At 43.9% G+C, this 72089-nt stretch overlaps 2 protein-coding genes across 2 annotated transcripts; both read right to left on the bottom strand.

Annotated features, from left to right (window-relative positions):
• Positions 1–35679: 35679 nt before the first annotated feature.
• On the bottom strand, positions 35680–36861 carry LOC147886577 (uncharacterized). Its single transcript, XM_087395786.1, has one exon. It carries the CDS (start codon positions 36545–36547, stop codon positions 35948–35950), a length of 600 nt encoding a protein of 199 aa, XP_087251912.1. The 5' UTR covers positions 36548–36861; the 3' UTR covers positions 35680–35947.
• A 23843-nt stretch (positions 36862–60704) lies between these two features.
• LOC147886576 (pentatricopeptide repeat-containing protein At2g33680-like) lies at positions 60705–71443 on the bottom strand. Its single transcript, XM_087395280.1, has 2 exons — positions 69287–71443; positions 60705–61292 (listed from the first exon to the last, which is right to left on the bottom strand). The coding sequence occupies exons 1-2, from the start codon at positions 71441–71443 to the stop codon at positions 60705–60707; spliced, it is 2745 nt and encodes a 914-aa protein (XP_087251406.1).
• Between the last annotated feature and the right edge of the window lie 646 nt (positions 71444–72089).

Genomic DNA, 72089 nt, shown 5'->3' with positions numbered 1-72089 from the left:
TTGTAGTGGGTCTCGATGGTGACTCACATGTCATGGGGTAGTTGGAGATATGCCAACAAAGTCTCCACTCCTAGCTACTCCTTGTGGGAGCAATGCATAGCACGAGCTATCTGCAAGTGTCACTCAAGCGGCCTCCGGATTGTTGTAATGTGATTTCATGTGAGGAAGAGGGAAGAGAAAGAGGAAGAGGGGAGAGGGAGAAGGAGGGAGAAGGGAGGAGGAGGAAGGGAAGAAGGAGAAGGGAGTGAAGGGGGATAGAGTCACTACCACAAAGGCACAATGAGAAACAAGTGAACACCCAAACAACTCTCTTGGAAGAGAAGAGAGAGCTTGTATTCAACTTGGTCCAAACAACAATGAAGACCAAAGTCAAACATTTGGTCTTTTATGCATGTCACCTTTTGAAGGGAGGGCCAACCCTTTTTCCTCTTTAGCACTCTCCCCCACTTTACAACCATGGGCTCTTGGGCCTGTAGGGTGCCAAGGCCCTGGGACACCAACTCCCTTTAGTATGAAAACCTATCAAAATCTTGAGTATGAGATGAATTTAACAATATGCCATGAGTAGAAATTACTCAAATTAACATGGTTGTGATTTACACTAAAAGAGCTTCAAATATGCCTTTACACCTTCAAATTTGGGTAACACTTGAAAAAGTTAAATTAATTTGAAAGGAGATGGGTTTTCATATATTAGTGTATTTTTTGTTTTACCCCCCCTCATCCAAAAGAACACCCCCATTGGGCATCAGATATTATGAAAAATATGTACAAATCTTAAAATCTTGCATATTTTTCAAGGTACATACGTTATATTTTGTGGGAGGGAAGACTTGAATTTTTCATTTTTTTCCCTTGAATTTTTGAAAATTTTAAAGAAAATCCATGTATATTTTATATGGACATGGTCCCCCCATACCCTAGATTTTGGACGAGGCTAGTAACATATTACGTATTGAGTTGGCACCCCAAGGCCAAGGCATATTGCTATTCTTACCATCTCTTCCTACTAGCGGAAATAGCAGTTGTGTTAACCATATTAAAGTGCTTGGGACAAAAACCTGGTATTAGGAGGTGGTCCTAATCGGTTCCCAAATAGCACTTGTGTTAGCCTTGCCACTCCTAGGCTTAGGTGATTTGGGTCTCAAACTCCCTGAGCACCCTCACACCTTTACCTACCCCATAGACTAGGCTCGAAACCTAGAGTGACGAGGCTTAACTTCCATAAGACACCCCACGACAACCCTGCACATTGCCTGGAAGCCTTTGCTTTGGAATATTTGGGGGACAAACTCCCTGAGTTTGAGTTGTACTCCTTTCATGGCTATTTTCATTGGCGTAGCTATTTCCTATGGATGTGGAGCTGAAAAGTGCAAGGCGCATGCACTCCTCGTGGCCCAAAAGTGTGCATCTCCTTATTTCGTGCGGTGGTAGCTGGAACATACAATCTGTGCGTGGGATCCTTGAATCCTTGGACTTTGGGGCAAACTTTGGGTATTTGGGGTTCAAACTCCTTGAGTTTGAGCTATACTCCTTCCGTGTGCACATTGCTTATAATCATTGATCTTGGTGTATTTGGGTATCAAACTCCCTTGAGCTTATCCACCATTGAAGTAGATCATTTGGCCTGGTCACCTTTACTTACTCTATTACCTTGCATTTGGCAGTTGTACTCTACGGATGTTAACATGCGCCCCCTTCCTATTTTGCTGATTTGTCCTTGGGTTAGCCATGCAAGAGGAGGTTGGTGGTGAGGACTAACTGCAAGATGGTGTAGTGATCCAATTGCCTTGACATGAGGTGAGCGAGGTACGAGCGGTACTGCCAAAAATGTGTGGCATGCATATCCTCATAAGTAAGGAGGTGATGCCCGTGGAGTTTGCGAACACGTAGGTCGAGGCGAAGGTCCTGGAACTGATTTGGACCGTCGTCGGGGTTCAAGACAATTTGGTTGGTCAGATTGTGGATGTGATCATCAATGGGGCGACTGTGGGCAAGAAGATCGTGGAGGAGTAAGAGGATGAGGCAGTTGAAATGGATGGCGATGATGATGACTGGATCTGGCACTGCACTGTAGGTGTCGTTGAATGACTGGAGGTGGAAGCAAAAACCCTCTTGCATCATTTCTTTTGGAAATTTGTACTTATGAAAATTGTACAACGCATTGGGGTTGTGTTGTTGGAGAGCTCAAAAGGTGGCCCAAGTCCAACGTCGTTCCATTGGCATGTAGAGTGGGTGGACTTGATGATCAATGGGCACACTGCAGTAGTAGTGCCAAAATTTCTCCAGCTTCAAAATGAGAGCCGCCAATTTGACTGTAGACTAGCATCTGCATCAGTCAAGGGGACGAGGGCATCGGGGGCTAGGTTGTATCCTCCTCTCGTGCTCTTGAGATGCATGCGATGCTAGTCGTTGAATGACTATGCTATGAATTGTGTGAGGGGGTGCACCTCAAGAATTTCATAAAGGTGGAGGTGGGAGTGCTTGAGCTGGTGCTTCCAATGGTGCATTAGCACACTATCTAGTAGCTCCTGAAAGGACTGCAAGTCTACGTGCCAATGAACATCTTCAAGCGGAGAAACTGGTAGGGTTGGTGGAGCTTTATCATCTACAAGTGGCATGGGCTCTGGCTCTATGGGGCCTACAAGCATCGCATCATTGGTGCTTTGTACAAAATGTGCTACTTTGAGCGACGTGTTGAAGGCTTCGTCAGGGAGGTCGACTGAAGCATTGGAGGAGATGGATCAGGAGGGCCCGTGCTGTGTGGTGGTGATGTTGGAGGCATTAGATGAGTACTCGGGCAGTGTTGTTCGAGGGAGAGGAGGTTGGGTAGCTTGTTGGGTGGGTTGGGTGGGATCTAGGGGAGGCGGTAATGGAATATATGTAGGGGGCGGTGGTATTAAGAAGGGTGATTGCATTTTTTCCTTCGTCCTAGGTTATTTCCTTAGGTTATGCTACGTCAATTGTTTTAAAATTGCTCACCAAGGACTCAAGTGAATCTTGGAGAGCTTGTAGCATCCTATTAAAGAGGATTATTATTCCGAGGGGTTAGTAGGTGGTGGATTGGTAGGCCGCAAGGTGTCCTTGAGCTTGGACGGCTAAGGCTCGGTCATAGGTCCGCATCTAATTTATGTCTGCATGCAGACTTTTAGGCGTGCAGACCCATGGTGAGTTCCTCGGGCTTTGTGAGTTGCATCACTTCATCATCCGAAAGATAATTAAGGGACTCAGTGATGACGCGGCACCATGCTTGAAAATTAAGAAGAATGGGATGGGCAGATAAGGTTTGGAGATCGAAGGGGCGGGACATTGGGAAGTGGGCTAAAGGTCAAGAGAGAAATATGACATGGCTAAGATGGGTCGACGGTGGTTGGGATTATGGCAAAGAATAGTTTGGAGGGCGTTAGGTGAAAGTGGAGTAGTGAGGTCTAGGTGGAAGATGAGGTTTTGTGCATCAAGTGCATTAAAGTGCATTTGTAGGGTTTGGGCGATGGTGCATGGTGCAAGTGTGTACGTGGCTAATTGTGCAGACACCTCCCTGTACATCTTGAACTCCTATTGCTCGTGGTCTTCCAACTCTAACTCCTCAGATTGGCCAGTGACATGTTGGATTTTGGTTTCTTCTTGGAGGGAAACTGTGAGGTTCGTCTCTTGCACTAGGAGATCCTATAAGGAGCAGATCTATTGGTCGTGGGACTCCTATGAGCAGGTGTACCACTACTCTACCTGTGCTTACTGCTCCAACATCATGTGCAGGGCTAATTCTGCCTTGTCCACTTGGTCCATGAGTGTTTGGACTAGGGATTCATTGGTGGCGAGGTCATCCTTGACCATTGTAAGAGCAAGCTTGAGCTCTTCCACCTTGGCCTGATATTCTTTGGCTCGATTTAGTGTGGCATGGCCACTGTAATATCGGCGGCAGAATGGACTCCTGTGATTCCTAAGTGGGCTTCTTTAAGTACCTCGATGTATTTGTGTTAGCACATGCATCTTTGTAGTATGCCATCCTTGCCCATGCAGTATAATTGGCCTGCAATCAGCTCTGATAGGGTGCAGCATCCTTAATGAGTTTACGGGCACTATCCTTCTTAAGGTCTTGGCCTAGGGTAGTCCATTGGCCAAGTAGTGGCCAATTTCGATGGCCCATTCTGGAATAACATCAAGGAAGAAGAGGGAAGCATCGGGGAGATCATCATCTACTCCCATCAGGGCCTCATCATTCGAGATCCTTGATAAGTGGTCGGCTAGAACGTGGGTTTTGCCCTTATGTACATCGATTGTGAAGTCAAATTCTAGCAAGATCAGCATCCATCCAGTGATATGTCCCATCATGCAGGGTTTATTAACCAAACATAGCAATGCTTGATGGTCCACAAAGAAGAAAACTTGTCAGCTAGCAAGTAGTGCCTAAACTTCTTTACTGCATAGACCATGGCGAGATCCTCTCTCTCCGTGGTAGTGTAGTTAACTTCGTCCTCATTTAGTTGACGACTCGCAAAGTATACCGGCAGGTAAATCAAATTATGCTCCCCCCAGGTTGGGCTAACACATATCCAATGGCAAAGTTAGAGGCATCAATGTGGACATGGAATATTTGGCATTCTTTGGTCCACTCAAAGGATACTAGCAGTTTGTATAATGGGTAGGCTATGTTCACATAGAACAAGATAAATCTCCGGTAATAGTCCGTATGGCCAGTAAATCATTGGACTCTCTTGGCATTAGTGGGGGGTGGTAACTCCAAGATGAGTTTGATTTTATTGTGGTCCATTGAGATTCCATTCCATGACACTATGTGGCCTAGGATGACACCATGTTTGACCCAAAACTAGCACTTAAGGGGATTGAGGGATATGTGGTATAAGCAGCACGAGGACGAGCCTGAGATACTTCAGGTGGTCATTCCATTTCGAGTTCACATAGATATCATCCAAGAAGACTTCCACGAATTCCCTCAGATATTCCTTGAATACCATAATCATCATACTTGGAAGGTAGCAGGGGCATTGGTTAATCCGAATATCATCACCCTGGCTGCATATACACCCCATTCGGTTGCGAAGGTGGTTTTGTGTTGATCTTGGGGGGCGATTGACACTTGGTTGTAACCTGAAAATCCATCTAGGAAGTTATATGCTTCCTTTTTGGCTACCCTTTCAAGAACATGTTCTGTGAATGGCAAGGGGTAGTGGTCTCATGGCAGCATTCACCTTCTTCAAATCCATGCATACTCTAATTTTTCCATTTTTCTTTAAGACTATCACAGTGGGTGATACCCATTGATCATACCCAGTCTGTATGCTCAATCTCACTGATGAATCCTGCATCTATGAGTTTCTGGATTTCTTCCCTCACTATGAGTGCATATTTAAGATTCATAGGGTAGAGGCATTGTCGTACTGGCCTGACATCATCCATCATGGGGATTGTATGCTACACCACGGTGGTAGGTACTCCTTTCATGTCCGTGTATTTTTAGGCCATGCAGTCCTTATATTCCCATAGGAGAGCTATTAGGGCATTCTCCTTATTGGGAGGGCGGTCATCGGTGAAAAATACGAGTTTTGAGTCTTGCCCTTCCAAGGCTAGGTTTGCTTCCTTGACCAGGGCCGGCCAGTCATACCCTTGAGAACAATCGTCCTCTTGAGATCTTTTGGCCCGTTGGTATAAATCTTATGATCCTGAATAGTATAGGTCTTGTAATGGGCTGGTACCTGCAGTAGGTCTTCTTTATCCTCAATCTCCTTCTCTTTTTTTGCCAAAGCAATGGACTTTTGGGCCTTAGCCTTGCCTTTGGATACATGGGATTTGGGACCTGAAGGGGGCTCTTCCATTGTACTTATAGAGCCGATGGGGGTGGTTACCCTACTTACCCTATTTCCCCAATTAGAGGAGAACTCCATGGAGCTTCTTCCTCCATGGACAACGTCATCAAAGCCATATAGGTCTCCTTCTCCTGGAGGTTATGTAGCACTGGGTCTTCCTGGAACATCTTCTGCATTAGATCCAAAGCTTTTGACTAATCCAAGCTAAGGTGTTCCTCTAGTGATGCGTCCCGTCATGCAAGGTTTATTGACCAAACATAGCAATGCTTGATGGTCTACGAAGAAGACAAACTTGTTAGCTAACAAGTAGTGCCTGAACTTCTTTACTGCATAGACCATGGTGAGACCCTCTCTCTCAGTGGTGGTGTAGTTAACTTCGTCCTCATTTAGTTGACGGCTCGCAAAGTATACCAAGTAATCCAAATTATGCTCCCCGGGTTGGGTTAACACATATCCAATGGCAAAGTTAGAGGCATCAATGTGGACATGGAATATTAAATTCCAGTTGAGAGACCTCAACACTGGTGCGGTGGCTAGAGCTAGCTTGAAGGTTTTAAATAATGTTTGGCATTCTTTGGTCCACTCAAAGGATACTAGCGGTTTGTATAATGGGTGGGCAATGTTCGCATATAGAACAAGATAAATCTCTGGTAATAGCATGGCCAATAAATCATTGGACTCCATTGGCATTGGTGGGGGTGGTAACTCCAAGATGAGTTTGATTTTATTGTGGTCCATAGAGATTCCATTCCCTGACACTATGTGGCCCAGGATGACACCATGTTTGACCCAAAACTGGCACTTAAGGGGGTTGAGGGATATGTGGTATAGCGGCACTTCTCGAGGACGAGCCTGAGATACTTTAGGTGGTCATCCCATTTCGAGTTCACGCAAATATTGTCCAAGAAGACTTCCAGGAAGTCTCTTAGATATTCCTTGAATACCATAATCATCATACTTGGAAGGTAGCAGGGGCATTGGTTAATCTGAGTATCATCACCCTGGCTACAGTGGGGGCTCTTCCATTTTACTTATAGAGTCGGTCGGGGTGGTTACCCTACTTACCCTATTTCCCTAGTTACCTTGGAACATCCTCTACATCAGATCTAGAGCTTCTGACTACTCAAAGCTGTGGTGTTCCTCTTCCTCCACCCTTTCTGACACCTTGAGCGATTTTGCTCCTCGGTGTCCCATTAGTGGGCTGGATGGATAGTATCTGGCCCCCTACTAGGCTTTAGTCAATGCTCAAACTTATCTTGGCAATCCTGCACCAAGTTCTGGGCATCCCTTATGTATTGCTTTTTTAAGATCGAGTTAATGGCAAGGGTAGTTGTCTCAGCATCAAAACCATCCTGGATGAGCACCTGGTCGGACCCGTCTCCCACTCGAATAGCCTTCTTAGATCAAGTTAGAGGCTACAGGAGAATCTCAAGATCGGGCAACATGGATACCTTCCCTTCTTTTTGAGCTTCCTCATTGCCCTGCTTAGTGCCTTGTCTTGCATCCTCATAATGACTTGTAATTGCTCGATGCTGAGCAGACTTAGCCTGGCACTCTTTGGTGGGGTGAGTGGAGTGATTGGTCTCCTTGTGGGACAGTTTTGGAATAGATGCTCTGTTCCACATCTTGCACACAAAGGGGTGGGATTGGTGGTGGTTGGGGCTATGGGCGTATGATCCCTATATGGATAGTCCTTCAAGAAGTGTGGGCCCTAGCATTTGAAATAGGACACCGGAGGGTTTGAAGTGCCTCGGTAGGGGCATTCACTTGCTCTACGGGGACCTTGGCATGTATAGCATTGGAGCGGGGGTCTTCGAGCAATCGAGCTTAGAACCCTCGCTCTTGCGTTTACAAGGGCAATCTGGAAAATGGAGACTTGTTGATCTTTTGGTGGGAGGTAGTGGATCAAGGCACCACTTCCCTCCTCATAGGGGTAATAATCATGAGGTCCATGATCGGGATCTATTTCCTCCCAGTTGTTGGGCAATTCTTTAACCAACACTTGATTGACTAGGGTGATATGAGATAGCGAGGGTTGCGGTCCTAGTATGGGGGTGGTAGTGGGGCTAGCTGAGCTCGGTACTGACTAAAGCTAGCCACAAGGTTAGGTGGGGCTTTTAGGGCTAAGGGGGGTCCCATTTGATACATGGGTTTGGGAAGGGACCTTGGAAATCAACATTGGGAGGTATCATGGTTTCCCCACCTATGGCAATGTGCACAGTAGAGTGTTGGCCTTGCCCTTAGGTGTGGGCACTCATTGGAGGGGTGGTTGCCATTGTATACCCCACACCAGACATTGTCTCTTCATGGAAACAAGTGGGGGGGTTGCTCGGCGCCTCCTTGGAGGTTCCTGTCCTCCATTACTAGCCTAGGGAATCCAACAGTGGAGGCCAACTCACTCATATACAAGCTCTTAGGCTCATTAGCCTCCTTCTTGCTTGACTCTACACTCAAGGACCTAACTGATGGAGTTGTTTTGGAGGGAGCTGAGGCCTTGTGGGGTTCATCATCATGAGGTGGTCATGCAACTTCAGATTCGCTAAACCAATAAGGAAGCGAGGCAACAGGCATTCGTTGCTCATCTGCTCATAAGGCTCATAGCGAGCATTGAGGTGCTTAATCCTTGCAATGTAATCCGTCAAGGATTCCTTGTCATTCTGTTTCACCCCATAGAATTGGTTGATCGGGCTCCATTTATGGCCACTGGGGGGCAAATCCCACAATAAAGGCCTTTCTCAATGTCTCCCAGTTGATCTTTTCTTCTAGGGTGAGAGCCGTACACCACTAGCCTTCCTTGCCATCCACGCTGAGGCTAAATGCATTGGCCATCTCAAGGTCACCTAGCAGATAAAATGCTTCACAAATCTGCTCGAACCGTTCCATGTGGGAGGCCGGGCCTCCTTCTCCGAGGAACTTTGTCATTATCTTGGAAATGGCTATGGGACATCTTCTTGAGGGATTTGTCATCCCTGTAGGGAACACTGGGGCCGGTGGAGGTGGTGTTTCCCTCTTCCTAGGGCATTCACCAAAATATGCATTGCCTCATCGATCAACACTGTTTGAGCAACAGGCGGGGGTGGTGTGGCTGTGGGCATGACGGGTCACAGGGATAGCCTTAGGCCTTTCCCAGGTGGTCGTATCCATGTAGTTGCTGGTGTCAGCATTGGGATGGAAGTACCCATGCTTGCATTCATTGGCACAACTGGTCGAGATGGAAAGGGGTGGACTCTCAGAGGCGATGGATCCCGGGGCATGGTAACATAAATTTGGATGGTACCCTCCTCACATTTTGATTAATTAAGGTGGTGGTTGTCGTTATTGGAGCTATTTTTTTGCACTATTTTGGTCCTAAACCAAGGAAAATTGAGTCCTACTTTACTAGTATTTTAGTCCTTGTTGCAATAAATCCTAAATGAGGGCAAAAGTATTCTAAGCCACCACGATGACTGGAGGCCTGGTGGTGCCATCTAGATAATCCTTCAAGCCAAAATTCGAGCCATTGCAGTGGACTGGAGGCCCGGTGGTGCCATCCAGATAATCAACTACAATTCATCGAGTAAACATTGAGCAAAAGAGATTACATCTACATCCAATAATAGGTTTTATAAAAATTAACAACAATTTATACTGAGAGCCTCATGGAGCAAAAATTGAACAAAATATCTTACATTTATGAGAACTCAGCAATTGCTGAGAGATTTAGAGGCCAAAAGATTACATCCAATGAGGATAACCACTCAGCCACATTGCTGAGTGGTTTATATAAAAATTAACAACAATTTATACTAAGAGCCTCATGGAGAAAAAATTGAACAAAAGAGGTTACATTTGTAAAAACTCAGCAATTGCTGAGAGCCTTAGAGGCCAAAATACTACATCCAGCGAGCCAAAAGATCGTTGAGAGATTACATTTGTAAAAACTCAGCAATTGTTGAGAGCCTTAGAGGCCAAGAGTTTACATCTAGCCATTGCTGAGTGGTTATGAGCATCATTGAGCAAGAGGATATTTGTGCAACTTGGTATTATCTATTGCTTATAGCAAGAGGATATTTGTATAGCTCAGTATTACCAATTGTTGATACTCACAGAGGCCAGCCCAGCTTGCTGCATTCAAATTTTCTAGGGAGCCGATGGAGGAGACTATCTTGGGGGGTTCACCTCAAAGAATTTCAGTGTACCATATGCATTCAAAAGGAGGGATATTTTAATTCAAAATTTTGAAAACATTTAACTAGATTACAATAACAAGAGGGGTTTTTTAATGTAAATTTAGAAAAAAATCACTTAGTTCATAAGTAAAGAGGGGTGTTTTTATTTAGGGAAAAATTTTAGTTGGAGGTTTTTTGAAATAACCCTTGAATGCACGTGATACATACAATTTCTTAGTAGTGCACCCCCCGAGGAGACTATGTAGTGGTCGAAGATTATGCACATTACACAAATGCAGGACTCAGAATATGCCCCTCCCAATAAGACAAGAGAACTCTGCTATGAAAATCCCTAGCCATTCATCAACTTCTCTAGGGAATCCATAGAGCACAGCCATATAGAGGCTAGAGGTATGCATGCCATTCAAGGTGGTGACATGCAGATGTGGGGAGAATCAATCAAGGGAATGAAGAGATTCCACAAGAGCGAGCATGAGTAGTTTATAAAAAAATTAGCAATAATTTATACTAAGAGCCTCATGGAGAAAATTTTGAAAAAAAGAGATTATATTTATAAAAACTCAGCAATTGTTGAGAGCCTTAGAGGCCAAACGATTACATTCAATGAGCCGAAAGATCGCTGAGAGCCTTAGAGGCCAAGATAACATCTAGCCATTAATGAGTGGCTATGAGCCTTGTCGAGCAAGAGGATATTTGTACAACTCAGTATTTCTAATTGTTGATGATAGCAAGAGGATATTTCTACAATTTAGCATTGCTGCCAGCTCAGCTTGTTGGATTTGAATTTTTTGGGGAGTTGATGGAGGAGACTATGGAGAGGGTGAAGATCATGTACATCGCACAAATGCAAGACTCAGAATACAGTCCCCCCAACAAGACGAGAGTACTCTACTGTGAAATATGGGGGTTAAAGGTCACTGTGCCTTTACCCCGGTTATGTACAATACTCAAACACATATATAAATGAATGAAAAAAAGAAGATTAGGGTGGTTCTGCACCCACCAAAACTTGTGTGGCTCTCTGTCTCTCTCTCCCTCTTCCGTTCTTGCTTTTGTTGAGAGCACTCTCAACTGGTATCAGAGCTTGGGTGATCTAGCTGAGTGTGCGTGAATGCCTGGAAGCTCAGGAGCTCTGTGGGAGGAAAGAGAAGCTTTGTGGGAAGCTTTGTGGGTGACTTTACTTGCATCCAAGTGTGCAGAGACCTTGGAGGAACCTTTGGAAAAGTCACTTTGGTTTTGCAAAGTGGTTTTGAGAGCCTGTTAAGTGTTTTCAAAGAAAAAGTCGTTTTTTGAGCTTTTCCCTATTCCGTTTGATGACAGAGACTCTGTACTGACTTGTAGAGGCAACTATTACTTGCTTTTGGTGTCCACTTCACTTTAGGAACTTGCAAACACCTTCATTCTTGAATCTGGGATACCTTCCATACAGCTGTCAGTAACTCTGCACTTAGTGGAGTACTGAAATTTGATGATGTTGTGGGTAGCTTGTTGGCCAAGGAGATTAGACGAAAGTCTATGGACGGTAACAAGCAGGACGCAGCCTTAAATGTGCAAAGGGGCAGATCACAGTTTAGGGGGAAGTCCCAAGAAAGAGGGAAGTCTCGTAGCAAATCCAGGGCACAAAACATTGAGTGTTACCACTGTGGCAAGAAGGGCCATATGAAAAATTGCTACAAGCTAAAAAGAGAGCAAAAGAATAAGAAAAAGAATGCAAATTGGGGTGCAAATCAAAAGGAACAGAGTCCAAGGAAGGACAAAGGAAAAGTGAAGATCGAGGAGATCAATGCAGTCACACATGATAGTGACAATGATGTTCTCTTCATGTCTAGTTTACCTACAGAGTTGCTTACCACTTCAGATGATGCATATTCCCAAGATTGGATTTTGGATTCTGGTGCTTCATTCCATGTTACTCCCCATAGGGAATGGTTCTCCACTTATGATAGTGGAAAGATAGATTGTGTGCATCTTGGAAATGACTATGCATGTGACATAGTCGGAGCAGGTGACATAAAGTTTTCTTTTGCAAATGGGTCTGCATTTATTTTGAAACATGTGAGACATGTACCTAAGTTGACCAAGAGTCTCATTTCAGTGGGTCAGCTAGATGATGCTGGTTTTCACACCAATTTTGGCTTTTAGAGTTGGAAAATCCAGAAGGGCTCTATGCTTTTGGCCAGGGGTGCCAAGTGTGGGACTTTGTATCCCTTACATGTATCAGGGGTATTTGATCATGTTGTTGCAATAACCGAGCAGCTAAGCACTTCTTTGTGGCATTACAGGTTGGGGCACATGAGCCAGAATGGAATCAAACTCTTATGCCATTTGGGTTATGTACCTCATTTGAGTTTCTCTGATTTTGAATTTTGTGAGCACTGTCTATATGGGAAGCAGACTAAATCAACCCATAAAAGAAGGGGAAAGAAAGAGTTTGAAAAGCTTGATTTGGTGCATTCAGACGTATGTGGTCCCATGCCTACACGGTCATTAGGCGGAGCTGAATACTATGTGACATTCATTGATGATGCAACTAGGAAAGTGTGGGCTTATGCTATAGCTCGGAAGAGTGATGCGTTTCAGGTATTTCAAAAATGGCTTGCCTTGGTTGAGAATAAGTCAGGTAGAATGCTTAAATGCCTACAAACTGACAATGGTGGAGAGTATCTCTCTCATGACTTTCAGCATTTCTGTGATACACGTGGGATTAAGAGGGAGCTCACATCCCCTCGTACTCCATAGCAAAATCCAGTTGCAGAAAAGATGAATCATACCATTCAAGAAAGGTTGCAATGCATGCTTTCCAATGCAAGTCTTTCTGGTGGTTTTTGGGCTGAGGCAATGAAGATTGCATTGCATGTGATCAATAGATCACCTAGTAAGAGTTTGGATGGCAGTATTCCTGAAGAGGCATGGAGTGGCAAGAAGCCCTCTTACTCTCATTTGCATATATTTGGGTGTGAGGCATATGCACATGTGCCAAAAGAGCTTCGAAAGAAGCTAGATCCTAAGTCTAGGAAATGCATCTTTCTGGGTTATGGTGAAAGTGGAGAGATGGGCTATCGTCTCTGGGATCCAGAAGCAAAAAAATCATACGCAGCCATGATGTAGTCTTCAATGAGAAGAAGATGCATAAGACACCCATGAGGTGTGGAAATGAGGAGAATCAATTTACAGGATGTGAATCCACCTACATATGTTGATAGACAGCAAGCTGTCCATGCACCAAATGTGCAAGAAATGGTACCACCAAGTACTCCCATAGGTATAGAATCAAGGGTAGATGATGGATCATCTATTGGTGGAAATGATGAGCCAAATGTGGCTGATATGCAGGTGGGACAGCAAGTTGAAATGCTCTTGAGAAAATCATCTAGAGTGTCTAGACTGCCTGATAGGTTTGTTCCAGGAGTAGACTATGTGATGCTTACTGATTGCAGGGAGCCTTCTTGCTACAGAGAGGCTATGATGCGTGAGGATCAACGCAAGTGGGAGTATGCTATGCAATCAGAGATGAGTTCACTTATGAAAAATAAGACTTGGGACTTGGTTTCTTCGGCACATGGAAAGAAAGCATTGCCATGTAAATGGGTCTACAAGATGAAGGTCACAGGTGATGATGTGCCTAGGTACAAGGCCCGTTTGGTTGCTAAAGGGTTCAAGCAAGAGAAGGGTGTGGACTTTGATGAGATATTCTCTCCGGTTGTGAAGATGACCACACTTAGATGCATGCTTGGAGTAGTGGCAGCAGAGGATAGGGAGCTTATGCAGATGGATGCCAAGACAGCTTTCTTGCATGGGGATTTGCATGAGGAAATTTACATGGTGCAGCCAGAAGGCTTTGAAGAAAAGGGCAAAGAGCATTTAGTTTGCAAGCTGAAGAAGAGTCTCTATGGTCCTAAGCAAGCGCCTAGAGAATGGTATCAGAATTTTGATGCTTTCATTTGGTCCCAGGGTTTTAGAAGGAGTGAAATTGATCACTGCCTCTACACTAAAAGGGATAAGGATAATAGTCTGATAATCCTGGCACTATATGTGGATGATATGCTATTGGCTAGCAAGAATACTTATGAGCTAGATGCCTTTAAGGCCAAGTTGCATGAGGCCTTTGATATGAAGGATTTGGGACTTCCAGGTCATATTCTTGGTATGTGCATCACACGTGATTGGAGTAGGAAATTCCTTTGGCTTTCACAAAAGGAGTATGTTACAAAAGTATTGCAGCGTTTCAATATGGAGGGGGGGAAGGCAATGAGTACTCCATTGCCTCCATATGTGAAACTGAGTCATACAAATAGTCCCAAATCAAATAAGGAAAGGGCCATGATGGCCAAGGTTCCTTATGCATCAGTGGTTGGGAGTCTTATGTATGCTATGATAGCTACTAGACCAGACATTGCACTTGCAGTGGGAGTTGTTAGCCGGTATATGGCTAATCCAGGAAAGAGGCATTGGGAGGCAGTTAAGTGCATCATGAGGTACATGAAGGGTACCAAGGAGATGCGCATCTGCTTTGGTAGAGGAGACATACGTGTACTTGGGTACACAGATTCAGACTATGCAGGGCATGTGGATAGTAGGAGATCCACTTCTGGTTATGTGTTCACCTTTGCAGGTGGTGTAGTGTCGTGGATGTCTCGCACACAAAAGTGCATTGCTTTGTCTACCACAGAGGGTGAGTATGTTGCAACCACAGAGGGTTGCAAGGAGGCTATATGGCTTGATCGGCTAGTGGGAGAGTTGGGGATTCATACAAGTGTACCGACATTACATAGTGATTCCATGAGTGCTATTTAGCTAGCACAGAATCCAGTCTTTCATGCAAAGACCAAACACATTGAGGTCAGGTACCATTTCATCAGGGAGGTACTTGAGGACAAGCGCATAGAGCTTGTCAAGGTTCATACAGATGATAACCCTTTAGATATGTTGACGAAGAGTCTACCTAGTCAGCGGTTTGAGTATTGTCATGTATTGATGGGCATTGGATAGTATGCTCACTAGTTGTTCTCCCTTAAAGGCACATTATCCTTTAAGTGGGAGGTTGTGGGGGTTAAAGGTCACTATGCCTTTACCCTGGTTATGTACAATACTCAAACACATATATAAATGAATGAAAAAAAGAAGATTAGGATGGTTTTGCACCCACCAAAACTTGTGTGGCTCTCTATCTCTCTCTCTCCCTCTTCCGTTCTTGCTTCCGTTGAGAGCACTCTCATGAAAATCCTTAGCCCTTCGTCAATGTCTCCAAGGAATCCTTAGAGCACAGCCATATAGAGGCCAAAGGTGTGCATGCCATTCACAATGGTGACATGTAGATGTAGGAGAATTCGATCATGAATGGAGAGATTTCCCAAGAGCGAGGATTTCAAGTCCTAATGAGTGCAACACAATGACCTTTAACCTTATAAGAGAAGGTAGACAAGACTGGGATCATGTTTCATCGAGGGGTGGCATGGCGAAAAGAGTGGGTGAGTAAGGAAGCCGATGAGTGGATGAGAGTTGGAGGAGGGAGCATGGAGCAAAGTAGAGCATGGGCAAAAGAGAGCTAGAGGAGGGTGCGTGGAGCAAAGTAGCAGAGTAGGGGCGGATGAGAGCAAAGTATCCAAATGCCAAATGCCACGAACCATATATATTACAAAGTTTGAGCCACCGTGGTGATTGGAGGCCTGGTGTGCCATCCAAATAATCATGAGCCATTTTAAATTATTACCTTAATTAATCAAAATCCAAGGAGGGTGCCATCCAAATAATCATGAGCCATTTTAAGCAAAGTAGCCGAATGCCAAATGCCATGGACCTTATATTAATCAAAGTTCGAGCCACTGCGATGACTAGAGGCCCGATGTGCATCCAAATAATCATGTGGTGGTTGCATGGAGATACATCTAGAAAAATACAATTAAACTTTTAGAAAATACAATTGAGGATATTGCCCTTGAAGGGTCCCCTCTAGGGGCAAGGTCCATATCATATCGACATGCATTATACAATATGGGAGGATGTCACTAGACAAATATGGCATATCGATATGGCCCTTGCCTCTACATGGGACCCCTCAAGGGCCATATCGACAATTACATTTTCCTTAGTTGCACAAAGAAATACATTTTCTTTGGTGCAGTAATATATAACTCCAAGAACTAATGCGTTGGTTGTCATAGATATCCTTCTATTTGCCCAACACAGTGGTCATCATAGATCTCCTTTTGTAACAAGTAAAACTAGGTAACTCCATACCTCCAAGAACCAGTGCGGTGGTCGCTCCAAGCCAACCTTGAATTTTTATGATCTACATCTGCACGCTACCTGATGATAGCTGGCAAAGCTATGGCAAAAGGTTGCATGAAGACAACTGGTCTAGCCAGAGACTATGCTACATGAAGCAAGGCAAAGCCACACGATGTAGTCAGCAGCATGCCAGAGACTGCGCTATGCAAAGTAGGGAAGACCGGCCATGTGTTGAGCTCTATGGTGTTCAGAATGTGTTAGATTGCATCTCATTATTATGCTAATGTGGCATCATGACACTAGAAAATTATCGATGAGAGTGTGGGTCCAAACTCCAAATTCAAAATCTCACCCAGGAGCACGTCGCAACTCGATCCCAAAATGGCCCCAAAAATAGTTTCGTGATTGGTACACCCAAGCAAGCATTGACCCTAGACTCTTTAGAGGGCTTTTTGTTTTGTAACTAGTGAGTTTAACTTCTGATATATAAACATAATCCTTTCTATTCCTGGTAGTCAATAGTCATCTGACTATGGAGTGATTCAACGAACAACAATAATATCAAGGTTAAATTTCAACCTTGTGGAAGTCAATGTTCATCCAATAAAGAAGTCATTTTAACACAATAAAGCTAAGTCCTCTTTCTTCCTAATTCATTTGGTGGGGAAAGGGACAACTAGAAAAGAAACGCCAAAAGACACATAAAAGAAATGGTGGTTTCGTATTGAGGACCATCATTGTGTCTTTTGTGAATTTGTTCCACTTAATGTACATCAAAAGAATAATGAGTATGGGAGCTTCTAATGAGGATTTATTTTAAATAACATAATATTTGGTTTCATGTTCACACATGTTTGATTATGCATGTGTATCCTCTATGCAAAGCAACATTTTGAGTAACTTTAAATATTGTTGAAGGGAATATTAAGTCAAATGGAAATGCTTTAATTTAACTAAAATGGCATGTTAAAGTCCCTAATGGTTTAGAGCAATCAACAGTTAGTGACCTTGATATGCCATGTGAAGTAGGACAAGGGAGAATTCAAACAGTCCTATACATCTATCCAGATTTATGCTTCTTGGTAGGGACTCAACACTTCTATTGCTCAATTAATAATAGTAAATGTAGTTTTGATATTTGTAACTTCAAGACAATCTATGACGGATCAAGTTGAAATAAAGTAGGCTATTTTCACCTGTACTGTAGCTTCCATTCTTGATCATGCCCTTTGCAATCGATCCAATTATTTAATTTTATATTTTATGCATTCAAGCATTGCAATTATTTTGTTTATATTTTCTACACTTGAGCATCGAAACTCATACCTATTCGGAACCACACTCTGATGAACCATAAAATGTATCAATGACCCCTTGCGTCCAAAAACTCATTGCCCCTCCCTCTTTAATAACCCCCTTTATTACTGTCCCATCCATTGTTCCCTCTTCCCCTATCCCTCTCCCCCCTCCCCAATCTCAAGTAGCTCACTCTTTAATGCCCCCTACCCTACATTATTATGTAATTGAAACTCCTCCCGTGTCCCCTTTATCCCTTAGTTTAATCATGGTTTTGCCCTCTTTAACCTTTTCAACCCTCTTCTTTTTTTTTAATGTCAAGGAGGAGTGGTCTCCTCCCCTAAGTTTAATCATGAAATGTAAAGGAGTACTCTCCTCCCTAAGTTTAACCATGGAGTTGTCTCCTCCCCTTATTTTTATCATGGAGCTGCCCTGGACAAGGAGTGTTCTCCACCCCTAAGTTTAATCATGCAATGTCAAGGAGGAGTACTCTCCTCCTTGACATATTAGTTGTCTCCTCCCCTTATTTTAATCATGGAGTTGCCCTAGGCAAAACAACAAGGAAAGGGACGGTAAAACATCCCCATGGTCCTGCACGTTAACGTATCTGAACATGCACCTCGGATGCCTCGCTTCGTGTCCTTCACGTTGTTCGCATTCGTCCCTTCTTTCCTTAAAAACCCACCTCAATCACAACTCTTCTCAGTAGTCCATCCGCAGCCTAGCTCAGTGCCTCAGCAACCCTTTCTCTTCTGCCTTTTAACGCTCCCCCTTGCTGGAAAGATCTCTTATCTCTTTCCCTCAGCCGGTTTTGGCGCATGGATTACTTGATTTCCTTTGAATTCGGCCATGTTCCATCCAAGCACGTCGTCAAAGGTGTTCATTCCAATGTTCTCGTTGATGAATTTCACAGACATATAACATTGGGGGATTGCATTTGCCATTCGAACGATCTGCACTTTATGCGAAATCGAAAACCAGCCCACGATCCTCTCACAGAAGAGCATGTAAGTGCGCTGAGCCCAAAAGCCTCCGTTGCCAGGAAAGCGAGTTACAAAGGGTTGTATGCGAAGCAGATGCTTCCGAGTCCGCCACAACCAACTCCAGCGCTTCAGACAGCTTACATGAAGCACATGCTAGACAAGAGTATGAGGTCGTGGACACCGAGCTTAAAGACGATCGAGGAGGGGAACCTTGAGGTGGATTAGACAGCCATAGCTGCAGCATAAGATCTTGACACTCGATGAATCCAAGGAGTGGACGCATCTCGATGGGAGCAACGTTGAATTGGGTTATACTACTAAGGAATCCTTAGTCTCATAACAAAATGCAGTGAGCATTGACTCCATACTACTTAGTTGAGATTTTTATGAAGTCTACAAGCCAGAATGCTAGAGTGTCATGAGTCCTCACAAGCTCTTTCTATAACCCTATGTAAGTATTCAAATAGGCTTGCCACAATGTTGTACATATTGTATATCATGGGTACCATTTTCCCAAAACATTATAACATTCATAATACAAATGAACAATATATTTTATTTTGGGTGTAGAAAATTCGACAAAAATTCACATGCCAAAAATCCAATTTGCATAAAATTTCATAAACTTGCATTCATTAGGTGTTGCTATAAAGGCAATTCTAAGTAACATAAAGTATTGTAACCAAACCTAATGGTTTAACTTGAGCTAACATAACACATGTTAACCTAGCCTACCTAACCTAACCTAATTAAGCCTAACCTAAAGTAAACTAACCATTTAACCTAACCTGATGTTAACTAACATAACTCAATGAAAACCTAATGTAACTAGCATTAGCTTAACTAACCTAGCATACATGTAACATAAAACTATGTGTATTGAATCTAGAAAGGACAAGAGGGCAGGCAAGGGAGAGAGGGGCTGACACAATGGAAGGGGAGGGGGGGAGGGGAGGGCAAGCTAAGGATGAGAGAGAGATGGGAGGTCAAAGGGGAGGATAGGGGGGTAAGCAAGACGATAGGTGAGGGAGAGAGGGACTTACGGTAGAAGGACTAGCGAGGGACAAGGGCAAGTTCAGGGGGAGGGAGGCGATGGGTAGGCAAGTATAGGAGTCTTAGGGGGGGGAGGCGATGCATAGGCGAGTGTAGCAGCCTTAGGGAAAGGGAGATATAGGAGGCAAGGGGAGGCAAGGGCAGGGTAAAAGGGAGGGAGAGATGGCAGGTGGGAGGGAGGTGAGGCAGGCTGAGGGTGAGGGCAAGTTGAGGGGCACGGGTGGGAAGAGATGGGAGGTAGAAGGGCAAGTTTTGGGGCAGGGGAGGGAAGAGATGGGAGACATGACAAAATATGAAGAGGGGAGAGAAGAAGAGTGGAGATGAGGAGAGAGGGCACAGCTAGAGAGCATACCACAAATGACTAACTATACACTAGATTTAGTTGAAAATGTAGAATATATACAAACCCATTTAGGGTTAGGGTTAAGGCATCTAACCCTTTTCTTTATAGCACTCTATATGTGTTAGTGCTATGCACATGTAATCAAATGATGTTGAGCATGATCTATCAACACCTTCCCTCAAGATCAACATCATGAAGTAGGCTTTCCCTCAAGATGATGATTCTGGGGAATCGAAGAAGGACTAAACATTACATTCCATCACACTCCTTTAATGGGAATGTCCTTCCTCTGCGTCAAAGCAAGAGCTTGTCGGTGTTTCTCAAAAAGCTCTTTACTGAGTTGTTTAGTAAAGGTGTCTGCAACATTCTCTTTGCTACTATCACAATGCTGTAGTGTGATGTCACCAAGTAATACTCTTTCTCTAATGGACTGCTCTTTGACATCAATGTGCTTTGTCCTAGAGTGATATACTAGATTCTTGGCCAATGTTTGAGCCGATTGATTATCACATGCACCTCTGGTGAGTGCCCTATATTGTGCTTCAATCAAAGAAAAAGAAACAGTTGGCTAATTTTTTGACAACCATGATATAGCACCTTAACCAAGGAAAAATACATATCCCTGTGTCAGATCTCCTGGTCCCATGATCTTTGGCATAGTCACTGTCACAGTATCCATGCAACCTTGGTTTACTTTCTCTATATTCTATCCCAAACTGTCTTATACCTCTGATGTATCTCAAGATTCTTTTGGCTGCATTCCAATGAGACTATTTTAGATTTGCCATAAAATATGCAAGTGAACTTATTGCATAACAAATATTTGGCCGTGTGATAGTCAGATATATAAGAAATCCAATGAGCTCCCTATAGTACCTGTCATTCAATGTAGGCTTTTCAGAATCTTTGTAAGTTTCAAACTCTGTTTCGTGGGAGTGGCTGCTGAAATCTTGCAATCAAGCATATGAAACTTCTTTAGGAGACTGTCAACATATTTTAGCTGACTCATAAAGGTGCTGTCCAAATCTCTCCAGAACTCAATTCCAAGACAATAGTGCATAAGTCCAAGATCCTTCATGTCGAACTCTATAGATAAGTCTTGTTTCAATTTCTTGATGAAGCTATCCTTGCTTCCGGTCACAATCAGATCATCTACATAAAAAAGTGCAATAGTAATGTCTTCCCCTTAAACTTTGTAGTAGAGAGTATGATCTGCATTGGATTTCATGTATCCTAGATCAGCAAAATATTTGTCGATTCTGCTGTACCAACATGGGTGCTTGCTTTAAGCCATAGAGACTTTTCTTGAGATGGCAAACCTAATTCTTTTTTCTTGGTTCAACATAACATGCTGGTTGTTTCATGTAGACCTCGTCTAAGTAACCATTGAGAAATGCATTCTTGACATCGGTACACATTCCATCTGCTGAGTGTTGCTAGTGATATCAAGAACCGTATGGAATCCATCTTTGCTACTAGAGCATAAGTCTCATCATAAACTTGACCATATTGATGTGCAAATCCTTTTGCAAGTAGTCTGGCTTTGTACCCATTTGTTTGCTATGGCCTTCTTTCCTAGTGGAAGGTCACATAATTCCCAAGCATTATTCTTATACAAAGCTTCCATTTCTTCATTCATGGCAGTTTGCCATTCTGGCTTGTCTACTGCGTCTTCGAAGTACATTGGCTCTTCTATAGCCATGATGGTAGTCATAAGAGCATAGTTGGTGGTTTCAACCTGAATTGATTTTCCTTTCTGAGTGTATGTCAATCGGACTGGTGGTCTGCTATCCCTAGTAGACCATCTCAGTTGCTATGGTTCTTCTCGGGGTGTTTACTCTTCTTCATTAACCTTTTCTATAGATGGCTGAGTAATCGGTGCATCCATCTCCTGTGTATTTGAGGTTTTCCATTCTGATTCCTCATTGAAGATTACATCTCTGGAGATAATGACCTTTCAGTTGATGGGATCATACAACTTGTATGCTTTGCTTTCTTCATTGTAGCCAACCATAATGCATTTGTGTGACTTCGCATCCAATTTTCTACGATGGTCATCATGTATGTGGGCATATGCTATGCAACCAAAGATCCGGAGATGCCCAATGCATGACTTGTGTCCAATGAATGCTTCATAAGGTGTCATACCCTGAATCAGTTCGGTCAAATGCTGATTAAGCAAGTAGTTTGTAGTGGCTATTGCTTCAACCCAATACTGATTCAAAAGATGCTTCTCAAAGCATTGCTCTAGCACTGTCTGCTGAAGTACCATTCTTCCTTTCAGCTTTTGGATTCTGCTGAGGAGTATCTGCACAAGTGAATTGTCTTTGAATGCCATGACTTCTACAAAATTTCATGAATGCTGAAGACATGTATTCACCTCCTCTATCTAATCTCATGACTTTGATCTTTCTGCCTATCTCGTTATTCTAGCTCAACCACAGGGTAAGTTGGATTATCCTATCTATTATGCCAGTAAACTAATGACCAAGCCTAAATGCAACTAGAGTACCACTAAAAGAGGTATGTTGTATAGTGTTCAAAATTCCTAACATTATTTACTAGGCAATTAGTTCATATTCTATGTGGATCATTGAAAGAGGTATGTTGAATACTATTCAAAATTCCTGACATTATTTACTATAGAACCACTAAAAGAGGTATATTGTATAATGTTCAAAATTCCTAACATTATTTACTAGGCAATTAGTTTATATTCTATGTGGATCATAAGGCATATTATATCTCATAAATAAGGCTATCATCCAAGGTATATTGGTTAGATGAATGCTCTTATTACACGAATTTAGATTTTCAAATTGTTCATAAACCTAGCAAATCACATGCAAGAGCAAACTATTTTTCTCTCAACATGATCGAGTCTAGAGTTACTATGCTTTCAAAGGCTAATATTTTTGTTGTTGGCTTCAATGAAAGTTTTGTTGCACGATAGATTTCTTAGGGTGCATTTCCTATGCAAATGCCTAAAGACAAAATATGACAGCTTGTAGAGTTAAAGCTTGGAAGTATAGCTTGATTGGTGGAAAATTGTATCTGATTCACCAATTTGCTAATGGTGTGTTATGTAGGTGGTTCTTACCATACAAGCACACCATGATAAAGGGCTTGGTAGAGGTCATTTTGAAGTTGATCTTATAGCTCTTAAGGCTTTGTAAGTAGGATCATCGTGGGGCACTCTATTCTAGGATGCACATGCCTTGTTTATTTAGTGTGATTCTTGTCAGCAATGAACGGGGAGATTGCTACCCCCTAATCATATGCCTTTGTAACCAAGTGAATCTTGGGAGGATTTTTTGGCGATTAGTCCTTGATTTTATTGGTCCTTTCGAAACAACTTAAAGTATGTTAATATAGCTACTACTAATTATGTTACTAAATGGGCTAAAGCAAAAGCTATCAGAGATAACTTGGCTCTAAAATATGGTGAAATTACTCTTTGAATATATTATTTCTAGATATGGTTGTCCTATTGAGTTTGTAATTCATCAACGAACTCATCATATGAATGGACTCTTTGAAACTTTAACAAAGGAATTCATGATAGTTTATCAGGTAGTTAGTACCTACTACCCTAGGTGTAATGGACAAGCCGAGTCCACCAACAAGACTTTGAAGTTGGTACTTACAAAGACAGTGAACTCTACTTGTACTGACTGGGATACCAAATCGCATGTATCATTATGGGAATATACAACTGCTTATAAGGTCACCACTGATCTCACTCCATTTTGCATCTCCTTTGGATTAAAAGCACTTGTCCCAATAAAATTTTTGGTCCTGAGTTTGCGTGTGGCTACAAACATCATCTTGGAGAACCTAAGTAATACATCAGCAGTTGGAAGATGTCAATAAATTGGATGAATTATGATTACAAGCTACATGGACATAGTAGGTGATTCAAAGGAGGAGGAAGGCTTGGCATGACAGATATATTGTTCCCAAAAAGTCAAAAATGGGTATGCTTGTGTTGTATACAATGCAAGAGATGGTAAGATGAAGCCTAATTTTAAATTTGGCTGGGATGGCCTATACAAATTGGTAGAAGTTCATGAATGACAATGGTACTCTTCAATTGGCTTATCTCAAAGGAAAGGTAATTCCAAGGGAGCTAAGTCAAGCCTTACCAAAGTGCCACAATGAGTTTGATTAGAGTGGACAGTGCACAATGGCCTAATTGAATGCCACTTGGCATCGAGCCTCTTAAACTCACCATTACTAGCACCAATCATGAGGGCTATATCTAGTGGGTTCCATCCAAAGAGTCACATGGGACGCTTGAATTAGTAGCAGTGAATCATCAGCACAACCACAAGCCATTAGCTCATACAACACTTCACATTGCATCATCTTCATCCTGCTCACTCTTCGTCTTCACGCCCATCTTTCCTTGTAGCTCACTTTGAGAGATCTCAACAACAAAAGAGGAATGGAAGAAGGTGAGAGAGAAGGAGAGCCAGACGAGAGAGCCACACAAGTTTTGGTGGGTGCTGAACACTCTAATCTTCTATGACTTGAACCCTTTAGCAACCAAATGAGGCTTGTACTTAGGCACATCATCACTTGTCACCTTCATCTTATAGACCCATTTCCATGGCAATGCTTTCTTTCCATGTGGCAAAGAAACCAAGTCCCAAGTCTTATTTTTCATGACTGAATTCATCTCTACTTGCATACCATACTCCCACTTATGCTGATTCTTGTGCATCATAGCATCTCTATAGCAAGAAGCCTCCCTGCAATCAGCACAAGCATCACATAGTCTACCCCTGGAACAAATCTCTCAGGCAGTGTAGACACTCTAGATGTTCTTCTCAAGGGAATTTCATTTTGCTGTCCCACCTACATATCATCCACATTTGGCTCATCATTACCACCAATAGATGATCCATCATCTGCCCTTGATTCTATACCTATGGGGATACCTAGTGGCACCATTTCTTGCACATTCGGTGCATGAACAACTTGTTGTCTATCAACATATGTGGGCAGGTTCACATCCTAGAAAGTGATTTGCATAAGGTATATCCAAAAAGTACGGCCCCTGGCAATGATCGCTAGTGAAAATAGAACCTAAGATGCCTCAAAACATGGGCGTCACTGCATGATCAGACTTAGAGAGACAATCTACTAATATCTCTCTTCTACTGGAGCTCCAAAATCCCAACCGATGAATGGAAAATGGATAGTCAACCCTTGCAATTGACTTATAGTCCAAAAATCAAAGATTTGAAACTTTGAATGGATTTTTGACAGAGAAACAGATGATTCGGCACCTCAAAGAGACATTACTTTTACAAATCTCCACAGAATCATGCAAGAGCTAGCAGGTAGGGGTTTTTGGCCCTCCAGTTTTGAAAACCATGGTCTTAATCACTGGGTCCAACACACGGACCAAAAAACGTGTTTACAAACAGACCTGTTTGTAAACACCACCGAAGTACAAATGATGAGAAAAACATAAGTTTTAGGACCTCGTGAGTCCATCAGAACTAACAGATCTATGAAGCTTCAAAGTCGAGTTCCAACACACTAGCAGAAAAACGTCAAAGCAAAGACAGTGAGTCAAAAATCCAACAAAATGATGCCAAATTTAAGAATGGTGTTTTTGAACTCTTGAAGTGCAATGGATATGAAATGGTTGCCTCAGGTTATTCCAGACTCTTGAGCAGTAGTCGAAAGGAACAACGGAATCATCAAAAAACGTCTTTTTTCTCAAAACCACCTACTGGCTTGGAAAAACCCACTCAGAGAACATTCCAAATGTTTTTGCAAGTCTCTGCACACCAGGATGCAAGTAAAGTCACCCAATGGAGCTTCTTCTTCCTCCGACAAAGTTGTAGCAGCAGACTTCGGGCTCCATGGTCACACTCGAGCTCAGCTAGAGTACCCACGCTCTTATACCAGTTGAGAGATCTCAACAACGGAAGCAGAATGGAAGAACATGAGAGAGAGGGAGAACCAAAAGCAGGAGCCACACAGGTTTTGGTGGGTGCAAAACACTCTAATCTTCTATATCATCCATATATATTTGTGTTTGAGTATAGGACATTACTGGGGTTAAGGTATAGTGGACCCCCACACACTTCACAAACACAACTACCTTGCTATCTCTGTGTTCGTTTCCTTCCCTATTCCCTTCACAGTAATGGCTACATCTACCTCTAGAAGAGGCAAAAGAGCTATAAAATGCCAATGATTGTCTTTGTAGTTATAGGGACCCTATCCACCATCATGAAGATGTTGAAGCATAATGAGCTTCTTGATGTGACAAACTTGCCATGGGTCAACATGTGGAGTCTTGGAAGCAGTCAACAAAGCACCAACGTGCAAGGAAGAGGATTCACCTTGACAAATTTGGAGGTCTCCTTGCTTGCTCCAATGCCAATTGGTCAATTGAAGAAGAAGAAGTAGACAACAACGATTTACTACATCCAATAGTTTGAGGAGAATACATTTCATCAATTGCAAGCAGCAAGGCAAGGCATGCTGACAGAATACATTTCATCAATTGAAAGCAACACAACCTTTCTATAGGTTTTTGACAAAGTCGAGTTACGTTCCAAGGAGGTTTGTGACCAAGGCACTCGTAGCATATGAAGATAAAGTACAAATTGATTAGCTTAACGTGTTCAATGATACATTCGACAAGAAGATCAAGGGAGTCTATGTGGCACACTAAGGTCACTACAAGCTTGGACCAGTCCTTTCCATGATTTGCCATAGACTTGAGTTAGGAGTAGTGGGATGGCTGCATACTCCTAGGTTTAGGGTCCAACATTGAGGTTATTGCTCATTTGTGCAACAATTGGTTTGAGAGAATTCTCCAATGATGCAAGGATAGAGAAGGAAGTCGCTATAAGTGGAATAGGGGGTTCATTTCCCACAATAGAAGTTGGCCCTACAATGGAGTAGTCCAAGTGATAAGCATGGGACCACAATTAGGGCCTTCACCTACTCTGATCTAAGCTTTGTCCAAAAAATTCACTCAACCTTCAACAAATGCTAACTCCTATCCTGGAGAATCCTCTCCCTTATCTTTTTGCTACTATAATTGCTTCATTTCTAGACACCAAGTTTGAACAAGCCAATCTTGAGCCATTCTCACCTCTCCCAAGAACCTTGGTGTGTAGCCTTTCCCTCCCCACACTCATGCCTTGCCAGACCATCAACAGGACATAGCAAAAGACAAGGGCAATGAGATTGTGGTGGATACTACTAGCACCAGGGAAACCATTAAAGATGCTTAGGCTCGAGGGGTTCACCTAAAAAAATTTAGTGTACCACGTGCATTCAAAAGAAGGGGTATTTTAATCCAAGTTTTTGAAAAAATTTAACAAAAATATCAAGCGGGGTTTTCTAATTCAAGTTTTGGAAAAAGTCACTTAGTTCATAAGTAAAGAGGGGTGGCTTTATTGTGGATAATTTTAGTTCAGGGGTTTTTTAAATACCCTTTGAATGCATGTAATACATGGGCTTTCTTAGTAGTCGACCCCCGAGCACTTAGGAGGAGACTACAAAAGAGATTATCAAGAAGAAATCCCACCCTTGAGCCAGATACCATAGGAGAGCAGTCCATTGGGAATATTCAAGGGACAGGAGAGGTGCCACCATCTACCCATTACAAGATGGAGATAGATGGAACTATTCAGGAGACAATAGAGGTGCCACTGGCTACCCACAAAATAGGATGGATCAAGATAGGTCCATCCTCGAGCCCAATATTGAGTCTACTCTGAAACTACAACTGGTGTACCTATGAGCTCAAAGGAAGCTATAGCAAAGATCTACAAGATAGCAGTTGAAGTGGCCACAGAGATCCAATATAATGCCAATACCTCCAACAACTTGGGTTTTGATATAGAGACCATCATGGCCCCAATTGATGAGAGACAGTGGTTACCCAAGACGACCGTGCAACTACTAAGTTCCAATTTCATAATATGGTCACAAAACACATGCCCTAGGAAGAAATGACCTCTTAAGCTCCAATTGCAATGAAAGATCCTCCAAGAAATCAAGATGCTTCCAAAGGACGAGGGAAAGTATCAAAAGAGTAGGAACACCAACCACCAACTCGGTGGTTCGAGTCTCCTCTCTACCACATGTTCTGTGCCTACCTCCTCCTTGAATTGTTCTACCAAGTAAAGATGTCAACCAACTCTTCTACTTAAAAGACCTAATGATCTCACAGGTGGGCAGAGAATTGGCAATAGCTTAGGGAGCCCATCTCAAATCTTGCTTGGACTACACAATCATTTGGCTCACACATGGGTGCCACCCTTAGGTATTATTCTATGAATTTCGAGAGCATACAAGGTATGTCTGGGAAATTTGGTATGACAAAATCATTGATCTCCTAACAGATAGAGAGAAGGAGACGGACAAGAAATTTTCCTGACCATAGACCGAGCATGATTAACTTCAATTGGACCATGACTTGGTCACGGATCAGTATAGCAAGTCTATGGGTGCCTTGAAGATAGCCCAAGAAATAATAACCTCACAAAGAAAGCTCATGGTGCACCAAGAGGAGCGTGTCAAGGCACAAAAGGGACTCAAGGGTGAGATATAGCAAAGTTGATTGGAGAATGAGGCACTCAAAGAGAATGGCCAAGTAAAGTTGATCTAAGATCTACTACAAGATTTGGACCAACCAGTAGAACATCAAGGAGTAGTAAGTACCCCCTAGGAGGAGATATATGGACCAACCAACAAAATATCCAAAAGTATGCCCTAGGAGGAAAGATCCAAATGATGAAGGGGATGGTATCAATCTAGGTGGCCATGGCTCAGAGCTTTAGCATAGGTACCATAATTCGAGCAAAAACAACGGGTGATAGTGCAAGTGGTGATGCAACTATAGCTCCTCTCACAATCGGATCAAGCTCAATAAAGGCACCTTACATTCAAGCAAGGTGGACTTGGCATTTAAGGACAAGTCCACAGTGCATACATTTCTTCTATTGGATCCGAGTCCTAGGTGGATGGATGTGCTAATGCTAGTACTTGGCGAGAAAGAGATAGAGCCCACCTACAATTTTGCTTGTATGGGCAAGTCATATTTTAATATGGGAGCTAATTTATATGATGAGGACATGCACTTGTTCCCACATTCAGATAGTGTAGTGTTCATTTAAGCATAGGTGGCCATGGGGAGTCCATACTCATAGCAAGGTTTTAGTCCACATAGTGACTCACCAAAAGCAGGAACGATGAGCAGATGAATTTTGAGAACGACTAGTAGAAGGCAAAACATTGAACAGATCGTGAGGCAATGCTGCAAACATTCAGCTGAAAATGAAATTGAGGTGGGTGGAGCAATGAGACCGTGGATTTTTGTTGGACTACATCTCACACCTAGGCACTCAGTATTGCATGGCCACCTCCACAATTATTCTTGCATGAACTGAAGGGGGGGCACATCCTGCACTTGGGTGTGCACATCCCACCCCTGTGGAAACAGGCCCCAATATTACTTGTCATATCCCATTTGGCCAACATGGCATACCCTAGTTGATGGTCATTTCTTAGGAGAGTCGGAGTAGCCAGGTGGATATGTAGACCCCTCCACTATGGAGCTGATGACAGACACACGGATCCCCACCATGTGGGACTATTATTTAAGAGGGAATTTGCTTTTTCTGATGATTTTTTAGTAAAAATCTCTTTATCAATTTAACAGTGAGAAACCCACGTAGGTATATAAAACTATCTATTTTCTTTGTGATTATTTTATTTAGGCATTATTTGGGGAAGAAGGCTATCATGAAACAAAAGAGGACTCTCTTCTAAAAGATATCCACTTAGCGGCCGCCGCGAGTCCCCTCGAGCTCTCTCGTTTTTCCTCTTTCTTTTTTAGCTCTTTTTCTGGAACCATCCCTCCTTGCCCAATGCTTGCCACTTGGAGCCCACCTAAGTGCCACATGTCCATAAGGGACCTTAGTACCTTTCGGCCCTTTAGGCCTTAACATTGCACTCCCCATTCTTGCCTAGGCCTAGGATAGTTCCCAGTCCCTGACCCTTTAGGCTCCCATCAACCAAGCACTGTCGAGCCCTCTTGATTTCCTGCCTTAGCATAACCGATCCTTACCTTCCGTGATTATGGCTGACATAACAAAGGCCAAATAGACTAGGCCCATATTTTTAATAATTAAGAAGGGCTTTTGATAAAAAGAGGCCACAACCCTTTTTTTGGGGTTGATTTAACGAAAAATGATTTTTGGGCAGAGAAAAAAGGAGGGGTGTGTGTGTGTGTGTGTGTGTGTGTGTGTGTGTGTGTGTGTGTGTGTGTGTGTGTGTGTGTGTGTGTAGAGTAGACATTAACAACACCCATTTCCATAGTGAAGAGTAGACAAATTTGGAGTAGTAAAGAGAAATGTTTAACATATAAACTTTGCAAAACATCCGCAAAAAATGAAGTAGCATCAATTAAAGGATGAACAATTTTTTACAAAAGAGGAAATGTGCGCAGTAGAGCTTTGATAAGTCAATGGAAGCATCATTTTTATTGAAGAGGGGAGTCTGCCTACTTGCCACCATCCAACAAGAAAACATGGTAAGAACTAGCTTAGCACTGATTAGGAAGATAGGTGTCATAAACACCCCTCCCTTGTTATCGGGGTCACAACAAAATAGAAGCTTAAATGCAAACTTAACTAGCTCAATGTAGAAACATAAGTAAAAGATGGGACCGTAGTAATAAGCAGAGAGGGAAGAAACTTAACAGAGAGAGGTAAATGAAAGAAATATTTAAAGTAAGTAACTATAAAGGGGAAAGATAAATGTATAGAGAAGACTGGGGAAATTATATGTATAAGGAAGGAGGGAGAGGGGGGGGGAAGAAGGGGGTTAAGATGGAAATTTTAAAGGAATAAATATAGAGAAAATATATAAAAAGAGAGGGGTTTGAGAAACAAAGAGTGGATTGTAATGGCTGAAGTAGCGGGAGAGGGGATTAAAGAGGGGGAAATATAAAAGTAAATTAATTATAGAGAGAGATGTTTAGATTTTAATTTTACAAAAAAAGGTGGGGGGGGGGTATTGACTTTAATGAATGAATTAGGGGAAGGGGTTAGTAGAGAGAGAGAGAGAGAGAGTTTTTGGAAGAGGGTAAGAGGGGGTAAATAGAAAGGGAACGAGAGAGAGAGTGTGAAAAAATTAAGGTGTGATAAGAAGGGGAAAAAAATTAAAGGTTAATATAAATGAGTTGTAGAGAGAAAGTAAAGGAGAGAGAGTGTGTGTGGAAGTTTTCGCTAGAGAAACACCAAATAAAAACATAGGGAGGGGTTATAAAAAAAGGAATTAATGTATGGGAAAAAAGGGGAGAAAGGGGTATAGAAAATACTCAATAAGGGAATTACTAACACACAAAAAAAGGCGGGTTCAATTAGATGAACAAAAAAGGAGGGGGGTAAAAGAACCTAAACTCATTGATGGGCTATCATGAGAAAGGAGAGGATAGAGGCACACGGGGTTACTTGGAGTTGACCACATGGGAGCCAAACCCAGACAGTGCCGCAATAAGACAATCGTAGTTCGGGCTTTAATGAGGGCAGCAAAGAGGGTGAAAGGACTCAAAGGAGCTTGAGCCTTGGGAGTGGAGAGCGTAAAGTACTGAGAGGCAAGGCCAGTAAGCTATAGGGTCACGTAGGTTGGCAGGGAATTTAGAAAAATAGGAGCAAAAGGAGATTAGGAAAATAGGAAATTTAGAAAATGTAGGAAAAATAGGGAAATACAAAAGGGGGTTAGGGAGACTAGGGAATTAGGAAGACTAGAAAATTTGGGAAAATATGGAAATTAGAAAAATGGAAAAAAAGGTGGGAAATTTTATTAGGGGGTAGGAAGCTTAGGGGAAATTTGGGGAAAAAAGGGTTGAGTCAGGGATTGTAAATGAGAGAAAGAGGAATAAGAGTGTAAATGTAAGGGGGGGAAAGAGGAATTTAAAGAAAGGGGGGAAGAAGGAGAGAGAAAGAGGGGGGGAGGGGGGCAGGAAAAAGTAGAGATAAAAAATTAAGAGAGATGAAAAGATATGTTGGGAGAGAAAAGAAGAGACAAAAGACAGAGAGAGAGAGAGAGAGATGAGGTTTGGGAGAGAAATAAAGAGACAATAGAAAGAGAGAGAGAGAGAGAGAGAGAGAGAGAGAGAGAGAGATGGTAGAGAGAGATAGGGAGAGGGTAGAGAGAGATGGATGTAGAGAGAGAGAGAGAAAGACATTAGGAAAAAGAAGGGGCACGGGGGGGGGGGGGGGGGGGGCGAAAGGGTAGGGGGAGAGGTAAGTTAAAAGAGGTTGTCAAAGGATTACAAAGGTAAAATGCAAGGATAAAAGATAAAATGAGAATAATATGTGTGTGTGTGTGTGTGTGTGTGCACACTCGCACGTGTGTATACATACATACATACATATATACACATACATACATACAAACATATGTACATACTCTGTACATACAAGACCCTAGGCTAGACATTTTCTTTGCTTAGATTTTTTAATTGCATGCCCGCAAATTGTGATAGATTTAGAGAAGGCAACACCTAACCCTTGAATGGTGTGCTAAGTGTGAAGGTCAAGGTCAATAGGTTGAGCAGAGTGCTATGCTTAAGGAAGGTTGTTATGAGTAGGAGAATGAGCTGATAAGACAATTTCACTTTTGGAAACAAGACCTCACCTCACCATGCACACCGAATTTATTGATGGTAATCATTGTCCAAAGGCATAATTGTGACATTGCTAAGGGTCAGGGAGCCAGCACATGTAATGCTTGACCAACTCCTCTCCCTTACATTGTCTTCCGTGGTCCCTCATGTGTGTGAGGGAAATAGTCACAAGGAGAACTTGTTTGTGTATGACACAGAGAGAGAGTCTGTGGTAATGGATGTGTGCACATATGTGTGTGTGCATGAGAAAGAGAAGGGGGCAAATTGATTTCCTATGTTTGAGTGCCCATGTGTATATCATGTGAGGAATACACTCAAGGGCGAGAGAGCACACATGGGTGTAATGGAGGGGGGGGGGGAGAGAGAGAGAGAGAGAGAGAGAGAGAGAGAGAGAGAGAGTTTGAGGGGGGGGAGGGAGAGGAGGGGGATATTTTGTGAGAATGCTTTGCCCCTTGATCAAAATCACATGGCCCCTCATTAAGCTAAACCGTTGAGTAACTCAGCATAGAACCAAGCCAAGTAGTGCGTACGATGGACTTTTCCTTAAAACTTAAAATTTCATTTCCTCAAATTAAAGACATTTAAATATCGCATCTTGAGACCGAGTAGAGCAGGTCTCTAACCCGTTGTAGATGGGTCGGGCTACTTGTTGTTCTTTATAGAGGAGGAATGGATAGATATGTGTGTCCACAATCTAGTTCCAACAAGCATCCTTGGATCCTAATTGTGACTCCCTGAGTCGTTGTTCTTTATAGAGGAGGAATGGATAGATATGTGTGTCCACAATCTAGTTCCAACAAGCATCCTTGGATCCTAATTGTGACCCCTCAGGGAGGTAACATATTACGAGTGGACTATCAGCACATGTAACGATGAGATATCAACATAACCACCAATGGGGTATTGCATTAGCATATCCAGCTAGCACTTGAAGAAGAACATATTTTGTCTTTGAAATTAGAGATTGTAATCATGAAAGCCCATGCACATACAAATTGAAATCATGCAAACATTGTAGTCTGTGCGTGCCTTCCTTATCCAATTCGAGGTTATTCTACAACAACTTTCAGTTTCAAGACAACATAGTGTCGTTTTGCAAACAAGCATGGAGTCATGAAGCCCATGGGATCTGCAAGTAGGAGGATGGGGGAGGCTGAGGGCCATGACGTCTATGCCTCAGTGTCACACCAAAAAAAGTTGGATACTCAAAGAGACTTGGGCCGTCACCACCACAGAAAAGGCTGAGAATCTGGTGACATCAAGCAGCCTGAGCATGCAATAGGAACAAACAAGATTCTGACTCAAAGAGCATGTATTTATCACTATGTGAATCCAAGACTGAGAATCCAAAAAATAGGGATTCAAATTGAGGATCCCAATTATTGATGTGTAATCGAGATTATTAGAATGGAATCCGTGAATTGTGGATTTGGATTGATGCCTTGATCATTGATCTCACCTTGATGACATGTACTTGTGAAAGGGCTTGATGATATGGCACTATCAAAGACTGACACCATGGCTGAGATATTCAATCCCAGAGGGTTCACTATGTAAAAACCCTATTCAAATCAAGGGGTATTAAAAGAACCCCTACTAGTGGATTTTCATAACTTACATACACCCCCTTTATAAATTTTAGGATGATAATATTAGGAATAACCTGATAACCGAGCAACAATGCGAGAAGAGGAATGCGTAAAATACACAATACAAAAAATGCAGGGAATGGAAGAGACAGAGGGAGACTGATATACGTGGTTCACCCAATGTGGACTACATCCATAGAGAAATAGCCAATCTTTCATTTTTCTTATCCAACAAACAAGAAGATACCATGTACAAGCAGTATATCCATTGATCTCCTACTATGTGAGTCACACCCTTATCTTACAATTTTCACCACACAACTCTCATGCACCAATTTTCATGCATTTTTGGCTTTGAGTGCACTACCCCTGAACCCCGCCAAGGGGGGTCCTAATGCATGTCATTGGCCCCCGTTGGAACCTCCGATAATAGTACTAGGAGGGCATTGTCACCCCCCCTGTCCTCACTTCATGAGATGGGTATAAATATGCTTGGGTCCAAAGCAACCCTTCTCTAGATTGCACGTGCAACCTTACATATTGCTTACTTACCCACACGAATCTGCATTGGAGTTGTGATGGAATGGAATGATAGTGCATTAAAAGTCAAACTACGCTGTATGAAGAATGATCTTGAAATGGCGCCGAAATCCAAATGCTTCACTAAGCTATGCTAAACATTTGGTGCACTTTGGAAAGTGGATAGGATTCCTAGTGCAAACTATAGTTATGAGTGTACCAATAATGATTATCAAAGAGTGGAAGATCAATTAAAATAGAGGGGAAATTTTAGCCAACTGAAAAAATCGTGTTTGACTTAACATATACTTTAACAGAGACAGTACAAATTGGGAGCTTTGTACTAACCTGGGATATACTATAGCAAACAAGAATGGCCTTTTGAATATTTTCAAGCCTATGCACAAAGGAAAAACAATAGGAAAGTCAAGTGCTGTCGATGAAGCCTTGTAACTCTTGAAACTCGAAAACTACTACAATTTGAAAGAACTTTGCCAGAAATGGAATTGCACTACGCAGAACATTTGAAGAAAAGATGTCATTGTATGGATCTAGAATTGTAGACCAGAATCAAGGTTATGCTAGGAATATGCTTGGGAAAGAAATGCTTCTATAGATTTGTATCAAGAAGGTGAACTATGTAGCTATGGTATGTACATATGAAAGTTATGCTTTGCGCTATTTCTCATGCAATGAAGCATTATGAATAATCACACTAGTTGTTGCTAAAAGAGACCCTCAACACTGTGGATGGAAACATAAGTTGAATTATGCAAGGGTGGAAAGATATAGGAGCACCTTTGGCTCCGATACTTTATTAAAGAAATCAGCGATATAAAAGATGACCTAGACTATATATAATATGCTCCATATCCTTCTTAAAAAGAAGTGGTATATACAAGTAAAAAGAGATTAGGGGGATGGGGACCCATATGCACATTAATGATGCAAATTTTGATGAGACTAACCTTTTAAAAAAACATGGCTCAAAGAAAGAAATTTACGCAAGAAGTTTCATTGTGCATAGTAAAGGACCTGTGAGACAATCACAAAGGCGACTGCAATTCTCTAATTGTAGCATGAAAAACAGTTGAATTTTACATTCCTTGCTTTTTGTAACCTTTGAGATAACCCTCCAAAGATTTCATCCTCTAGGTAGCCCTTCTCTTTATTACGCTATCAATGGCCGAGTTAATTGCACACTTTCTGCGCAGCCTTGCATCTAAAGCCTTTCTCAAAGATCCAACTTTGTTATCGATAACTCTCTCAGCAAGCCATCGACTTGGACGCCTCGGTGATGGTCTCAAGCTTTGGAATCCATGATTTTGATCTGCATATCATCATCTGCTGTGTGCAGCTAGCAATCGGTAGCTGCCTCATGTAATCATCGGATACCACAGAGAGGCTACGAAGGCGAAGGCGACGCTGTTCAAATTGGGAGCATTTGGGCTGCGGGGCTTTACCTTGAACGCCAGCTTGGATGGCCACTGCCCCTGGCATCAAATGCGGCATAGGTGTGACCTTACTGTGACCGGATTTGTAAGGCTTCACGCTCACATACTTGGCCACTAGATAACCGAAGAAGTCCAACTCTTCACGTGAGAATCGCCCATTCAATTTCCTCATAGGAAGAAGCATATACAACTGCCCCATCCTCAATTCGTCATCAGCGGCAAGAGGAGAAATTCGCTGCCCATTGTGAAGAAAGCTAGAATGACACAGAAACTGGTTTGGGTACTCCAGCATAATTTCTGCTGCTTTGAGAGGCTCCTGAAACTCGGAGATTTGACCGTCGTCAGAATGCAAGATCTTGATTAGGGGAGAGGCATGGACACCGGGAGACATACAGGCCATATGGTTGCCCATACTGTCTGCAGCTCCCGGAAGGCAGAAGACAAGGGAACAAGAGGACTATTCTGGGTATCAGGGGTGGGTCGGAGGGGGAAAATTGAAGCCTGGATATGGCGTCGATCAGGTGTAGGTGATGGCAGAAGGAGTCTGGAGGGCGAGAGGTAAAAACGATTGGAGGAGGTAGAGAATTATAGGCGATTGGTGATGACGGTACGCTCCCGGACTGTGATTTCCAAGGAGACGTTGATTTCTGGGGAAGGGGAAGAACTTTGAGGCAGCAACGTGCAGGAAGGACCTTAAAAGGCAAGACGGATAGACGCGTAGACATGTAACTGAAATTTCAAAGAAAGTGCAGTTGCAATGACGAGAGAGAGACTATGTCGGAGCGCGCTCGCTCTTTCTCATATTCTCACTCTCTCTCTCTCTCTCTTCCTGAATGACAGCTTCCAAAGTGACACCGAAAGGTCACGATGCAGCTTCCTGAAAGCTTCCCTCGCACTAATAAATGTACTTTTGATGATTTGATCAGGCAGCTTCCTTGGCAGCTTTCTCGCAGCAGCAGCTGGCCTCAACAATCGCTCATAGCAAGGCGATTTCTCTCATGTTGAGTCATGAGAGCTAGGCTAGCTACGTTTTTTCTCAGCAGTGGCATCATTAATGAGCTGTATGTGATTCTGTGACACCGAGCGGCGAGCACCGTCTTCCTCGTGCTGACTTGACTGATGGCTGGATCTCTTTTTGGACGTGTGTCTCAATCGCTACCGGCCAGGGTGAATGAAGTTTACTCAATATTTACATCAGCTGTTGGATTGCATGTTGGGCAGAAATGGTGAGCTGTGTCACATGGAGACGCCTCGGCAACCGTGGACGGAATCTCAAAGAAACCGTAGCTTGGATAAATAACGTGCATTGACACTAAAGTCTAATGCAGAGCCCTCAGCCATTCTTCTACGCGCACTCATGGCATCCTAATAAAGTCTTTTAGCCTTCCAACCGTTGCAACTTGCTCGGCTCTAGCATAGACTAGCATGTTTGTGCCGCCACTCGCGAATCGTCTCATATGAGCGTAGCGTGGCATCCTTTCTTACAAGTTGCTTGCTTGCATGTCCACTTGCAGTATTAGATGCCATTCCCGCGTCGGCCAACGCTCATAAATATGTTGACCATGATTTGCCAAGGTTCGCTTTGTTCCCTAAATCGCCCCATGATTCTTGGTGCTATTTCTTGGCAGTTCCAAACCCCATTGGAGACGGAAAAATGGTCATTCTACCTAGGCATTCAAGAGCTTGGCTGCCACAAACATGTTAAGGGCAAAAGCAGCAACAGCAAAGAGGAACTAGGGGGGGAGTCCTTAGATCATTAGTCCTTAGATTATTATCATTAATACGTTGTATCTAGTTTATAGTGAGATATGAAAAGACGGAAGTTCTAGGGGCAGGCGGAGAACTGAATAGGCACGGCAACCGTGAAGGAGTTATGTGTGCCGGTTAGATAAAAGAGAAGAGAGCGATCATTCAGGGGGCTCATTGATGAGGATCGGAGCAAGGATCAGTGTGATCAGAAGAGGAACATTGTTATGTATCAGAGAGTACGGTGTTGTACTGCTCGGAGAAATGTAATACAGAGATTCTATTGCATCTACCTTATTGTTTTATCATGAATGATTCTGTCGATCACTGTTCTACTCTATGAATTTTCATACGCAGTTCTGAAGTACGATTACGCATGTAAATCTGTCGCAGTAGTGCGTTTCGAGTTAGTCTTCAGAGTAGAGAGGGCTAACACTTTGGCGACCACGGAAGATTTCCATGTTTGTCGCGGTGGATACCCCGGAGAGGTTGGCTGCTCCCCATCTGTAATACTCTGATTCCTCGGTGCGTGGACTAGCGCATGAATGACGCTGGGAGTGCGCCAGGGGGAACATCGTGCTCTCCGGAACGGCCTCGGGAGCCTGCAACTCCAGTATCGGCACGTACAACCCGCGAGGAACGGCATGACCGATATGTGGCTCAACGTGATCTTCTCTTCGGCTTCTTCACGGATAGTGAGAGTAGTAGTCGCTCTGACACACCTCCGCTGATCCCAGGAGAGGAAGGTCCAGTCGTTTCCGGTGTTCAGGAGGAAGGCGACTCCTCCGGACGCAGTAGCCCGTTCGATTTAACAAGTACTCCTCCGGAAGACGAAGCGTCACCGTTGCGGAATTCCCCACCACCGAGTCCCAGGAGACGGGGGGGTGGTGTGCCTGCAGGAAGCGGAGCCCCAGGTCCGTCACCAGATCCCGGTAGGGGAGGTGGAGGCGGTGGAGGCGGAGGCGGGGGTGGAGTTCCGGCGGTAAGTAGCGCGGCTATTCCACCACTGGTACCCAGGATGACGGTGAAGTACCCCAAGTTTTCGGGCCGGGATAAGGAGGATGCGGATGCACATATACTGTCATTTGAGATGGCGTGGATGGTGAATACGGCTCCACCAGTGCAGGCGACAGATCTTATGAAGATGGCGACTTTCATCCCGACACTGCAGAAGCAGGCGGCAGTATGGATCGCGCAATACGGAGCTACCCATTTCGCCACGTTTGATCTACTGCGGGATGCTTTTTTGCTCCGGTTTCGGGAGGACAAGACCCGTGTGCATGTCCTGGCCAAACTGGGGAAACTGGAACAGAAGAACCAAGAAGTGGAGGCGTATGCGGCCAGGTTTCGGTCGTTGATCCGCCGCCTCGATACAGCAACTACCCCGGCAGTCCCTATCCAAAATGCTTACTTCATGGAGGGGCTGAATAAAGGATTGAAAAGGTCCCTGGCATCGTTGGATCTGGAAGCTCTTTCATTGGAAGAAGTCGTCCAAGCAGCGGTGAGGGCGGAACAAGTCCTGTTTACTTCCAAGGGAAGGAAAGGAAAAGTGAAGTATGAGGAGGCTGAGGGAGACTCCGATACCGATACTGAGGAGGAGTCGGATCAGTCGGATGAGGAGGAGGACAAACGTTCCATGAGGCGGAAGGCTGGAAAAGCGGCAGGGAAGTCATTTCCGGAAGGATCTGCTGCCGGAGCCAAAAGCCGGGATAGTGGAATAGGGTCCTCTTCAAAAGTTCGCAAGGATACTTGGTGTAATCAGTGCCGGAATGCAGGACACTTAGCAGAGGAATGCGGTTTGAATGAGCGGTGGTGTGCGATTTGCCAAACGGCGACGCATACCACGGAGATCTGCCGCTATAACGCACGAATAGCCCCGACACCAGCGGTGGCGGCGGTAGTTGCGGCACCAGCCGCAGCACCAGCCGCGGTACCAGCCGCACCGGCGAAAAGACCTTGGCGGCCGAGAACGGCTGGAACAGGTGCAGATGAACCAGCAGGGGAACGGACGTTCCTATGTTTTTATTGCAATCAACCCGGACATCGAAAGGTAGATTGCGAATTATTCAAGCGCCACAAGGCGGAAAGGGAAGCAACCCGGGGATCCGGAGAAGGCAAGTCCGCACCAGCAGTGAATGCGGTTCTGATTATCGAATGCGATGATGACAGTCCGCAACAGGATAGCAAGGAGCCTAGTCCGCAGTCCGAAGAAGTACCGGAAGTACCGGCGGGTGTCCCTGTTGAAGGCAAAGTGGGAGGAAGTGCGAGCGGAGATGTGCTCGTGGTCACACGATCCCAGGAAAAGGTGCGGGACTACAAGGCCCCGCAAGAGAAGGGGAGACCTCCGGCGTTGGATTGGCAGGCACAACAAAAGGTGCGGTCGACGGTCGGTGACTGGGTCCAGAAAACCCCAACGGTGTTACCTAGGCCAAGCGCGGAAAAGGCAGTCTCGGTGACGGAGAATGGTGCGAAGGTGGCAAGGCGCCTGCAAGGAGAGCAGCCAGAAGCGACTTGTCTACCTACCAGTCAGAAGGACAGCCTGATGACCGGCGAGGAGGGTGTTGAACCATATGATTTATGGCAGGATTTGCGGAAACAGCAAATACACATGACAATGGAGCAATTGTTAGCATTGGTACCCAATTTCCGGAGTTCTCTCATCAAACAATTGACGGAACCAGTCAGGGCGATGGAGTCGGAGATGGAAGCGGTAACAATGGAAGTGTCGTCAGACGAATCTGCAAAGCCTGAAGCGGAAGAACAGCCTCCTGTTTTTGACGAAGCGGTCCCGGTAATTTCCGTAACACTGGAGAACAGCCGTGTGGGAGGGGTGTTGCTGGACGGAGGGTCTGGGGTCAACATCCTGTCCGAACAAATGCTGGTGCCATTGGGTATCACAAAATGGGAATCCGCACCCTTCGCCGTTCGGATGGCAGATCAACGGAGAGTGCAGCCGTTAGGATTGCTCCGTGGATTGAAAATGGAGGTTTGCGGCGTGAAGTTCGAAATCGCTGCGGTGATTCTCCGGATGGAGGATATTAGCGGGTCATACCCGTTATTGCTCGGAAGACCGTGGTTGCGGCAGGCCCGTGTCAAACAAGACTGGCAATCCGACCGCATCACCATTCGGAAAGGAAAAAAGAAGCTGAAGCTCTCGGTACATACCAAACAAGGGCTGAGGACACCATTCCGACCGACGATGGCGGAAGGTATCCATATGATGGACGGAATGGGGGTCGAAGAGGAGGATGACTACTTCCGTAGGAATACGGAGCTGGTAAGCTTGTTCGAGGTCGATGTGGTTGCCGTTTTAAAGCAATATCAGCATCAGATTCCCTCGGCTACGCAGGAGTCATCCAGTTCCACTAAAGAACCAGTCGAAGGGAGTCTACCGGAAGGCACAGGAGACATGCCGGACGAAGCGGGAGTGGCGGAGGCGGAAAGAGTTTTCGAGCAGGAACTCCGTCGCTCGCGGAGGGTCAAAGAAGACGAGCTGCTGGATCTTAACCTCGGGACGGAGGAGGAGCCAAAGAACGTCCGTGTCAGTGCGAAGCTCGATAAAGGATTTCGGGGAAAATTGGAGACATTGCTGAAATCCTTCAAAGACGTGTTCGCCTGGGACTACACAAATTTGCTCGGCATCGATCCCAAATTCTATCAGCACAGGATCAATCTGCAGAAGGATGCGATACCGGTTCGGCAACAACGGTATCGAATGAACCCGAACTATGCCCAGAGGGTGAAGGAGGAGCTGGACAGGCTGCTAAAGTGGCAGGTCACGAGATGTATTCTTTTCTGGATGGCTTCAGTGGGTATAACCAGGTGCAGATGGCACCAGAAGATCGAGAGAAAACAGCCTTCATCACGGAGTGGGGAGCATTTGTTTTCCTGGTGATGGCATTTGGGCTAAAGAATGCTCCGGCAACATTTCAACGCATGGTCCAAGAAATATTTCATGATTATTTACTAATCTTTATGCAGGTATTTCTGGACGATTTCAGTGTTTTTGGGAGTCGCGAGCAGCACCTTGAGCATCTGCAGAAATGCTTAACCCGGTGTAGGGAGGCACGGTTGTGTCTGAACCCTATGAAATGTGCATTCGCCGTGGGCAGCGGTATGCTGCTGGGTTGCATTGTCTCGGCGGAAGGCATTGCGGTAGATCCGGCGAAGGTCGAAGCGATTCGGCAGGCAAAGGTTCCTGGCAACGGTAAGCAGCTCGGGAGATTCCTAGGGCAGGTTAAATGGCACAGCCGAATGCTGCGGTATCTGGCGGATGTGGCGACACCACTATATGACCAACTCAACAAAGTACCGGTAGTCTGGTCTCCTGCTTGTGACTTAGCTTTTCGACGGCTCAAACTGATGTTGGCAACAGCACCGGTGGTTCAGCCGCCAGATTGGACGAAGATGTTTCATGTCTTCGTGGATGCCTCGGATGTGGCTATTGGTAGTGTCCTCATGCAGGAAGCGACAAGCAAGTGGTTCCGCCCGGTGTATTATGCAAGTCGCAGGTTGTCAAAAGCCGAACGGAATTACTCTACGACGGAGCGGGAAGCATTGGGGATGATTTATTCCGTAACAAAGTTTCGTCACTACCTGTTGGGGAATCGGTTCACGTTTCATGTGGATCATTCCGCCTTGTTGTATTTGGTACACAAGCCCGAGCTCACTGGAAAGTTGGCCCGGTGGATGCTGCTTTTACAGGAGTTCGACTTCACGGTGGTCCATCGACCAGGAAGTACACATGCCGTAGCGGATTACCTTTCGCGGTTGGAATCTGGCGAAGACCCGATGGGTGTGGAAGACGATTTTCCGGATGCCCAGCTGTTCGAACTGGAGGCGGTGGTACCGGCAGCTCCAAAGACGTGGTACGACGACATGTTTCACTTTGTCGACACGGGCCAGATGCGCGACGGAATGTCGCGAGACCAGCGGAAACGGCTCGCGCTCAAGAGCAGAGACTTCCAGATCATTGCTGACCAATTGTATAAGCAGGGGCTGGATGGTGTGTTGCGACGGTGTGTGTACCCACATGAGCAGGAGGTCATCCTGGAAGAGGCTCACCAAGGAATCAGCGGTGGACACTTCGCAGGAGAAGTAACCGGACGGAAGGTACTCCAAGGAGGTCTGTGGTGGCCAACATTAATGGGGGATGCGCATAGGTTCGTCAAAAGATGCGATGTGTGCCAGAGGTTGGGCCAGCCATCAGGTCGGGACCGGATGCCGCATAATCCCATATTGGCCCTCGAACCGTTCATGAAGTGGGGGCTGGACTTTGTAGGTCCGTTTTCGCCGCCGGCGCGGAGGACAGGTAACCGGTATATCCTGGTGGCGACGGATTACTGTACCAAATGGGTGGAGGCCAGAGCACTGAAGGATAATTCGGCAAAGGCTGTGGCCAGATTCCTTTATGAAGCCATTATGACACGGTACGGATGTCCGGTTGAGCTCGTCACGGATCAAGGTGGGCATTTCCTTAATGCGGTGTTATGGGAACTGGTTACCCGGCACCTAATCATTCATAAGAAGTCCACAGTGTATTACCCTCAGGCAAACGGACAGGCAGAGTCCTCGAATAAGGTGTTGCTAGTCATTCTGAAAAAGCTGGTCAATGAAAATTGGACAGATTGGGATGAAAAACTTTACTCCGCATTATGGGCGTTCCGGACTTCCTATAAGGTCGCGACGGGGTTCACGCCATTCAAGTTGGTTTACAGAGTTGAAGCAGTGGTCCCCATGGAATTCCTAGTACCAAGTCTGCGGATTGCAGCGGCAGAGAAATTGGGCTGGGACGAGTCCGTCGACCGGAGGATTGAACAGCTGGATCGGCTGGGTGAGGAGCGGTTCAACAGTGCGTATCTTGCACAGGTAGTCCAGGACAGACGGAAGATCTGGGTGGACCATCATTCAAAGAAGAAGACCTTCAAACGGAGAGATGCCGTGATATTGTTTAACACTCGGATGGGTCCGCATCCGGGTAAGCTGAAGTTACGGTGGGGAGGTCCGTATTGGGTGGTGGAGCGTTATGGTGACGGCACGTTCCGATTAGGAACACTACAGGGGGAGCTGTTGCAGAAGCCGGTAAATGGATTTCGTCTCCGACCATATACAGGGCCCATGCCACCTTACCCATTTCCGGAGAAACCACCTGTGATGATCATTTCCAATGCATTTGTAGCCATTTCGGTGGAGAAACCGATGATGGGGGCTATTAGTACGCACGTGTGGTATCACTCACTTCATTCCGAGAAACGGTGGGAGCAAAGCTTCGGGTTGCGGAGCGAGGACGCCGCCATGCAATCTACTGAATCTTCGAAGTGGGGCTTTTATCAGGATGATGGGACACTTGATCGTTGCATGCAAACAAGGAGTTCACCAAGGCATCCAAAAGGCAATTTGGAAGCAAAAAGGGGCTTATTTCCAATTCTTTGTTTTCCAGAACTCTTCTCCCTCGCATCCCAGCTTCTCGCCGCTATGGTGGTCTTCCATCTGATCAATCCGTTACCTGTTGGGGATGAGGCTGTGCAGTCTTGGCTGACACGAGCTCGTCTGGTGGAGTTCGCGGGTTTGCCATGGGCTACGACACCAGTTCATCCATTGGCGCAAGATATCTTGGCGCAGCTTGCACGCGGGCGCAAGGTCGTGGTGTATGGAAAGACTTTCACCTTGTGCAAGGAGCTGGTAGCGGCCCGGTTGCACTTGCCGGTGGATGGTCCATGCAAAGTCACGAAGCTTACCAGCAGTGCCATGGAGGCAGCTCTCGGCGCAGGTTGCAAGGGGGAGTACAACATGAAGAAGCTGGATGCTTCGAAGAAGACATGCTACAAGTTTATTGCAGAGGCACTCTGGCAGAAGGTGAAAGCAGAGCTACTGGGACAGACCCAGTTTACCTATTTCCAGAGGGCGGAGCAAGGGAAACCGGTTCCCTGGGCGAAGCTGCTGGCGGACAGAATTCTGGAGGTGGCCAAGAAGCTCTTGAAGCCAACGGCAACATCTCGGATGGGGCAAGTCTTATTTCTTTTGTTCGGACCAGATGCGGAACCGGTAGTCCCAGGGTCGTATGTGGAGGTGGAGGAGTCCACAGACGATGGTTCGGACAAGGAGTCCAAGGAGGTGGAACCAGCGAGATCAACAACGGAGGGAGCTCTGACGCTGATGCCAAGCAACCAGGTGACTCCGGTAGTACCTGCAGTGGAGGTTACGGCGGTCGTACCTGCGGTGGTGGTTCCGGCAGAAGTTCCACAGGGCAGCCAGAGGAGTAGGCCAGCGGTCTCAGCAACATCGAGCCGCATGGCCAGTTTATTGAAAAGAAAGTTGGCTCTCGTGCCGGAAGGCGCAATGTTGAAGAAAACCCGCCCGGAAGCGGAGGCCTTGCAAGGGGAAAGCTCAGTCCACACTCGGGAGGACAGTTCGGGGAGACAGGCATGTCAGGAGGAAACCCGTGTCGTCCCAAGGGGGAGTGGTGAGCTGCAGCTCTCTCCGCCGGTGGAGACCTATGATCTGGTCACGGCACGACGGTTGGCGGAGCGCTTGCTCCAATGTTTTCAGAAGGGGCAGCTGGAGGAGAATGAGGCGAGGTTGCGCCAGGAAAATGCCAGGCTGCTCGAACGCAATCAACAGCTGCAGGAGCAGTTGGTACGACTCCAACAGGTGGATGCACGGCGATAGCAGGATATGGAGGAAGCAAGGACGGCGATTGTCGCCCAAACTCAAGAACACCTGCGGCTGACGAAACAATTGACGGAGAAGGCTACAGCTGCGACCGCCAGGGTGCAGTTGTTGGAAGCGGAAGTGATGGCGTACCGGCAACCCTCTAGCTCTACACGCATGCTGGACGAGGCACTTTTGTTGGATTTATCGGAAGCCTTCGTCGCAGAGATGCAGGGTATTTTTCTTGATCATCAACATCAATTGCGAGTAGAGCTGGAGCGGGCTTGCAGGCCTCTCGACCGACGGTTGGCCCGGAGGGATGAGGATGATCCGGCGGGAGGGGGCGCAGGAACAGCCTTTTTACCACCAGTACCGGTGACGGAAACTGCGGCACAACCGGAGGGTGGAAGTTCTACATCGGCAAATACTCTCGGGAAGCCGACAGCGGCGGGACCGGTGGATTCTGCCGAAGGCTATGTCAAACGGATCGCCGAACTGGAAGAAGCCCTCCAACGAGCGAAGGCCAGAGGCAAAAGACCCGAGATCGCAATGACGCCACGACCCCAAGCAGACGCAGCAGCCGCTTTTGTGGCAGCTTTTCCGGAGCCAGCGGACGGGGAATCCTTGGACTCAAGGCACTTTTTGCAGCTGAAAGAACACGTCGCGGTGGTGCAACAGCAGTGTGACGATGCCAGATCTCAGCTGTTGGCACTCAAGCTCGCCCGGAAAGAAGAGCACCAGCAACATGAAGTTGAGGTGAAGAGCCTCATGGCCGATTTGCTGCAGCTCCGAGCTACTACGGCAGAACAATCAACAGGTGCCCAAACCAAGGAATTGGGGCGGGTAATGAAACGACTGGATAGTGTGGCGAAGAAAGCAGATCGCACTATGCGGGTAACCGATCTCGAACTCGCTTTATCTGAGAAGACCCGACTGCATGAAGAGGAGCTACAACAGCTGCGGAGAACGAGTCATGTTGAGAGAGCAGCTATGTTGGTCGACCTGCGGACAGCATGCCGCTATATTCATCGGATGGCGGCAGTAGCTCAGCAGGCGGGGGCGGCGGCACCACCTTTCTATGGACAGCTCCAAATTTTTGTGGATGCCCATGCTCTCAACCCGCAGCAGCTACCTTTACTTCGACCGGCGCAAGCGGCTCCGGCAGTACAAGTACCGGCGCCGGCGGCTCCAGCAGTTCCGGCGGCAGCAGCAGCAGTTCCGGCGGTAGCGGCAGCAGCGGCGGCGGCGGACGATGACGGTGGCGACGTCGAGGATGAACCGTAGCGGAGAACCGGTGGGTTCGGATGCGGATCCGGAATCCGATTCACCGGGAGTGCCAAGTGTTAAGGGCAAAAGCAGCAACAGCAAAGAGGAACTAGGGGGGGAGTCCTTAGATCATTAGTCCTTAGATTATTATCATTAATACGTTGTATCTAGTTTATAGTGAGATATGAAAAGACGGAAGTTCTAGGGGCAGGCGGAGAACTGAATAGGCACGGCAACCGTGAAGGAGTTATGTGTGCCGGTTAGATAAAAGAGAAGAGAGCGATCATTCAGGGGGCTCATTGATGAGGATCGGAGCAAGGATCAGTGTGATCAGAAGAGGAACATTGTTATGTATCAGAGAGTACGGTGTTGTACTGCTCGGAGAAATGTAATACAGAGATTCTATTGCATCTACCTTATTGTTTTATCATGAATGATTCTGTCGATCACTGTTCTACTCTATGAATTTTCATACGCAGTTCTGAAGCACGATTACGCATGTAAATCTGTCGCAGTAGTGCGTTTCGAGTTAGTCTTCAGAGTAGAGAGGGCTAACAAAACAAAGCCCACCTTGTTCCAAGCATAACAAATAGGTTTCTATCACCATTGAAAACTTATAAAAGATAATCGAGCCCAGAAGTTGAACACCCGAAAACTCAAAGAAATAGGTCAAAAACTTGCCAAGAGCTCAAGTGTATATCTTGGCAACACATCATTTTGCACGATCCATGGTCATAGTCCATACAACCGGAGAGAATATCTCATCAAAGTCCACACCCTTCTCTTGCTTGAACCCTTTAGCAAAAACTTATAGAAGACAATTCACTCTAAAACTTGTACATTTAAAAACTCAAAGGAATAGGTCAACAAAGCAAAGCGCTCATGTACATGTCATCAGCATTTTATATCTTTGCAACCTCTGTAGATAATATGGAGGCTGTAAATCGACAAGAAACAACTCTCACCCCTATGTCAAGATCTTTTTTAATGTGAGTTACGCAATGTTTTGCATTATGGGTTGCCAGTAACAAAGATGATTCATCATCAAAGGGAATTGAACCTACTGAAACGGGTAAAATTCAAGTGGGAGAACTAGTTTAGAAGCAAAAAAGGGAGAATCCTTGACTCATGAAAGAGAACTGAACGTGCCAATAGGTAGAATGCAACAAGGAAAACTAGTTTAGAAGAGAGAGCACATTTAAGTCTTTGATTTATGAAAGAGAACTGAACATGCCAATGACTGAAACACAAGCAATAGGAGAGAAAACACATTTGGGTCCTTGATTTTTTTCAAACATGACATTGTCAGGTTTAGAATCTTGCCTTGATCTAAAAAGATCATTTCATTTATTATTTACAATTGTATACATGTAAAGTATTGTCTATTTCTCTTATTATATGGAATTATACTATTTTTTCTTAGTTTGCCCAATGTTATGTTGGCCCTCTTATGATTGGTGGAGATGGATTTTCCATTTTGGCCAAAAGGCCCCAAAATGAGTTCCCTTCTTTCTTAATTTCCCCAAGATGCTACATGTTAGATGGAGACCAAGTACTCATGATCAATATAGGGTTTTATGGTTACTTTTTTGTTTTGTTTTATGAGTCACTGTTAACCAAACATCTCATTTTCCTACCACTTTATGTAATCAATGCCACCTCAAGCGTGGATTGCCCCCACTATAGAAGGGGAGAAAACATCAATTCCTTGACCAACCAAGGCATACGAGGCTTGCCTCAGGCCCCCTATCATGGTTATTAGGTAGACCTCTTTCATGGTAAACAAGGGATTCAAAGTCTAATGTGGTACCTTATTTATATCTTTTAGAGTAATCATGCCAAATATATTAAGGGGGGTCAGCCCCAAAAAGAAATGACCTAAGTACAAAATTTGGCCAATTGCATAGCCACACCACCCGAAGCTAACACCGCACTGGAGCACAATTACACTAAAATAGATAAGCAAATGCACACTTCCAGTAGGCAATGGGTAACTAGTGAGTCTTTGTTGCTTATGACCCAACTTAGTTCTCAAAGGTTCCCCTTGACTGGCATCAATATAAATGATTCTCTCAAAGCCATGAGCATATTCGGTCAAAACACCACTTGGTTACAAAATTCCCAAACTGCTAGCATTACTGCTACCCTAAGATATGGCCAACACACCATAAGGGTCAATGGGAGCCTCAAAGCACCTCCCATGAGGTCTATCCTCCATTGTGTACCAAGATATAATCGATTCATAATCAATGGGAGCCTCAAGGACCTCTCATGAGGTCTTCCTCCATTGTGTACAAAGATAAAAATGGATGCTTCCACCCGCCTCTAAATTTCTCTTGTGGCTAAACAATTCGACATCAAGTGAGCATCAAGTGCCTTACAAGTTCTATTAACTTTCCACAGAAGGGGTGGATCAAGCTGGCCTAGAGGTGTTAAGCTAGCTTGCCTCTAACTATGAGCCATTGATGGATGCTTTTCCACATTAAATAGCTAGCCTTTTCGGTAAGGCACTCCTTTAGATTTCACATACTCTTTGTTTCCATCAAGACGAGCCTCTTCTGAGGGTCCATTTTCAGTTCAAGTTTGGGACTAGCAATTAAGAATGGTTGATGAGATGGTAGATTAGCCTCACAGTGATCTTATGAAGGCAAATCTTGCCCAAATTCCATTGGTTGATATCTGCAATTGAAAGAGGTGACACAATTGGATGGTCAGGATTTGGAGACCCCTTACATAATAGCCCAAAGTAGGTCTACTTCAAGATAACTGATTTTGTAGTTGTTTGAGAGGGGATCCGGTCTACATTTTGCAGATTCCATATGTCAACCTAGGTTCATATTGCTTTTTGTACAAAATCTAGGCTCTAGGTAGATCGTTCCTCTCAAAGGATTCACCCACCCCCTGTCGAGCAGCCTGACTCCACTAGATTCCTTGTGCTAAGTTGGTGTTGTCTCAAAGGCCACTCCTACCTTTCTGGGTCATCTTCCTTGCAGACATCTTCCATGCCACTACTAGACCTTCCACCAAATCCAAACCCACAATGCAAAGAGAAGAATCATAGCATAGCTGATCTACTAGGTGAGGCGAGGGTAGGACCCGTCCCCTTTACTCTCAGCTTTTCCTATGAAGTCCTTCATGAGTTTAGACCATGATGATTAGCACTAAAATAGTCACACGGCAGTGCTATTTGACAAGGCAAGGCAGCAAAGGCCCTGACTATTAGAAGCCTTTGATAGATGTCAAATGATAGCAAACAAAGCTTTTGTGAAGCTTAAATGTGTTGATTGGATCCTATATAATGGCACATAGCCCTCTGATTGGTAGGTGCAAACAATTGTAAATGTAGTGTGTAGTAACCACCATGAATGTCAAAAAAAGACATGTATATAAAGTCCTAGAGTGCTAGAAGTTAAGGTTGTTCTTCCTACCAAAGCAATGCATGTGTGTAAAGTGTGGCCTTTGAGCTAGGTGTATCACCTGATTATTGGCTAAGTACTAGAAGAAGACTATTTCCAATTCGTGTGCATACTCTCTCTCTCTCTCTCTCTCTCTCTCTCTCTCTCTCTCTCTCTCTCTCTCTCTCTCTCTCTCTCTCTCTCTCTCTCTCTCTCTCTATCTCTCTCTCTCTCTCTATCTATCTATCTATCTATCTATCTATCTATCTATCTCCTCTTCATTTGCTTTTTGAGATGTGTGTTCCCCCTTGCCTCTATGCTATCTAGTCACTGCACATCAATTTGCATGGCTGGATGAAGAGAAAACACCAAGCTAGTCACCTAGAAGTCAAAATTTCCCCACACCCAAACCATAACAAAGGGCCATGGGATGACCCAGAGCACTAGTATGCAATACCATAATTTAGCACTAACTATGAGTATAGGAATGTAATGCACATCTTTGTGACAATGTGTATATGATGTTTTTAAGAAGAGAGACATAAGGGCATAGGTCAAAGATGGCATTGATAACCTACGGAAAGAGCCTCATTAAGATTGAGTAAATGTTATGCATCAAAAGTCATTATTGACAATAGAAGTTGAGTTGCTTTCAGACTACCTCACTAAAAACCACAAATAAGGGAGAGCACGAGCAACTCATCTATTGAGACCTCACTTATAGCATTCCTTAAGGATATGGCCACCTACCATCATATTATGGAGGCCAAACTCCATGTAAGGTAGATGGTCCTCGGTATTCTATTCAACCAAGATGCCTCTCCATTTTAGGTGGTGTAGCTTTAATGGGAATGGTTCTAGTGCAACGATCAAGACCTATATAATTGCTTGGAAAAAAAATTTATTGACAACGGCTCCATTTTATTGACATGGGCTCCATTTTGATGAGAAATTTTTCATAATTGGGTGTTTGGGAATAGTAAATATACGTCAATACTTTTCTACCTAACAACACCAAAAGATATGCATGCAACAATAATGATGATTGTTTTGTCCATAGCTAGTAGTAGCATCCATGGAGTAGCAATGTAAAGATGTGGCTGACCAATTTGAAGCCTAGAACAATATCTAGAAGGCTAGACATTTTGTTATGTTATGTTTAGCCTTCTTGGAAAGCTTTGATGTGACACGCTAGTGGAACTTACGGAATTGAATGTTTTTCCGTTATACCTGGTCTTCATCCAAGTTAGGGATCACAAGTTATATGATTTTGAAGGCTATTACCATTGGGAATCTAATATAAATCTGAGTAGGAACACATTAAGTTCCTATGAGATCGATATATTTTGAAGCATCGAAATGTTAAGATTCCAGTTGGTTTTGAGGGATTCAAAGGTTAAGGATCCAAAATGGTTTTGGGGGAACCAAGTGTGTATAATATGATCTAGATATCTTGTGAATAGTATTTGGTTGAATCTAAGGGAGGGATCTAGAGGTCCACGAATCAAGAGAGAGTGATTAAGGACCTTATGGTCCAATAGCCAAGAGAGAAGGACTGGGGCAGAATTTAAGATTTGAAAAACTAAAAGCCGAGAATGTGGGCCATGCCATGTGCCATTCGAGATATAGAACTAGTTGGTTTGTTGGCTCTTGGTCATGCTTTTTCATGGCCAAGTCTCTTTGATGTTTTTGGACTCTAGAGTCATTGGGCTTTAATGGTACTTGGCATCTTGGAGGAGGTTGTGAGTTAGGCCTTTTGTGGAGGATTGGAACTTAGAGGTCACATGAAGAGTCATTGCTCAAGGGATTTCGCTCTGAAAATGGAAACCCCCCACCCTTAGCTTACCACTAGGATTGGTACTACCCCAAACCTAGATTTTCAAGCCTAATACAAAGCCTATGTAGCCTTGATATTTTGCTAGTGAGGTTGTTTTTCCCTCTATATAGCATTTTTCATGTGGGGAGGGAAAATTTTACCCTTTCCTTACTCAAATTTCACCAAATGTTTTTTAATAGCTTTATCACATGAAGGACTATTATCCTTATGAAATTGGATACTATTGGAGTTGGATATAAATTACTGGACTTTTTTCCAATTTGGCTAAGCAACCCTCTTACAACTTGAGGTAAAAATTACAAGTAGATCTAACAAGATTGAGACAAGATCTAACCGTTGGATTATAGATTTAATACATGTTGGCAACATAAACTTATGTGTCTATGAACCCGCTACATATTCAAACATGTATAAAGTATCATTTGAGTACCTTTGATTAGGTGGACAAAAATATATGCACATTTTTTAACATTTCAAATATCTTTAATTGATTTAAAATTAGAAAAAAAATTTAAAAAGTACCAATAAATTGGGTTAAGCTCTACACAATGTGAGGTGCCTTCCTATAAATTTATATGTCCATAATATGTATAATGAGGGAGATATAATTGATTTAATATCACACATCTACTTATTTAAATGTGGGATAGGAATTGTACACCCAGATTGTCCACAAGGAAATGGGGACTTACATATCTCCAACATTCTCTCTCTCTCTCTCTCTCTCTCTCTCTCTCTCTCTCTCTCTCTCTCTTCTCTCTCTCTCTCTCTCTCTCTCTCTCTCTCTCTGCCACATCATTCTTTCTGGTGGTCCATACTCCATTGCGACCATCTTTGCAACACGGCCACATCACTGTGTGCGGGTCCGAAATTGGGGCCACGTATCCGTAATCTGCTAGCCTGAATCGCATCAGCCCTCTTCACAATGGCGGGAGATAGTGCCTTTGACTCGCACACCATGCAGCACCCTAAAGTGTGCACCTCTCACCCTGGGCACATGTAGCTTTTTTGGGGTGGTTCGGGTAGGGAAGGCAATCGGATGCTTACTAGAAGGCACTCGGCTGCATGACTCATGCAATCTGACAACATAGGCAAGCAAGGTCCGGCAAGAGGGGGATATCCAATAGGGATGTGGGGGTTAAAGGTCACTGTGCCTTAACCCCAGTTATGTACAATACTCAAACACATATAAATGAATGAAAAAAAGAAGATTAGGGTGGTTCTGCACCCACCAAAACTTGTGTGGCTCTCTGTCTCTGTTTCTCTCTCTCTCCCTCTTCCGTTCTTGCTTCCGTTGAGAGCACTCTCAACTGGTATCAGAGCCCGGGTGATCTAGCTGAGCGTGCGTGAATGCTTGAAGCTTAGCAGCTTTATGGGAGGAAGGAGAAGCTTTGTGGGAAGCTTTGTGGGTGACTTTACTTGCATCCGAGTGTGCAGAGACCTTGGAGAAACCTTTGGAAAAGTCACTTTGGCTTTGCGAAGTGGTTTTGAGAGCCTGTTAAGAGCTTTCAAAGAAAAAGTCGTTTTTTGAGCTTTTCCCTGTTCCGTTCGATGACAGAGACTCTATATTGACTTGTAGAGGCAACTATTGCTTGCTTTTGGTGTCCACATTACTTCAGGAGCTTGGAAACACCTTCATTCTTGAATCTGGGATCATTTCATTGGATTTCTGACTCACTAAGTCAGTTCCTGCGTTTTTTGCCCGGGTGTTGGAACTCAAGTTTGGAGCAACCATTTGCAGATCTGTCAGTTCTGGTGGACTCAGGAGGTCCTAAAACTTCTATGTTGCTCATCATTCGTACTCCGGTGGAGTTTACAGATAGCTCTATTTCAAAAAACGTTTTTCAGTCCGTGTGTTGGACCCAGTGCTTGAGACCACGGTTTCCAAAACCGTCTGTCCCATTGCGTTTCGGACGCCCAAAAACCCCTACCTATCAGTTCTTGCGTGATTCGGTGGAGGACTTTTAGAGTTATAAATCTCTGTGTATTCGATTTCGTCTCTCTGTTATGCATTTTTCATACTAAGGTTTTGAAACCTTAGATTTATGCCACATGGCAGTGGATAAGTGTTGACTCCCATTTCTCACTCATCGGTTGGGATTTTGGAGTTCTGGCAGAAGAGAGATATTTGCAGATTTTCTTGCTGAGTCCGATTATGCAATGGCGCCCATGTTTTGAAGCATCTCAGGTTCTATTTTCAGTAGCGCTCATTACCGTGGGACTATGATTTCTTGAGCATACCTTATGCAGATCACTCTGGTTGCAGTTTGAGCAGTGTGCACTCATTCGTGGTATGCATTGGGTTGCAATGGATGATTTATAGGCCATTTGGATGCAATGCGGTCCTTGTTGGATGCGCTGATAGGCCCAAATTGCCTTGTGGGATGCTATTTTTTATGGACGCTTTGCACATGGATGCTATTTTATGCTGAGGGACAGCTTTGACACATTGCAAGTGATGCACTGATAGTGCTATGCTCTCTTGGATGAGATATTATTGATGCATATGCCAGTGGACGGTGTTTATGCTTGAGTCATTTGGCACTTATTGGCATTTTCTTTTGGGTCAGATTTGCTCATATGGATGCATAGTATATGCACATGAGTCAGATGCATCTTTTGATGCTTTGAGCTTTGAGTTTTGGTGATATTTCACTCTATTGTGGCATACACATTTGGGTGCACCTGGTATTTGGTGTGATTCTCTCTTGAGGCACTAGCATTTGGGATTTTGCTTTATTTGCATCATGGCATCCTCTTCCATGTCTGAAAAGGAGTTTTTCAACATTAAAAAGTTTGATGGGACAAACTTTTCTTTGTGGAAAGAACAAATAAGGGATGTGCTTATTCAAAAGAAGCAGATTAAACCCTTGGCAGGGATTGAAGCTAAGCCTGCAAATATGTCTGAGGATGATTGGAATGAGTTGGATGCATTAGCAAAGTCTACTATTAGACTTCATCTTGCAGAGTCAGTTTATTTCACAGTAGTAAATGAGCAGACTACGGAAGATTTGTGGAAGAAACTGTGTGCCACTTATGAGAAGGAAACTGCCTCTAATAAAGTTTACCTCATGAAGAGGTTGTTTGAGCTGCAGATGAAGGAAGGGGTCTCCATTGCTTCTCACTTGAATGAATTCAATATTATTTTCAGCCAACTTCAGGCTCAGAAAATGAATTTTGATGCGGAGACTAAGGCAATATTTCTCTTATGTTCATTGCCATCCTCATGGGATACCTTCCGTACAGCTGTTAGTAACTCTGCACCTGGTGGAGTACTGAAATTTGATGATGTTGTGGGTAGCTTGTTGGCCGAGGAGATTAGACGGAAGTCTATGGATGGCAACAAGCAGGATGCAGCCTTAAATGTGCAAAGGGGCAGATCACAGTTCAGGGGGAAGTCCCAAGAAAGAGGAAAGTCACGTAGCAAATCCAGGGCACGAAACATTGAGTGTTACCATTGTGGCAAGAAGGGCCATATGAAAAAGGATTGCTACAAGCTGAAAAGAGAGCAAAACAATAAGAAAAAGAATGCAAATTGGGGTGCAAATCAAAAGGAAGAGAGTCCAAGGGAGGACAAAGGAAAAGTGAAGATCGAGGAGATCAATGCAGTCACACATGATAGTGACAATGATGTTCTCTTCATGTCTAGTTTATCTGCAGAGTTGCTTACCACTTCAGATGATGCATATTCCCAGGATTGGATTTTGGATTCTGGTGCTTCATTCCATGTTACTCCCCATAGGGAATGGTTCTCCACTTATGATAGTGGAAAGACAGGTTGTGTGCATCTTGGAAATGACTATGCATGTGACATAGTGGGAGCAAGTGTGGGAGCAAATGACATAAAGTTTTCTTTTGCAAATGGGTCTGCATTTGTTTTGAAACATGTGAGACATGTGCCTAAGTTGACCAAGAGTCTTATTTCAGCGGGTCAGCTAGATGATGCTGGTTTTCACACCACTTTTGGCTTTCAAAGTTGGAAAATTCAAAAGGGCTCTATGCTTTTGGCTAGGGGTGCCAAGTGTGGGACTTTGTATCCCTTACATGTATCAGGGGTATTTGATCATGTTGTTGCAATAACCGAGCAGCCAAGCACTTCTTTGTGGCATTGCAGGTTGGGGCACATGAGCCAGAATGGAATGAAACTCTTATGCTATTTGGGTTATGTACCGCATTTGAGTTTCTCTGATTTTGAATTTTGTGAGCATTGTCTCTATGGGAAGCAGACTAAATCAGCCCATAAAAGAAGGGGAAAGAAAGAGTTTGAAATGCTTGATTTGGTGCATTCAGACGTATGTGGTCCCATGCCTACACGGTCATTAGGCGGGGCTGAATACTATGTGACATTCATTGATGATGCAACTAGGAAAGTGTGGGCTTATGCTATAGCTCGAAAGAGTGATGTGTTCCAGGTATTTCAGAAATGGCTGGCCTTGGTTGAGAATCAGTCAGGTAGAATGCTGAAATGCCTACGGACTGACAATGGTCGAGAGTATCTCTCTCATGACTTTCAGCATTTCTGTGATACACGTGGGATTAAGAGGGAGCTCACATCCCCTCGTACTCCAGAGCAAAATCCAGTTGCAGAAAAGATGAACCGTACCATTCAAGAAAGGTTGCAATGCATACTTTCCAATGCAAGTCTTTCTGGTGGTTTTTGGGCTGAGGCAATGAAGACTGCAGTGCATGTGATCAATAGATCACCTAGTAAGAGTTTGGATGGTGGTATTCCTGAAGAGGCATGGAGTGGCAAGAAGCCCTCTTACTCTCATTTGCGTATATTTGGGTGTGAGGCATATGCACATGTGCCAAAAGAGCTTCGAAAGAAGCTAGATCCTAAGTCTAGGAAATGCATCTTTCTGGGTTATGGTGAAAGTGGAGAGATGGGATATCGTCTCTGGGATCCAAAAGCAAAGAAGATCATACGCAGCCATGATGTGGTCTTCAATGAGAAGAAGATGCATAAGGCGCCCATGAGGGATGTGGAAATGAGGAGAATCACTTTCCAGGATGTGAATCCACCTGCATATGTTGATAGACAGCAAGCTGTCCATGCACCAAATGTGCAAGAAATGGTGCCACCAAGTACTCCCACAGGTAAACAATCAAGGGTAGATGATGGATCATCTATTGGTGGAAATGATGAGCCAAATGTGGCTGATGTCTAGACTGCCTGATAGGTTTGTTCCAAGGGTAGACTAGGTGATGCTTACTGATTGCGGGGAGCCTTCTTGCTGCAAAGAGGCTATGATGCGTGAGGATCAACGCAAGTGGGAGTATGCTATGCAATCAGAGATGAGTTCACTTATGAAGAATAAGACTTGGGACTTGGTTTCTTTGCCACATGGAAAGAAAGCATTGCCATGTAAATGGGTCTACAAAATGAAGGTCACAGGTGATGATGTGCCTAGGTACAAGGCCCGATTGGTTGCGAAAGGGTTCAAGCAAGAGAAGGGTGTCGACTTTGATGAGATATTCTCTCCGGTTGTGAAGATGACCACACTTAGATGCATGCTTGGACTAGTGGCAGTAGAGGATATGGAGCTTATGTAGATGGATGTCAAGACAGCGTTCTTGCATGGGGATTTGCATGAGGAAATTTACATGGTGCAGCCGGAAGGCTTTGAAGAAAAGGGCAAAGAGCATTTAGTTTGCAAGCTAAAGAAGAGTCTCTATGGTCTTAATCAAGCGCCTAGAGAATGGTATCAAAAGTTTGATGCTTTCATTCGGTCCCAGGGTTTTAGAAGGAGTGAAATTGATCACTGCCTCTACACTAAAAGGGCTAAGGATAATAGCCTGATAATCTTGGCACTATATGTGGATGATATGCTATTGGCTAGCAAGAATACTTATGAGCTAGATGCATTAAAGGCCAAGTTGCATGAGGCCTTTGATATGAAGGATTTGGGATTTGCAGGTCATATTCTTGGTATGCGCATCACGCGTGATCGGAGTAGGAAACTCCTTTGGCTTTCACAAAAAGAGTATGTTACAAAAGTATTGCAGCGTTTCAATATGGAGGGGGGGAAGGCAGTGAGTACTCCATTGCCTCCATATGTGAAACTGAGTCATACAGATAGTCCCAAATCAGATGAGGAGAGGGCCATGATGGCCAAGGTTCCTTATGCATCAGCAGTTGGGAGTCTTATGTATGCTATGATAGCTACTACACCAGACATTGCATTTGCAGTGGGAGTTGTTAGCCGGTATATGGCTAATCCAAGAAAGAGGCATTGGGAGGCAGTTAAGTGCATCATGAGGTACATGAAGGGTACCAAGGAGATGTGCATCTGCTTTGGTAAAGGAGACATGCATGTACTTGGGTACACAGATTCAGACTATGCAGGGCATGTGGATAGCACTTCTGGTTATGTGTTCACCTTTGTAGGTGGTGCAGTGTCGTGGATGTCTCGCGCACAAAAGTGCGTTGCTTTGTCTACCACAGAGGCTGAGTATGTTGCAGCCACAGAGGGTTGCAAGGAGGCTATATGGCTTGATCGGCTAGTGGGAGATTTGGGGATTCATACAGGTGTACCGACATTGCATAGTGATTCCATGAGTGCTATTCAACTAGCACGGAATCCAGTCTTTCATGCAAAGACCAAACACATTGAGGTCAGGTACTATTTCATTAGGGAGGTACTTGAGGACAAGCGCATAGAGCTTGTCAAGGTTCATACAGATGATAACCTTGCAGATATGCTGACGAAGAGTCTACCTAGTCAGCGGTTTGAGTATTGTCGTGTATTGATGGGCATTGGATAGTATGCTCACTAGTTATTCTCCCTTAAAGGCACATTGTCCTTTAAGTGGGAGGTTGTGGGGGTTAAAGGTCACTGTGCCTTAACCCCGGTTATGTACAATACTCAAACACATATATAAATGAATGAAAAAAAGAAGATTAGGGTGGTTCTGCACCCACCAAAACTTATGTGGCTCTCTGTCTCTGTTTCTCTCTCTCCCTCTTCCGTTCTTGCTTCCGTTGAGAGCACTCTCATAGGGATGCTTCTCTCACCTACTGAATGTCAATCTTAACATGTGCTCGTAACTCCGATAGAGTCCGATGAGCTTTAGGTTGATATGTGCCGCTGTTTCGGATTACCTCCAGTAGAAATCTTCTTGACATAATGCTACCGGGAGAGAGACATGTGCCCAACCTATCTGATTCGCGGCATGTGGCGCAGGCTCGCCCCTCTATAACTCTGAAAGCTGCCAGCAATCACGTTGCCAAACCTCACCGCACCTCTACCAAACCTCACCAAGGCAGTTGATCTCCTCTCTTCCCATCTTGATCTAACGATGCACAATTTCCCTGAAGCTCCAGAACCTTTCCGAAGCTCTACCCCGAATCTCCAGAACCACACCTAGCCCTGAAGCTCCACACGAACCTCCAAATGTATCCCACATTTGATGAAGGCTAGACATTTGGTTCTATTATGTTTAGCCTTCTTGGAAGGCTCAGATGTGACACGCTAGTGGAACTTACGAAATTGAATGTTTTTTCGTTTTACCTGGTCTTCATCCAAGTTAGGGATCACAAGTTATGGCCTTGATTATTTTGAAGGCTATTGCCATTAGGAATCTAATATAAATCCGCAGTAGGAACACGTCAAGTTCCTATGAGATCCAAATGTTTTGAAGCATCGAAATGTTAAGATTCGAGTTGGTTTCGAGGGATTGAAAGGTTAAGGATCCAAAACGGTTTTGGGGGAACCAAGCATTTATAAAATGATCTAGATATCCCGCGAATAGCATTTGGTTGAATCTAAGGGAGGGTTCCAGTGGTCCACGACTTAAGAGAGATTGAAAGGTTAAGGATCCAAAACGGTTTTGGGGAAACCAAGCATTTATAAAATGATCTAGATATCCCGCGAATAGTATTTGGTTAAATCTAAGGGAGGGTTCCAGTGGTCCACGAATTAAGAGAGAAGGATCTGATGATCCAATAGCCAGGAGAGAAGGACTTGGTCTCTTGGAGGAGGTTGTGAGCTAGGACTTTTGTTGAGGGTTGGAACTGAGAGGTCACATGAAGCGTTCATGGAAGAGAGCATCCAAGAAGTAGGAGCACTTGTTTACTTCCACCTCGAGCGAGAGATGAGGAGCTAAGAGTCAAACTGCATGTGAGGGTGGAATGAAGAATGTCGAGAGTGAGGCATATGGAAGCTGGTCTGCCAAATTATAAACAATGAGTTGGTTGTATTTGAAGCTTTTAATAGTTATGGATGTTGAAGTGCTCGAGTTTCCAGTCTCGCGATGGCAGTACTCCATTTTCGAAATGTTCATTTCTTTTTGCATTTGAGGTCGTATCGTGCACCACAGTCCACATGTGGGATAAACCCACAACTGCCGAAGGATCAACGATACAGGACATGGGACTAGATGACATATAACTTTCATCTCTTATGATTCATAGTGTCCGGAGCCTCACTGTAGCAGCTTGAAGCCAATCAACAAGTATTCAAAGACTACACGAGAATCGTGAAGAGGCCTTCAAAAAGCAAAACACATTCATTTGGAATGTGTATGTGCTAAGCATTAACAACCTCTCTATTTATTTTTTTTATTTTTTTTTTAACAACCTCTCTATTTACAATTAGAGTTTCCACATGTAGGAAATTTGATGTGAGTCGCATTTTTCTCGAGTCAAAATTCCAGACTTGGCTCTTCAATTTTGATCAGCAAGCCATTGTGATGGACATTTCGTTGATGGTCTCGAGCTTTGGCACCCACGGTTTCGATCTACTGATCATCGCCTGTCGTGTACAGTTAGCGATCGGTAGCAGCCCCATATTATCATCGGACCGAATTGAGAGGCTAAGCGGAGGTCGGGGCTCACCAACCTGTCCGCATTTGGGCTGCTGGTGATGTTCTGGTCTTGTGCGTAGCTGCGGCAAGGGTGTGACCTTGCTGTAACGGGACTTGGAGGGCTTCACACTCACCTTGGCCACAAGGGAAGTGAAGAAGGCCAGGTCGTCAGGCGAAAAGCGCCCATTCAATTTCCTGATGGGTAGAAGCATATACACTTGCCCCATCCTCAAGTCGTCATCTGCAGCAAGAGCAGTAATTCGCTGCCGATTTTGGAGAACGCTAGAATGACACACAAACTGGTTTGGGTATTCCATCATTAGTTCTGCCACCTTAAGCGGCTCTTGGAACTCAGAAGTCCGGGAGTCATCAAAATGCAAGATCTTGACATGGGAGGAGGCATGATGAACAGCAGCAGAAGAGATACAGCCCAGATGGTTGCCCATATGGTCTGCAGACTGAAAAGATCAGGGAAGAAGAGGATTAAACTACAGAAGGGAGTGAGATCAGGGGAGAGGGAGGCGGTCAGATCAGATGTGATTAGATCAGGGGAGAGGGAGGCGGTCAGATCAGATGTGATTGAGAGAAGCGTTGTCTCATTGATTTGGAGATCAAAAGAAGCAAGGATTTGCGGCAGGTGAGAGCTTGGAAGAAGCAAATCTACACAATTTTCATGAGGACAATCAGGTAAGGTTGGTTGCTGCAAGAAGGGTGAGAGCTGTTGAGGCAGCAATGAGGGAGGGGTCTTGAGCTCTAATAAAATGTAAGAACTAGCAAAACAAGGACACAGAAGCTGTCAACGAGTGGTTCTACAAAGTAAGAACTAGCAACAAGGAGAGAGAAGCTATCAACGAGTGGTTCAAGTAAGAACTCGGAGAAAGAGGGGAGATGTCAACGAGGGAAGCTGCGTGGTAAGAGCCTTCTTCACCAAAAACATTTTTGGCCTTCCTGAAAGGTAGCCTTAGTAGTGAAATTAAGAATTTTGATTTCCAAAAATTCTTTCTCCAGTACTAAGTCTAGATCCAAAATCAAAGATTCTTTCTCTAGTACTAAGTCCAGATCCGGATCTAGACTTATTCCATGCAATTACATGCAACTAGGGTGTAACTTCCACATAATCCCCTCTCTCTCTCTCTCTCTTTCCCCTAGAAATTCTCTCTCTCTCTCTCTCTCTCTCTCTCTCTCTTTCCTTTTTGCCCTCTTTTCCATGCCGCACATCTTAGGGAGGCCTTATGAATGCTTTTCGAACATTCATCTTTTTATTTACTACATAACATTTGTTACCACTACATATTTGTTAGCACTACCTTGAAAGTCAACGCTCTACTCTCACTTTTCAAACAAGATGAATTTCATTCATGTGGCCTGTCGTGAGAGAGAGGAGAAGAAGAAGAAGACGAAGAAGAGAGAGAGAAGGGGGGTGAAAAAGATGGAGGATACAAATAGTAAGACAAGGGATACAAATAGTAAGACAAGAGAGTGAAGGTGGGAGAAAAAGATGGAGGATACAAATAGCAAGACAAGGGATACAAATAGCAAGTGCAACTTCATTAGGCTTACCAAGAAGAAATTGTAACTTGTGAAGAGCTCTCTAAGCTAAGAGTGCACAGGCTTAAAGATAGCACATAGGATATTCTCTTTTGTTTGTATGCAGATCTTGTTCGAGGCAACATGTGCAATATTGAGCTCCACAAGGGTAGATTTCAGACGCCTAAAAGGAATACATAAACCGAGTAGCTGGGGAAGCTTCAAGCAAGTGAATGCATGAAGGTGACACAATTGTGAAGAAGCCTAAGCCATGCAAGTGGGTTCTCTCTGGTGCTTAATGATATCATGGGCTTTTATTGTGAGAATTCATTCAAGGCCCCAAATTACTTTTCCAGGAATGCTAAGCGTTAAAGAATCAACCTCCAAGATTTCACATATTTTACATACCCCAAATTTCAAGAAAACATTCCACACAAAAACAAGTTAAGAAACTTTCAAGCTTTCACATTTTTCACATAATTCAAAATGCAAAAAATCTTTCCACACAATAAAAGTGAAGAAACTTTCAATTTCAAAACCATGCCTTCAAAACTTTAACAAACAAATTCAAGCATTCAAAGGAGAAAGAGAAGGGATCCTCAGCCCCTCTCTCAATCCTCCATGAAGGTTTGAAGGCCTCAATAAGCAAGCATGAGCTTAGTGCTCAATAGTCTAGAAAGGGCCAACTTAGGCTGTCACTATGCAAAAAGGAAACTACCCTAATTTTGTATTCTCCTTCCATTGTGGAGTTATACCTATAAAGATAGTTACCCCGGGGATTCACAAGGGGCAGCTTATTATATCACGTGAGTGTACAATAGGGGGGTTTTTGAGATGGGGTTTAAGCTTATACATTAGGGGTGGAGGTCCCTTCTACTTTTTCCCAATCTTAAATTTAAGCTAGGGGCGCTGCATGCCATTTGCGAGCCATTTGCGAGGGGGGGAGGGGCACGATTAGAGGGAACTACTAATTTTTACCCTAAACATAAGAGGAACAAGAAACAACACACACATACACATTTGGCTAGTTACAATTAATCATGAACCAAGCATATGCATGAACTAAGCCAAATATTTAGCTGTAGTCTAATATATATTGATGAGATGCTATTAGATTTAAGGCAAGGGGGGGCATAGTAGACTTTTGGCAATATCCTTATAAGCTTGAATAGGGGTGCTTTATCATCCGACATGGACCATATATAGGGGGTTTTCTTGAAGCTCATGCACGTAGGTGATGCCCACATTTCATTAAGGGTGTATCCCTCGAGGATAGTTAAGCCTCATTACTTATACCATGAGGTTGTTAGAGTGCACTATTAATCTAATTCGTTGTTTTCTCAAAATTGTCCACGACATAATACCCACTCTCAGTCCCAACCCTAAACCTACACCTTATAGACCTATGACCTAGTTTCTATTAAAAAATTATGAATGTTTTGTATATAGTTCAAATGCCTTAATTTCAAATAACACATTAAAAATTTGTTGCCTTCTTGTTTATAGGTCAAAAAAATCTAAACCCTAAAGTTTGCTATTAATGAAATCTTCTCCTTTTATTTTTCAAAAGCAAATCTCAAAACGCCATTCACATATGATGCAAGCCTTGATGTTGTAAAACCCATGACGAGGCTCCTGTGGCAGTGAGCCATTTTTATTTGGTAACTTGTGCCAAGCTTTTGAGAGGAGGATTTTAGCCTATCATATTGAACCAACATAGCATTTGATGTTGTGATGCGACCAATAAAGTATTTCTTGTTTGATGTGCCTTGCGACTTCTTCACATCATTTTCTCTTGCAAAAATTGTGTCGATTATATGGCCACCATTAAAAGCTGGCCAACCATGGACCTTGATGGTGGTCCTCTCTCGTGCGTGCGTGCATGCGTGCATGTGCACGCGTGCATGCACGCGTAGCACATGGAAGGAGTTAAGCTACAATGTTTTTGAAACTTTCCACATGCTAATGCATGAATAAGAGATATGTGTAGCTCTTACATCCCCTCTTAGCATTATGAAGGAGCACCGTCAACTTTCATGGTTTGTATATAGATATGAGGTATGTTTATAGTAGACTCCCTTCTTTAGTATCATCATTATTACCATGTCAAACCCTAAAAACCGACCTACATTCCCCAAAATTATTCCCCCAAGATTCAAAAAACTTTAAACTTCATAGTCTTGGAAGTCTTAAATCAAGCTATAGGTTTTTGGCAAAATATAGCTAGGATGGCACAAAATCTGGAAATTTTTATCACTCATGAAATTCCTTTATACATGTCAAAATCGAAATTTGACAATGCACATTACATTAAAGCTAGGTTCTATGAACACTACGACTGCTAACAAACTCCATGGTAATATGATGGGTAATCAAAATTAGGTAGTAGGGACAAGCGCAGGTCCTCAAGTAACATAATTTCCTATGCTTCAGGCCGTTGTACTAGGTCTTATGCCTACCCAACAGGCTTTGTCTTTCATACAACCGGTAAATCAGTCAGCTATGTTATTTTACCACCTCCAGGTAGGCAAGTGGTGATGCAAACTAGTAATTTCTTTATAAAGGAAGAAATTGAGAGGTCAGTACAACTAGGCTACTCTCCAGAAATACTAACAAAATGAATGTTTTATATACCTTTATAAGACTAGAACATATCCAATCGTACAAATTTAGATTTTGTTATTCTAAAGTCCAAAATTCTACAAAGAAAATAAAAGAGAAAACACAAGATAAGAAAGATGATGCTTGAGTGAATGTGGGGAATTTTACAATGTGTAAACCACTATATTCAAGTTGTTCATATATGTCAAGCTCTATTGCAGATTGAGAAAGTCTAAGATCTAAGAAAACACAACAATTCCCTCTTGAAGTGGAGTTGGAGTCACGAGGATAGATTCCTTCTGCAAAAGTGCAAGCATCTTTGTCTATGAAAGTCAGGAACATTCGGTACAAATAAATCATCTATAAAATGCCTAACTTGGCTGAGCTTATGTAAAATGATAGGGCAAGTATTGATAGAAATAAGATGTTGCATAAACTCAAATTCATAAGTGAAAAGATAAAAGTTTGCTAAAAAGACAGCACAATTAGTGCCTATAGGGATTCTTATAATTTGTTGACAAAGAAGAATCACCTATTGTGATGTAAAGATTATCTAAAAGAAAACCTATCCAAGAGCAAACATCTTCAACACTTACTATCTTGGTGTATCTTTTCCTTTTAGAATCAATGTCATGATCTTTATTATTTGGCCATAGAAAGTCAAAACACAAAGCAAAGCTGACAATTTACATCTATTTGTCAAATCTTAGCTTAAAAACTTCAGTCATTAGGTTTTTTATTCTAACTTCAGAGCTTCCAGCTCAATCTTTGTATAAAGCGTAGTAAAATCATAGGTTTGAAGGAGAATAGGAGACTATTTTTCTTGAATGCTTCGAGAGGAATTAAAAAGTTTTACAATAGGTGTCACTCCTACAGAGTCATTTAAAATCCAGCTTGATTGCGAGCGGACAATAAATGTTATACAACTCACTTTCCTACACCCAAAAGTGGCAAGTTATAATTCACAATACTGTAGGCCAGATGCTAGCCCCTAAAACAATCAAATGGGAAGGGCCTGTTGTCTCATGTAATGACCAGCCTAACATAAAAATTGTTGGAGTCCTTTACCATTTCACCTTGTTCAACAGCAGGTCTCTCATTTTTCTCTGCCTCCTGAAATGCCCTTCAATGCCGCTATTCCCTGGTAACCTGCAGTCAGGTCCTGCAGTCAGGTCTGACCTGGGCCACCCGGTACAACTGGCCACCATAGTGCATCGTCCCAATGTTATACATCATACTGCAATTATGGTAGGGCTGCTATTGGAATAGCTAGACCCTCCTGTTAAAGCAGTCGCACAAAGGTGAGCTGCTACAGATGGCACCTTGGCAAAGCGATCTTGTCACAACACGCCCAGGCTTAACATATTACAAGGATTGAGCATAACCCTAAGCACAAAGCGTTACAAAGTGTCCATGGACTGCCCTGCATTGATGACCACATGCATCTCACACCACCGTGAACCCCACCATGAAGGTAGCCTCACAACAGCCCTGCACAGTGAGTACATAAACTCACAAGGTGCTCTCTCTCAAACTTCCTGATTTCCACAATGAGATGGTTCATCATTTGAACCGATCAATTCAAGATTTTACACTCAAGTCAGCAGGAGGGCAAATCTTTTAGATCACTCAACTGAAATCTGCAACTCTGTGATCAAAGAGCTATCTGTTGGGATATCTCAAGGTGTATGCCTCAGGCACACCTTATGTTTCTATGTGTGAGTGCTAGAGGCACAGTTAGGTGCCCACAAGCACAGTTAGGTGGTGGAAAAGCCACATAGGATGATTGAGTGAATCTAGGAGCAGATTGAGGAGATGATTGAGGAGCTTTGAGGTCATCAGTGATGTCAGTGACCTTGTATGAGGTGCCTACTTAAGGACCTCTCTTTTCTTCATTCTATAAGCAAGTATTCTGATTTTGTGTCAACTCTACTCTTTCTTTTCAGTATTCCAACATGGTATCAGAGCCATTTGATCCTCCTTGAACCCATTTTTGCCACATCATCATCTTCTTCCTCTTCTTCTTCTTCACCATCTCTCCCTCTTCTTCCAAAAACTTGCTTAAGCTTGTTCTCCTCCATTTCTCACTCATTTCCCACGCCCTTCCAGCTGAAGATCCACCTAGATGGGGCGAACTCCTGGCTGCAAGGAATCGACGAAATACCCGCGCTGCTGGTCGCCATTGTACGAAAGTCGTCGAAGTTCTCTGCTGCAAGTTCTCTGCACCTGCTTCGACTTTCTCTAATTCCTTTCAGGGGGAGTTAGTCCATACCTAGAGCTACCTTGTGCTGAAATCTGAGCAGCAATGGCTGCATATTGAAGGAGAAAACAGAGAAAAACCAGTCGACTTTGTTCATGAAGGTGAAGGCAACCTGACGCATATTTTCGCCTCTTCTTTCCAGAGGATCTACTGTGGTATACCAGCTTTCTTTTGCCTCAGAAAGCCCCCTTTCTTTTGCTTTGAAGAGTGTGCTATGAGCCCTCCAAGTTCAGCTCTCTAGTTTTGACAGTTTTTACATGCTTTTGAAAATGATGCTACATAAAATGCTACTCTAGCATTTCTGGTCTTTTGAAGTTTTTAATAACTTCACTACAAGTGTTGCTTCAGTTTTGTTTTGACTTGCTAGACCTGGTTGTGATTGGAAAGTGGTTATTTCATCCACTTCTATGAAGCATATAAAAAGTAGCATCATTGTTTGAAAACTAGTCACTACTATTTGCTACAACAAGTGGCTATACTTTGGAAGTATTGCAGTTCTTTTCACCTGTAAGAGAGAAGACACTACCCACCAATACTTGGGTTAGAGCCTCTCATGGCTTGCTTATGCCAAATATGTGAAAAGCCAAAACATAATGCAATGTCTTGTTATGCTACAAAGGATGAAAATGCCAACCTGACTTCCTTATTGAAGATTGCCAAAACAATGGTTACCAAAAAGGAAGCAAATATAGAGATCTACACTCTCATGGCACTTTTATTTGACTCCAAGTACAAGAAAAAGATGAAGGTCAGATATGCTTCTCTACACAACTATGGAGATGACAAGATAATTGTTCTCTTGAAGGTTATGACTTTCAAATCCACTTGTTCTATCATAGCACCATCTTATAAGGCATTAGACACTGCCCATGTGGTAAGACCTTGCCTTGACATGGATATTTTGCCTCCACAAGATGAGGCATCCCATGAAGATTATGCATTTTAAATCATCTCTATGTATGCTCCAGATCTCTCTTTTTATGTCAAGGTACTCAGCCTGGATAGTCCTCCAAAATGAATGAAAATAAACTATTGTGTGTTGTGTGTTTTGTAAACACCTCTGGTCACCTTATGATGTAGGCCATGTGTATGTTTTGTTCCATGGTACCTCCTACAGACATTGTGTGCATGTACATGTAGGGGAGATAACCATTGGAAGGTCTGTTTGTATCCCTTTCTGTTTACCTTACACCCAAGGGAACCCTTGCTAGCATGAGAACCTAGCCATAGATTTATCCTTGACCACCATGAAATGGCATGAGAAACTATGAGACTAGATGTATCCTTGACATAGCCTGAGGCATTTCCTTGAGGGGGGGTTTGTTGGGATATCTCAAGGTGTATGCCTCAGGCACACCTTATGTTTCTATGTGTGAGTGCTAGAGGCACAGTTAGGTGCCCACAAGCACAGTTAGGTGGTGGAAAAGCCACATAGGATGATTGAGTGAATCTAGGAGCAGATTGAGGAGATGATTGAGGAGCTTTGAGGTCATCAGTGATGTCAGTGACCTTGTATGAGGTGCCTACTTAAGGACCTCTCTTTTCTTCATTCTATAAGCAAGTATTCTGATTTTGTGTCAACTCTACTCTTTCTTTTCAGTATTCCAACACTATCAACTTCACAATGGCCCAGCACACACATAATCCGCACAGAACACTGTCTTGCCAGGAAGGAACACTGCTATAGGAGCAGTATTGCCACCAATACTCTCGGCAGGAACACCATTTGTCCTTACATCTCTGTTTGGCATTGTTGGTAATCAACACAACCGTGCAGACTCTTTATGGCATGTATGCCCTCTCAGGTGTATTGCTTAGAGCTTGATAGACAGCTTTTCAATGTGCCTCACAATGCATCTTTCTTTTCATGATCATGTATATCCTGTAACACACTCCAAGCAGTCTCATTCCCTTCCTCCTTGAAATGAAAATAATTCAGATTTGCATTTGCTTTGGAGAGGTCTCCTATCCTCCGCCACATATGTATACACCATTCCTGCCAAGGTCGGTCCTCCACCAACTCTCACCTGGCTTCTGCCACATTTGCTCATTCTTTCTCATTACCTTAACCTCATCATGAGCCTCCTGCATGTGAGCATCCACATCGGTCCTCCACCAGCCCTCTTCTGGCTTCTTCCAAACTCGAGCTTTTTTGCTCATTAACTGGATCTTATCAACATCCTCCTGCATGTCAGCGTCCACATATATATTTGACATCAAGACATAAGCTGCAGGCTGTTTTTCATCCAATTTCAGGGCATTTTCAAAGGCATGCCTGCCAACCTCTACATTCTTCCACATTTGACAAGTACCTAACACAATCAACCAGATGACAACATCAGGTTGGAAAGGCATCCTCTCCACCATTGTCAATGCCTCATGCACTTGGCCTGCCCGACCGAGGAGATCAACCATGCAAGTATAATGCTCAATAGTTGGGCTAATGCCATACTGTTTGCTCATAGCCTGAAAATACTTCTGGCCCTTGTTCACATGGCCCGCATGAGTGCATACAGTGAGAACGTTAAGAAATGCAACCTTGTCTGGTTGTATGCCTTCCTCCATCATTCTCTCAAACAAACAAAACACAAGTTCACTTTCTCCCTGGCGAGCATATCCTGCAATCAATGAACTCCATGTCACAACGTCTCTACTGGGCAACACATCAAACAATTGTCGAGCATCGACCATGTTCCCACATTTAGCATACATTTCAACAAGACTGTTTGCCACAGTCATAACAGTCTCAAGTCCCATCCTGCTAATTTGAGAATGAAGTTCTCGCCCTATGTCCAAGGCTGCTGTGTTGCTACATGCTTTCAATGTGGCAACAAAGGCCAAGCTATCTGGTGACAGATTTTGCTCCCCCATTCGTGCATAAAGCATAAAAGCCTCGTCATTTTCTTCTTGCTCAGCATACCCCAAGATCATGGTAGCCCACGTAATCACATCACGACATGGCAAGTCGTCAAAGATACACCGTGCATCCTTCATGTTCATGCATTTCACATACATATCCACCAAGGTGGTTCCCACAAAGATGTCGGATTCAAAGCCACCCTTTACTACTTGGGAGTGGATGACCCTACCTTTCTCCAGACATTCTAATGTGCCATCAACATGCTCCTTCTCTTCCAGTACTGCCAGGCTACTGCAAGCCTTCAATGCACCAATATAGGCTCGATGGTCTGGTGTGACACCTTCTTGTTGCATGCGTTCATGCAGATCCAAAGCCTGTGCTCCCTCTTCCTGCTTGCTGTACCCCAAGATCATGGCAGTCCAGGCAACCACATCACGGCAAGGCAATTTCTCAAAGACACAATGCGCATCCTCCATGCTCCCACATTTTGTGTACATGTCCACCAAAGTGTTTCCCACAAACACATCAGACTCAAAGCCACTCTTTATAGCCTGTGAGTGGATAGCTCTGCCTTTCTCCAGGCAATCTACTTTCAAAAGATTTACATCAACTTGCTTGCTCTCTTCTGAAACTGCCATGCTGCTGCAACCTTTCAATGCACCAACAAAGGTTCGATGATCTGGTGTGACGCCTTCCTGTTGCATCCGTGCATACAGATTCAGAGCGAATATGCCTTCCTCCTGCTTGCTATACCCCATAATCATGGCATTCCACGAAACCACATCACGATGGGGCGATTCATTAAAGACGCACCTTGCATCCTCCATGTTCCCACATTTCATGTACATATCTACTAACGTGTTTCCCACAAATAAATCCGACTCAAAGCTGCTCTTTACTATGCGGGAGTGAACAGCTCTACCTCTTTTCAAGCATCCTATTTTCACAAATTTTCCATCAGCTTGCTTGCCCTCTTTCGGTACTTCCAGGCTGCTACAAGCCTTCAATGCACCAACAAAGGTTCGAGCACTGGGTTGGACACCTTCCTGGTACATTTGTGCATAAAAATCCAGAGCCGTGGCACCCTCTTCCCGCTTGGCATATCCAAGTATCATAATATTCCATGACACCACGTCACGCTTTCGCATTTCATGAAAAACATGGCAAGCATCCGCCATTCTTCCATGCATCACATACATGTGCATCAGATTGTTTCTCTTAAACAGTGGAAGCTCATTTAAGTTTTCCACCGTATGGGCGTGAATTTCCTTAAGGTGAGGCAACCTCTTCTGAACTGCAAATCCATTTCTGCCTGCACCAAAAGGATAACTAGAGAGGGGCAACCGAACTTGTGGACCCATAACCAATGAAGACGCAAGCAGATACCTGACTCAAACATGATAGCATCCCATAACTCCACCAAGCGCGAACATTTGATAGAATAAACACATGCAAGATTATTGAGGAAGAAAGCTCCCATACAAAAACAAAGCCACGCCAGCTCAGCATCTGAGCTATGCACAAGCAGGATGAGCTTCGGGATCTTCTACGCAACGAAGGTTAACGCACCACCTGTTCTGTATAAAAGGCACTAATGTTTCTCTTCAATACATTTTGGAAGAGATCTAGCAGCAGCCTTTGGGCTGCTATGTGGTCATTGCATTCCGGAGTCCTATTTTAAATCCCAAACTAGTTCACGCTCTATTGAGCTAGAATATATTTCAATGAATTTCTTGCCATTTCCCAAAATTTAAAACTAATACTTGCCATTCAGAAAAGTTTGACACTTGGTTTAAGAAAGCTGAAATTGTCGATTAGCATTGTGTACATTTTGTTAAATTTATATGTTTCATTGTACAACGTGATTCTTATCGAATTTATAAAATAAAGTGAGCAAAATGTGATAATAGAAGTACCTTTTTTTGTTTAATGCATGAGGGTGAATATTTTGTTGAAAAGTTGCTATTCGAGTGTATATTTAATCTGCAAAATAAATGTGAAGATGTA

Source organism: Dipteris shenzhenensis, chromosome 24 (genome assembly GCF_047967505.1).
Source record: "Dipteris shenzhenensis isolate YYH24624 ecotype China chromosome 24, Dip_SZ_1.0, whole genome shotgun sequence".
Taxonomy (NCBI): domain Eukaryota; kingdom Viridiplantae; phylum Streptophyta; class Polypodiopsida; order Gleicheniales; family Dipteridaceae; genus Dipteris; species Dipteris shenzhenensis.
This window is presented reverse-complemented; position numbering and strand designations above follow the sequence as displayed.

Excerpts from the sequence above, each read along its gene's own strand:
- LOC147886577 (XM_087395786.1), bottom strand. The coding sequence starts at position 36,547 with ATGGGCAACCATATGGCCTGTATGTCTCCCGGTGTCCATGCCTCTCCC.
- LOC147886576 (XM_087395280.1), bottom strand. The coding sequence starts at position 71,443 with ATGGGTCCACAAGTTCGGTTGCCCCTCTCTAGTTATCCTTTTGGTGCA. Across the intron at positions 61,293-69,286 it reads AGGCTCATGATGAGGTTAAG|TCTGCAGACCATATGGGCAA; the intron begins GTAATGAGAAAG and ends TGATCTTTTCAG.